Below are 71,005 nucleotides of genomic sequence, written 5' to 3' on the forward strand. Positions count from 1 at the left end.
ATGGTTGGAGTCTTAGAACTTTGGATATTTTTACATGCTAGCTTACAAGAAGGTATCAATGTAATGTAATGTTAACGGCCCGGTTTTCACCCGGTTTTTACCCGGTATAATTGTGGCCCGAAAGTGTATTGGTTTCATCGGGTCTAGGGCCGGGTTCGGGTCTAATAAATAGACCCGGTGTATATTTCGGGCCGGGTCTGGGTCACATCAAACCCGGCTTCACCCGTCCCATGTGCACCCCTAATGGAGTCTATGAAATGAAAAATTTTCTCTCATTTTGAAACTCTATACGGAAACTCAAGTAGGCCATCAAGGAATCTATTAGCTTCCCTACAAGTATTGGACAATTTAACCTTCCAATCAATGTTAGTTTGTTTCCTAGTAGCATTAATTGTATAGCATTATGAGCCAATGGGTTACTACAACCTCCGTACACAAGACTAGATTCGAACTTTTGACACTTGTTTAAACAGACTAATAAACTAACTACTAAATCAATTCAATTTTATTGCCCAAAAAGTTTCCAAATTTCAAGCATTCGCGTTTCTGGGACGGTTCTGCATAAAACATAAAACCCATATTGTGACGGATTCATAGGCCCAATACCAGAAAGAAAAACATTATTTTGATGTGTGGCATTAGCTAGTTTCATTGTTAGTTTGTTGGTTTGGTTCCTTAGCACATGGCCCACGTGCTAGACAATACTGGCCTTGTTTATTTGTGACTTTATATTATATCATTCAATTATTGAAAGAAAAATAAATGATTTTAGAGATGCAACTCACAATTCACAAACTAGTCACTGCCCAAGTGGTTATGTTATGTCTCTTTATGATATATATCCTTAATTAGTAGACAAGACATTGTGATTTATGAGAATTCAGGTGGAATATTATTATTCATGCATGCTTGGCCCATCCATCGGAATAATATTTTGTCCATTTTTAATACTTTACAAGTGTGAAATATATATTCTCAAGTTCCTCATTGGATTCACTTCCATTTTCCATGTGCCAATGCCTTCTTTCAAATCATTGCAATTACAGAAAAAAGAGATGGAACTGAATTATTTTATTATCATTATTGTGGTACTACTACTAATTTAATACCAAGTCTTGAATAAATATATAATATATAAATGAGAAAAGAAATAAGATGTGGATGTAATTTTGTTAATAGTGGAACATGAAACCTCGTGAGAGGTATCTTACAGTTGCAGCCAGTTACAAACACTGTCTCCTCATTCATTTTATGATTCATTATAGCTTCTGCCACTTTCTTAATCATTGCCACCCTTTTATCCATTTTCTTTATTTTTTATTTTTTTGGCTATAACTACTTGTAACTTCTAAGTCTTGTTCATTCTCTAACTTCATAGTTCGTTCATTCATTACCTGTAATAACTGTAAGTGCATGCTACTCAGTACTCACCTCTCAATGTAGTGGCTGCTCTTCTTTTCTTCTGATGTTGTTTCTGTTTTCTTTGGCTTTTTTCCAAGTTCTTGTCACAGTAGAATAATATGAATTATTTGGTGCTTGATTTTGATTTTGATTTTGATTTTGCAATGTATGTTCCTTATGTTCCTTAACGTGATCAATCATGTATCCCTTTTGGTGAATCATTAATAAAATAATGTTCATCTAAGTATCTAACTACAAACTTGAACTTTTTGATAGTCTAGTGATGTTGATTGGGACTGTTTTGTTTAGTTTAACCTTTTTCTAATTTAAAAGAGATTGAGTTTTTTATTAGTACATGATTCTTGCAGATTGATCTTTTGAATGATGGGAAGACAAAGTGCTAGAAAGTGGATTAGAAACTTAATTCTGGGCAAGAAATCATCATCGAAGTCTAATTCATCAAAACCTCAAGATGTTTTTGTGAGTTTTTTTTTTCTTTTTTTGGGATGATTATTTAAACATATTCTGTATTTGTGATTGTGATTTCAACTGTTGTGCTAAAGAAACCTTCAAGTAACAAGGATATGGTGATGGTGGTGGTGTCTTCTGAGGCATCAATGTCTCCTCATCCAGCCCCTCCAAGTTCTTCAGCTAAAGCCATAACAAAAGGAATGGTACCAGAAAATGAGGTAGTTAATGGATCATCAAATGAAAAGCTTTTTGTTATTGCAAGTGAAGATGAACAGGCCAATGCACAAGCACAAGATGCTGTTGCTAATATTGGATCTGAGGATCATGCTGAGAAAATCAACCTTACAGAGGCAGCTATAATAGCTCAAGCAGCTCTTAGAGGCTATCAGGTATTCAACCTTTCTTTCATGCAATTTTTCCATTTTTACCATTTTTTTTTGGTAATTAATGTGTATTTGTTTCTCTTAGTTGGACTATATTAGATTCTCTCATGTAAAAATTTCATGTGATTTTGTATATAACTGTCAAGTGTTAATTGTTGTTATGATTCATCACAAAATCTTCTCAGTACATATGGATAGAAACTTAGTGTATTACAAAATTCTTCTAGAATTTATTTATCTTGTTAAATGGATAATTGATGTAGCAGAACTTATCCATGACATGAAAACATAGTATCCATAAATCTTGCAATATAGCATACATATTGGTTTGCATTTGCATAAAGCCTTAGACAGATTCATATGTCTCTATATATCAGGCACGCAGAAAGTTTGAGATACTGAAAGGGATGATACCCCTTCAAGCTCTTATTCGTGGCAAGTTGGCTCGAAGAGAAGCTGTTTCTGCTCTATACTGTGTTAAGGGAATAGTTAAAGTTCAAGCACTCGCTCGTGGTTATAAAGTTAGGCACTCTGCTATTGGTCTTCAAGTGCAGAAAACTCTTAAGGTATTATAGCAAGTTCTTGAACTAATTTACTCTATACAATGATCATCTATGTGGTTTATTAACATATTTTCGATTAGGATACTAAATGTTCAAATTCTATTGGGAGAGTTACATCAACAAAGGCAGAGAAGATTTCAGATAGTGTCTTTGTTCACAAGGTAAGAACTAAGAAGTACTTCTTGATTAAGAGTGTGATTAAAATGCACTCTTTGCATTGATTCAAAGTTGATAAGACTGGAATTTGTAGGTCTAATACTAAGTTGATGTAATCTTTTTGTTGATATGATTTGTGAATATGAAATGTGTAACAAGAGTTAATTAATGTGCCTTTTCAGCTTCTGGCATCGTCGCCGGCGGCTGTGCTTTCCAGACAACTCAGATATGAATGGCTTGAACGTTGGACGAGATCACGATTTTGGGCACCTCTTCAAGAATTGAAGAAAATTTATGAGAAAAATGTTTTAGGCCAAACAGTAGAAGCTGGTGAGGGAAAAGCCAAAAGAAATGCAAGGAAAGGAGAAGCTGTGAGGGTTGACAAGAAAAAGGAATCAAGCATGGCATTGCATTCATCAGTTAAGGAAAATGAGAAAAGAAAACAACACATGACAAGAATTGAGGATACTAATAATAGTAGTTTCCAGAGAAGAGCTTCACTTCCTGCTAATTATTATTTGAAGAATGATAAGAATAAGAATGAGTCATCACAAAACACTACTACTACTACTACTACTCCAAGAGTTCCAAGTTATATGGCTCCTACTGAGTCTGCAAAAGCTAAGCTAAACTCTCCAAGATTTGGTAGTGATTTGGTATTAGACAGAAATGGTATAAGCAGGAGGCTGTCACTTTCATTTTCACTTAATGGCAAGTTAGGAATGGCAAAGATAGATAACAGATCCCTCTCATCTTCAAGGGATTGGACAGGTAACAACTTTTTCTGTAATTATAGTGATGTTTTGTGGAGTTATATATCAACTCTACTTGAAGCTTACATTTTTTTTTATTGGTATTATCAGTTTCAGATAAGTTGATCCAACCTCAGTGGAGAAGGTGATTTAATGTTGTATCATCTCAAATAGAGTGGAGTGTTGACCTACATTGCAGTCTCTGTCTTTGTCTTTGTTAATTCATCATATTTGTCAATAGATACCTGGTAAATATGTGTAATAATCATTATCATATTTAGTATGCCATATTCAATTTTCTTTTACTACTTAGATATTATAAAAAGAATGACTTTAACACAATGAAATGGAGTATAATACTAGTAAAAAAAAAAAAAAAAAGAAGATAAACTACTCAAACAAAATAACTATGAATTACTGAGCATTACTATGAATGTATGTTGAGAATATAATAGGGGTGTTAAGAGACGAGAAAGGATCAAAAGAATCTTATCATGTTAAATAGCAACGCAAGCATCCTTTTTAAGTGCTTAAAATCCTAAAAGCTGATGGTGATAATTAATGATTTTCCTCTAATTTCAAAAGAGTATACCACACAAACCAGACACTAAGGGTAGGTATTTGATTAAACAAATTATATGACACCCTTTGTTAAGTCTGCAGCGGAATTTTGACTTCTAATAACTACAAAGTAATATAAAATTGAACACTACTCACAATAATGCACTCGCTATATAATTACTAAAGAGAAAAGGAAATAAAATAAAATAATAATAATAATAATAATATGAAAAGAAGATGTGAATGTAGTTGTTATTGTTGATGATGATTGAATTGAAATTCTACAAACGTTTATATAGTGGTTATATGCTATAATTTCAACGGATAGAAATAAAACTTTCTTATAATAACTCTTAGCCTTCCTTTTCTTAGCCTTCCTTTTTTTTCTCTCTCCCTCATAATTCTCCACCTCGTTCACAATTTGAAATCTACTCAAATTTTGGACGATCAAAGTGTGGTATTCATATCTGGTTGCATCATTTTTACAATGACTGCTTACGTACCCTTGTTTAGGATCAAACCAATTGTAGTTCCTCTATTTCTCCATGTATTGCCTAACATGAAGCAATATTGAGCAATTCCAAAGTATTGGAACTTGTTTCCTGACACTACTTTAGTCAACATATCAGCAGGGTTTTCATCTGTGTCTATTTTTATAGAGAAATGTTACCTTTCTCTATAACATCGCACACGAAGTGATATTTTACATCAATATGCTTGGTACGAGCATGATGAACCTGATTTTTAGCCAAATGAATTGCACTTTGACTATCACAACTCAGATTCACGCAATCTTGCTTTAACCCCAAATTATCTAGAAGACCCCTTAGCCACAATACTTCTTTCACCCCTTCTGCTACTGCCATGTACTCAGCTTCTGTAGTAGATAGTGCCACTGTAGCTTATAACATCGATCGCCAACTAACTGGAGCACCTTGTATTTTATATACATAACCAGTTGTAGAACGTCTTCTATCTAGATCACCAGCATAATCAGAATCAACAAAGCCGCTAATTTGACATGATTTTCCACTAAAGCATAAACCTGTGTCAATGGTACCCTTCAAGTATCTTAATATCCATTTGACTGCTTCCCAATGTGCCTTACCTGGGTTTGCCATGAACTTGCTAACAACACTGACTGCCTGTGAAATATCTGGGCGTGTACACACCATAGCATACATTAGGCTACCGACTGCACTAGCATAAGGTACATTTTTCATGTAAGTCTTATCCTCTGCTGTTGTGGGAGATTGTTTACCAGAGAGCCTAAAATGTGGAGCCAACGGCGTTACCACCGATTTAGCATTTTTCATTTCAAATCTTTCAATAACACGCTCAATGTACCCGCTCTGGCTCAAGAACAATTTTCGGCTTGATCTCTCTCTTTTAATTTCCATGCCTAATATTTTTCGTGCAGCACCCAAATCTTTTGTTTCAAATTCTTTACTGAGTTGAACCTTTAACATATCTATCTCCACCTTGCTCTTAGAGGCAATAAGCATGTCATCCACATACAATAGAAGATAAATATAATCACCTCCAGAAAGCGTATGAATGTATACACAACAATCATAATTACTTCTGGAAAAACCTTATTTCAACATAAAGGAGTCAAATCGCTTATACCATTGCCGAGGAGATTGTTTCAATCCATATAGCGATTTTCTCAAGCGACATACATGACTTTCTTTACCCTCAACCTTGAAACCCTCAGGTTGATACATGTAGATTTCTTCCTCTAAGTCACCGTGCAAGAACGCAGTCTTCACGTCTAGTTGTTCCAACTCAAGATCACCATGAGCAACAAGACTTAAAAGCACTCATATGGAAGTGTGTTTCACCACAGGAGAAAATATCTCGTTGTAATCAACACCTTCTTTCTGTGCAAATCCCTTCGCTACTAACCTAGCTTTGAATCTTGTACCATCTGACTTAGTAGGATCTTCTTTTCTTTTATACACCCACTTACAACCAATTGCAGTCTTTCTCACGGACAATGGGACCACATCCCATGTCTTGTTCTTATGAAGAGATTGCATCTCTTCCTCCATAGCGACCAACCAATTCTCTCTATCTTTGTCTTTGATAGCATGTTTGAAGGTGACCGGCTCATCATCCTCCACTGAGAGTGCATAATCTACCAAGTTTAGCTGCCCATAATGTCTCAAAGGCTTGTCTGACCCGAACTTCTGAACAAATTTATAATTCCTCTTTGACCTAGTAGATGCCAAAGAATCCTGCTGCTGCTGTTGTAATGCATGTGCATTTTCTCGCTGAATTTTCTCATGATCAAGTTCATCCTCTGCATCATCTCGAGTAGCATTAGGATGCTCCACCTGAACATTACTAGAGTCTATTTGTTGGTATTTAGACTCTATCTCCACCACTTGAGTATTTGAAGTTTTTCCAACATCACCATCATCTGGCACCATATCTTTAGACAAAGCTACCATAGATCGTTCATCAAAGATAACATCCCTACTAATTACAAACTTAGAATCATTTACACTCCAAAGGCGATAGTCTTAAACCCCTCTTGAATACCCCAAAAAGATTACCTTCTTTGCTCTATCATCAAGCTTATTATCTTTGACATGATAATAGGCTGTGCATCCAAAGACTCTGAGTTTCTCGTAATCTGCATGTTCTCCTGACCACACCTTATAAGGTGTGTTTCCATCTAGAGAAGAATGTGGGGATCGATTCACTATGTAGCAAGCTGTAGCAACTGATTATGCCCACCATTCTCTTCCTAACCCAAAATTAGAGCGCATACACATTGCCTTCTCAAGTAGCGTACGATTCAGTCGTTCTGCGACTCCATTCTGTTGTGGTGTCTCTCTAACTGTCTAGTGTCTTGTAATGCCTTCTCGGTCACAGAACTCCTTGAAAGCCCCATCCGTGTACTCTGTGCCATTATCAGATCGTAGAGTTTTTAACTTCCTACCCATTCGATTTTCAACCATTGCTCTCCACCGCTTAAAAGTGTCGAATACCTCATTCTTATGTTTGAGGAAGTAAATCCAAACATACCTAGAATAATCATCAACAAAAGTAACAAAATACCTGGAACCACCCTTGGAAGTAACTTTAGCCGGGCCCCAAACATCAGTATGCACGTAGTCTAACAACCCTCTGCTTTTGTGCTTGCTTGTAGAAAACTTCACCCTATGTGCCTTTCCATACACGCAATGCTCACAAAATTCCATTTGTGGTTTCTTCATATTCTTCAGCAAACCTTGTCCACAAAGCAATGATAGACCTTTCTCTGACATATGTCCAAGCCGCATGTGCCATATTCTCGTGCAATCTGTTTGATCTCTACTTCCACCGATTCCAACTGCTAACTCACCTATAACCGTTGTCCCCAAAAGAGAATAAAGATTACCGTGACGAACTCCTTTTATCACTACCAAAGAACCACGAACAACTTTCAGTACCCCATTTTCTGCAACTATTTTGCAACCATTTTTCTCCAACAAACCTATGGAGATCAGATTTTTCCGCAAGTTTGAAATATGTCTCACATCCTTTAAGGTTCTTACGACACCATCATGCATCTTGATTCTTACAGTACCCAACCCCACAGTTTTACAAGCATGATCATTGCCCATTAAAACTGTGCCACCATTTATGCTTTCATAGGTAGTAAACCACTTCCTATTTGAACACATATGGTGAGAGGCTCCTGAATCAAGAATCCACTTACCGGAGATTTCATAAGATTGTTCTGTTACAGAGTAACAATCCTCCTCATCATTTGAGATGTAGCTTGCTTCTTGCTTTTCTTTCGAGTTGTCGTCGTTGTCGTTGTTCTGTTTCTTGAAAGTTATCTTCTTATTTGGACAATTTGCTTTGAAATGTCCAGCCTCACCACATTTAAAGCATGTTCTCTCCGTGTGAGGTCTAGATTTTGGCCTAGACTTTCCACACTTATTACCTTTTCCTCTTTCATTAGTCCTTCCTCTACCCGCGAACAATCCTTGTGCTTGATCATTATACTCTCTTCCATTTGAAGATGACATTACACTTGTAGCAACCTTACGTAGATCATCTGCTAAAAGTGATGCCCTCGTCTCATCCATGGTCAGAGTGTCACCCACCAGCATCAATGTCTGCACCAGATTTTCATAGGACTTCGGTAATGAAAGTAACAATATGAGTGCCTGGTGTTCATCATCAACCTTCACATCTATATCCTTTAAGTTTAATATGATCCTATCAAACTTATTGATATATTCTCGAATTGAGGTGCCTTCCTCCATCTTGCATGTATACAATTTGGATTTTAAGTAGATCCTGATAGTTAGAGTCTTTGTCATGAAGTTACTCTCTAACTTTAACCAGATGCCTGCTGCAGTTGCTTCTTCGTTCACCAAGAAAGCAACATCCCTCTCAAGGCATAAGATTATTGCAGCTCATGCCTCAAGATCTAATTCTTCCCAATCCTCATTTTTCATTCCTTCCGGTTTTTTCTCTTTTTCCGCTAGTGCCTTGTGTAACTTCTGTGATATAAGCAGATTTTTCATCTGCATCCTCCAATAGGAAAAATCATTTTTTCCATTGAACTTCTCGATTTCATATTTGCCTACTTTGACATTACCACTAGTAGAAGTCATTATATTTAAAATTGAATTTTACCACTCAAATAATGAATAATATAACGTTGGCTCTTGATACCAATTGTTAAGTCTGCAGCGGAATTTTGACTTCTAATAGCTACAAAGTAATATAAAATTGAACACTACTCACAATAATGCACTCGCTATATAATTACTAAAGAGAAAAGGAAATAAAATAAAATAATAATAATAATATGAAAAGAAGATATAAATGTAGTTGTTATTATTGATGATGATTGAATTGAAATTCTACAAACGTTTATATAGTGATTATATGCTATAATTTCAACGGATAGAAATAAAACTTTTCTATAATAACTCTTAACTTTCTTTTTCTTAGCCTTCATTTTCTTTCTCTCTCTCACGCCCTTCATTTCAAAATACCATCATATAATTAAGGAAATAATAATAACGATATTCTGTTGTTAACAAGCTATAGTTCAAATGGCATAGTCTCTTCATCTTTAATTATCTAAAAGTCCGGAGTTTGAGTTTCAATCCTAACTTTGAAAAAAAAAAAACGAGACTCTATTATTCAACAAATTATTTATAGAGTTAGAATGACAATCACTTGAATTATTTTATTTGTGTGGCCAATGCATTAGGATTGGGAATTCATGGTGCTGACTTTGTCTTCTTCCAAGCTGTCTTTAACTATATTTTATCCAAGAAATAAAAACAAAAAATAAGAAGCTTGACTTTAGAGAGTTACCTTGTCCTTATCTATGGTCAATAGTGGCCACCTTTGCGTCCAGGTACAGTATCATCACAACTATATATACTACTTCCTTTATTATAAAAAATAAATGTTATCAGCGTGTGAGGCTTTCGTCATATAATAATAAAAATAAAGGATATAATAAAACCAAAAAACAACAATAATAATTAATACATGCATGATGCATCTGGTGTTCCCTAGAGTTCCCCTGATCACTTCATTAAGAGATCTCTTTTTTTCATTTTCTTCAAAGATTCAATTTTTCATCATTCTTTCTTCCTATTGAAGTGTTTGGAGGAACTCCTGGAATCACCGGTGAAGAACGCACGTAACCAAGACAAAGCTTTGCACATAACACATACACATATGTATATAGTATGTATGCTTCTAAATTATTTTGTTTCTTCAGTTTCTTATTCTCATGATCTGATACTACTTCTTATCCTGTGAAGCTATAGATTAAGGTTAGTTATGTTGGAAAATTATTAATTTTTTAGTTTAATAGTAAGCAATATATATATTAATTATAATCACAAATTAAGTTATTTCACATATTGTTATAAATATTGAATTAAATAAATTATAATTATTTTTTATTTAAAATTAAATAAGAATAAAACCAAAAATACTATTTTATTTAAATTTTAGGATTTAATGTAAATAGTAATTTTAGAGTTTCGGTCTCCAATATATTAAAGTCGCCTCCATAGCTATTTCCTCAACAAAAGAGTTGCTATTCAGTCCTATCAGGAATATAGAAGATTTTGATTGAGGAAAATTAAAAAACCATAAAAACTAAATTTTTTCAATCATACTTATAAATTAAGGTACGTTTTCGCATTCAAGTATTTTTTTTTAATGATTTAATATGGATGGTCTTGAATTAAAAAATTTTAAGAATTTTCAACAAGTTATAGAATATAACGATTAATTAATTTTCGTCAACTCGTTTAATTTCTTATTTTCTGTATGTATAATAAGCCTTGACCTAAAAAGAATTTGAGTAAAATGAAGGTGGAAAAATATAATAGGCTTCATAGATTTTAGAATTAGCTATGCTTTGTTAGGGATATAATTTGTTATGATGATTTTTTTTTCCCAGAATAGTTGGGTGCAATTGTTTTGATGATACTGCTACGTATATATACGGTAGATTCTAGTATGATTATATGGTAATTATGTAAACCAGAATGAGACCCGCAATGCGCAGAGAGGTAGATTACTTATATTATAAATAGATTTTAATAAATATTATATTAAAAATATTTTAGAGAATATATTATAAATAAATTTTAAATTTATTTTTTTTAAAAAAGATAGATTATTTATATTAGAGTTATATAAAACTGCATTTTCTTTCTTTTTTTTTTTTTCAGTTTTCGATTTGCATTAATTGTTGCACTTTGTTTTTTTTGTGTTTTTTGTTTGTTTGTAAATAATTTAAACAAATGAATGGATGAGAATGAAAAACATATAAAAATGTTAAATTAAATTTAAGAAATTTTTTACAATTAGTATGAGAAATTAAGAAATGAAGAGTAGTAAGAGTTTTAATATATATAAGTTGTAGAATTTGAATATTTGTAACTGAAATTTTTTATAATAATTATTATTATGACACTTTTAATGTATGTTTATTGCATTTATTTAGTACTTGATGTTTCAATTGAATAATAATAGATAAGAGTTTTTTTGTTTTAATTTTTTTAAAACATTTTACTAAATAGTGATTGGCTAATTTTCATCTTTTGCCAAGTCATTAGAATTGCTGATGTGCCATCATTAGCAAAGAAAAGATGGCTTAAACTCATTGTGGAGAAAGTTAGTATCAGCTTTTATATATTATAAAAATGTTAAATTAAATTTAAGAATTTTTTGACAATTAGTACGAGAGATTAAGAAATGAATAGTAGTAAAAGTCTTAATATGTATAAGTTGTAGAATTTGAATATTTGTAACTGAAATTTTTTATAATAATTATTATTATGACACTTTTAATGTATGTTTATTGCATTTAATTAGTACTTGAATAATAATATATAAGAGTTTTTTGTTTTAATTTTTTTAAAATATTTTACTAAATAGTGATTGGTTGATTTTCATCTTTTGTCAAGTTATTAGAATTGTTGATGTGGCATCATTAGCAAAGAAAAAATGGCTTAAACTCATTGTAGAAAAAGTTAGTATCAGTTTTTATATATTATAAATAGATAGATTATAAATAGATAGATAGATTTGGCAAGATTTGAGTGGTGAATTCTAAAATTTTGACAAGTAAGCGATGGTGCTGACATGGCCGTTAGTAGAAGAAGAGAAATAACTTAGAAGTAATGTGGGTAAACCTAATTTTGGTTGTGACTGTTGGACAGAACCGTTTAAAAAAGAGGAATACATAAACCTGTGCTACTTGCAATGAGTTCACAATTAAAATGTTATTATTTATAACAAATAAATAGGACTATTGAAAATGATATTGAACAACAGAATGAGAAGAGTAAACGGCAAAGTTGAAAATCTTTAGGAAGATACTGGGACGAATTTCCTACGTTGGCGACGCCGAATGGTGACGTTGGTCTGAGACCCAAAATCGAGCTCCGACAGAAAAACCGCAACATGAGGAATGGAGTTTGCCCTGGTCTCTGCAATTTATGCAATGCGGCTCCGCCGGAGATGGACATCGTGATGGACAATTTGTTTTGAGGAAAAAACAATGGCTCATAGGACCGGAAGAGAATGGAGGAAATATGATTTTGGTATGGAGAGGTGCCAAGAGGAAGAGGATTTCGAGAAGTATAAGAAAGGTAATAAGCTCTTTGGTTTTCAGAGCTTTTTTTTTTGTAAATGTTAATTTGTGTTTTGTTGTTTTAGAAATAAGGATTGATTTGGAAAAAATTAAGTTGTTGATTTTTATTGTGTTTTTTAGTTGTTTTTTGTGTTTTTTTATTTGAAAATAAAAGTTGATTTGGCAAGATTTGAATGGTGGATTCTAAAATTTTGCCAAGTAAGCGATGGTGCTGACATTGCCTTAGTAGAAAAAAAAATAACTTAGAAGTAATGTGGGTAAACTTATGTACCTACTTTTATATATTAAGAATAGATACATGTTGTTAAAATTAAAATTATATTTTTTTTATATTTTAGTAATACTTTTTAAAATATCATAGTCACTATAATTACGGTAAGATCATGATATTAGAATATAAAGATAAATACTAAATTAGTATCTAAAAAATTTTTGTACTAACAAAATAATACCTGACTTTTATTATTGACAAAATAATTTTTAAAATATTTTAAAATTTGACAAACATATCTCGAACTCGCGACCCCCTCTCCCTCCCTCCCCATCGATCTTATTTATAAAAAAACTGTACTTGCACCACTTCGGATATATAGAGTACTGTTTTTATTTTGCAAGCGTGGAATTAAATGACTAATTGAGTATAAAGCTTTAACTTTATTGTCGGGTTATGTTACTAACCTTTAAGCACTCTTCAGACTCTTTAATTAATTAGCAGGGATCAGATGTTATTGATAGATCCCATAATATAATAATGTAATATTATTAGGACTCTATGTTATCAAAGAATTGATTAATTTAACTTAGTATCAACCTGTTAACATATCTGTAAATGTTATGATACTTTGGTGTTTATTTATTAAATTTTTTTTTAAATAAATAATTTTTTAAAATTAAAATTTATTACAAAAATAAATTTGACAAAATTTAGGCAACAACCGGCAACTGATCAATGATCATATGTAACGCTGTACTATATATGCCAATGAGTAATAATTTAAATGACATAGTCTTCTCATACTCAATTAAAAAATTGCGGATTCGACTCTCATATCTTTGGTAAAAAAAAAAAATTCGATTCATGAATTATGGTTATACCGTTAACCCCTAAAATTGCAAACAATTATCATCACTTATTCGGAAAAACAAAAAAACAAGGAATAATCTATTAAAAAAAAAAAGGAATAAGCAATTTTGATTGGTTTCGGACCCTCGGAAGGGGAATAAAACAATTTAACCATTTGATTAAGATGGATTTAAGCACTTCTTGTTAAGTGTTAAGCATTGAATTGTTGATTCCCACGACTTATTGAATAATAATGTAAGAAAACTGAAATCGTAGCTTCTAATAGCCTTTGGCGAAACCATAGGGATTTTGTGTGAGCGCGGCGCCATGCATCTTCTAAAGTTTTGAGAAGAAAAGTATAAACATATAATTTTTATTTATTAAATATAAATAAAATGCTTGTATTTTTAAAAAATACAGAAACATATAAATTTGATCAAATTGAGCATTAGATATGCATGTAAAGCTTTATCTACTGGTGTAGGTAGGTTCATAAAAATTAGCTGACATCAAAATCTAATATATGGTTATTATTGAATCCATCGTCCAAGCGAGTGAAGATTTCCGGAAACTTCCTGAAGGATTTATAGAAGATAAGATATAATATAATAACATGAAGATATATATAAATCAACGTGGTCAAATCTTATTAATTAGTTATCATCGGTAACATTTGGAAACTCATCCACCGCCACTTAACCATACTATATATCCCTTCGGTTTTTCTGATGCTACACCAAGGCGCCATGAAACAACATGCCAATATGTCTCATATAATTTTCTAATCATATAAAAGTGCAAAATTAAAAAATATCGAAAATGTTTGGTTATCAAAAAAAAATTAGTCAAAAATAATTATAATTTGTCTTATTTAGTATTTATTGATTACTACGACAATTAATGAATGCTAAATAAGATAAATTTTAGCTGTATTTTTTGTTTCCCTAGATTACTCATTAAGTATAGTCTAATATTTGTATACAAACAACCTTAATAGCTAAAAAGTATTAGATTTGATTTTCCACTACAACCATTTTGAAATTATTCTTGAAGATTTATACGGACGACATGGTTTTTTTTTAATGAGAAATAGGCCAGCTTGAGAATCTTTTGAAGTTGTAATTTTTTTAGAGAAAAGGATAAATATGTTTTTAATCTTTTAACTCATAATAAATTTTTAGTTATTTAAAAATATATTTAAATTTTTTATTTTTTTAAAATTTAGATATATCAATCTCTCTATTTACTTGAATCTGACAGATTCAACGAAAAAATTAAACATAACTTCCGTTGTACTGGTCTGGCCGATATATAAATACACACGTTGAAAATTTTTTAAAATAGAACAAATTAGACCCAAAAATTAATATGTCCAAATTTTAAAAAATTAAAAATTTAAATATATTTTTAAATTTGTAAAAATATAAATATCTGTAAACCAAAAAATCAAAACTTATTTGTCCTTTTTTTTAATTTTTTATTTTGTGAAGATAGAAGCTCCCCGAGCATAAATAATATGTAGTAGATGTGTGCAGCCGTTGAAATAAAAGATACGGATAGAGACGGCAATTTAAATAAAATTTAATTATTTTATTAGTATTTATAATTTTATTAAATTTTTAATTAAATTTTTATATATTTTTTAATTAAATTTTTATATTTATAATAAAAATATCAAAATTAATAAAATATTTAATTAAATATTTTATTTAATTTAATTGAATATTTTATTAATTTTAATAAAAATTTAATTATAAAATTTAATATAATATAAAAATTTAATTAAAATATATATAAATTTAATTAAAAATTTAATAAAATTATAGAATCAAACAAATTAAGGAGTACTTTAATTAATTTTGAATTTTTTATGCTTGGTTTCAATCTATTCCCACATCTTTGAATGATCCGTCCATCTTAAGAAACAAGAATAGATGAATAATGAAAGACAAACCAAATGCTACATATTCTCCGTCCTCCTCACAGATATATATAACCCCTTCCCTTACACCCTTTCTTCCCTTCCCTTTGCTCCATTTTCTTTTCTCGAGAAAAAGAAAAAAAAAAACATGCAAAGGAAGAAACAGAAGGAGGGAGTGGTAGAAGAAGTTGGTGATCAAGATTACCTTACTGCCCTTCCCGCTCCCATTTTGTGCAACATTCTATCCTTTCTTAGCACTAGAGAAGCCGTTAAGACCAGTGTCTTGTCTTCCACGTGGAGAAATGTCTGGAAAACCCCAAACAATCTCGTTCTAGATGCCCATAACTTTCTAAACCCACAACAAGATGCAGTCACAAACATTTCTCATCACTCAAGTGCAACATCAAGTTTCAAACTCAAGTGCGACAGGACTTGGGCCTTTTTGAACAGGGTTAACCTTTACCTGTTACGCTTGAGTCAATTTGACCCTAATTTCCGTTCCAAAATTGAAAATTTGAGCATTTGCTTCACTTTCCGCCGAGGTGGACACGGTTGCTACGATCTCGCTCAATGGATTGGATTTGCCTTGGATAGAAAGGTTGATAAGATTGACCTCTGTTTCTCCGAAAGCCATGAGCTAAGCGCTCCATCTCATGGAGCGCTTTTGCTCTTTCCTTGCGAGGTTCTTCTCAACAAAGAATTTGCTTTTGTAAACTCGTGTTTAAAGCATGTGCGCCTAGCGCATTGCGCGCTGGCGCCTCACCCGGCCTTTAACCCGGGGTTCGCCACCATCACTACTCTCGACCTCCACAAGGTCGATTTGGTGGGTGGCGAACAGGTGCAGGTTTTGCTGGCCAGCTGTCACAGCCTTGAATGGTTAAGGCTCTCTAAATGTCACAACATGGGGTACTTGAAAATAGAGTACCCTTCATGCCAAAAATTGAGGCACCTGAGTGTGAATCGTTGTCACAAGCTAAAGGCACTTGTGCTTAGAAGCTCCAGTTTGGAGAGCATGGAGTATACCGGAACCTGGTATATGATTGAGACCATGTTTGATACTCCAAACCTTAAATCTTACTCGTGTCGTATGGTTTTGGGTAGTGATCAAGGCGGAGAGATGTCTCAATATTCCAGGCTTGCCATTGAGCTTCCTCAGCTTCAAACTTTGTTCCTCGAGTGTAAATGCATGGTATGTCATTTTCAATGTCCATTTAATTTGTTCCTACACAATAAGTTTCAAATTACTTTTACCGTTTAAATCTATTTTTCATATTTTAATTTTGCCATCATCATCTTCCTCTTCTTTATCCTCTTTCTTTTAATTCCTTCCTCATCATCACCTATACCAATAAAACCAAATCACACCTACCTACTTTCTTCCATTACGTGCATACCAGCACCGCATTAACATTTTGGATAATTTTTAAATAAAATCAACGAAAAAAATGAAGATTTAGATATTTTTACTCAACGAAACTCTTTCATAAATACAACAGTAGTTTTATTTTTTTAGGTAACTTTATCACGATAAAAATGATATTTTATTTTTTATTAGTGAGAAAATAGACAAAATTTATTTCAAAATAATATTTGTTATTGTTTCTACAGATAGATTTGATTTTAAAGATAAAAACCATGAAAATACGTTTATAATGAAAGATAAGCATAGAATAGAATATCATATAAGATAATATCCAATTTGTCCTTTAATTTAGTCGCAAACCTTAATTTAGTTTTTAAAGTTTTAATGGTCTTTATTTAGCTCCAAATATTATGAACATAACTCATGTTGGAACAATTTTGACGCACAGATATAACGAAATGTTAACATGAATGAGTTTATCCAAACTTTTTTTCACAAAACAAGTGATATGAGTCACTTTTGTGTTATTTGAGCACCAAATCCAGTTCTAGTTCTAGCGTAGTTTGTGATCGTCTATATCAGTGCTCTATTAATGTTTGTATGCAAAAAATTTGACTAATGGGAATCAAGTTTGTAAAATTTGATTAATGTGAATTAAGTTTGTAAAATTTGGACACTAAATAGAGACAATTCAAATTTTAGGACTAAATTAAGATTGGAGTGCAAATTAAAAGATAAAATTGAGGATTAACTCCTATTATATCTTTATAATAAAAGTTTTGTATATATATTCCGTCTGTTCTTTCTTGAATAAATACAAAATGAATATAACAAAAATAAAAAAAAAAATTGTTTCGTTTTGTCTTTTGTCCATACCATCAAATAATATTTAAATGTTAGTGTGAAATGATATATGTTGATGAAAATTTTGATGCAGCTTTATGTGCCAGTTAATACAATGGCAAACAGCATTGTTGCCACATTTCCAAATCTTAGACACTTGATAATCACAAAAGAAGCCGTACATCAACAGAATTTTTGCTGGATAGAGATTGTGCTCAAAGGTTGCCCAATCCTCACAAGATTAGACCTCAATGTACGCTATAATCCTATATAAAACAAAAAATAAATAACGATCATCTATGAAATTTGCTATTTCTCACTTAATTACAAGTGTATTGATGCAGATATGGACACATATGAAATTTGATGTGGAGTTCATGGCAACAAGTTGGCTGCAAGCTTGTCCACACAGTAATCTGAAGGAGGTTACAATAACAGGAATTCGAGGTCACGAAAGTGAGATTGAGATTGCGGTTTATCTGCTTCAAAATGCAAGAGAGCTCCAGAAGATGATAATAGACCCACGTAGAAGAGTTTACTTGGGAAACGGTAAATGGAGTAGTTCACAAGTTTGTCAAACTTGGAACAATGGTGGCAGACAGAGGCTTCATCATCTTCTATACCAACAAGCCCAACATCTTTCATCGCCTGTCAAATTTTTCTTCTGCTGTCAGCCATAGTCCTTATTATCTCAAAACATATACCAAACAGAACCAAGGTGATTAATGCAAGGATTGATGCTCAGCACGCTGCAAAATCAGGAAAATAATGGAGCCTATGAGGTAGAATAATGTGTAGAAAAAATAAGTAATATAGATAACATTATTTCTTCTATACCCAGATTAGGAAAATAAGAAACATGAAACTACTAGTGTGTGGATCACTAGTATTGTGCAATGATCAATTGCATGCACAGATCTCTCTAGAGGGAGTTTCCCCAAACACTTCAGTGAAATGAACATGGTTCAATTTCTTCAACTTGGTTTTCAATGATGTCTAAAACTATTGTACCGTGTTAGTTGAATCCTGAAGTTCCCCCAAACACTTCACTGATGGAAAGGACTCATTATTGGCATTAATTAAGCCTCATGTGTGAAGTGTTCAGAGGAACTCCAAGAAACAGCCAACATTCAAATACTAAGACAAGCTTGTTGCTTGAGTAGTAGTAATCTAGGATTAGCATGGTTTGGAACAATGCACTGAAACTGTTGTATTTATAGTGGTGAAAAATATGCATATGCTCACAAACTAAAGTCTGTTTGTGTGGAGAAGAAGAAGTCCAAGTAGATCAAGATTTTGTGTAGCATTGAACCTGGTCATGATGTATGCAAAGGAGAAGGGTTGTGGGTTCAGAATTGGTGAAGCTAAGTGATGTTAAGAATCAGATCAAGAAAAGCTAAGAGAGAAGATCAGTTCTGAATCTCTTTAAGTCATTGTCATAGTCATGTGTACTTAATAATACTCTCTGCTTTCTTTAGAATGTTTCCAGTTTATACTTTTTCTCCTTTTGTGAGAATATATGTTAATGAAGCAAGTACTACTCATTTCAGTGGATGAACTCAAACCATTACAGATTATTGTGATTATCTATCTGGTCTAAAAGATAAAACAAATTTGTTTATTGTTTATTAATTAGTGATATGCAGACAAAAGAATCATGTTAACTCGACTACTGTACATATAAAGATCCTGTTCTTCTCGGTAGAAGAGACATTTATATGACATCAAAGTTGAGCTCACAATCTTTGATTCCCTCCAACACTTGTCTGAAAAGGTTACACCTCATACAACAACTTTACATAGAGAGAGTACATGGTTTCAGAATAGCATGTGGCCACTCGACTCGATCTCAATAAATATTATTCTGATTCTTATTTATATATATGCTCCAAATCCCTATATGGACCAATGTTGCGTCCAGGTTCACTCACTCTTCGTTCCCAATGAACAATAGCAATATTTGCAGCTCAATGCAAAGGAAGAGCATTATAAATGGAGCACCATGCAAGGACATGCATTATGTTATGGATCATCGGGTGGTACCTAGTGTTCCCTCGAACACTTCAACGACCAGAACTTTCAGCTACAACATTCTCTGTGTTCTATGAAGTGTTTGGGGGAACCCTTGGTATCATTTGATAAAAACTACTTCATTTCTTTGTCACATTACAAATCCTGGGATGATTTCTAGCTTCTAGATCTTCTCTTGAACTTTTCATACTGTGTCAAGTGATTCAAGGTACCACATATTGCAGCAATTGACGTCATTGGGTAAGTTTCTTTTTATATATGGAAAATCCAAAATAAATCTGATATATTTTATTCTGTTTAGTCTTAACTTCTGTATTTAGAATACTCTAACTAAATATCCTTCTTATAACAAAAAGGTAAGTTCAAGAAACTTGACTCAATTTTACTATGAGTGCTGAGGAGTCTCTTAATAAAATTTCTTTCCATTTGCAGTACTTAAATTATAAATCTTTAATTAAAAGATTAATTACTGACTATCATATCCGATCTTAGTAGATTTTTTTTTCCATGTGAACAATAATTAACTTTCAACCCACTTGTTAGTAAGCTGCATCACACTCAATTGAAATGGGAACTAAAGAGTTAATACTTAATAAAACTGTTCTGTTTCACACGGTCACACCTGACCTGAGCTGTTACAAAATTGAAAATTTAAACCAACGCTAAAATAGAAAATCTTAATCTTTTCGTTGTTCTAGAAACACCTAATAAGAATATCACTTGAGGTGCTCAATGATGCTATACCACTCAATGTGTGCCATATTCAAATGGTAATAGCCCACATTGCTTGTTCAAACTTCAGTTGTGTGGCATCAAACTCATTTTAACTTTGACAATAAAAAACAAAGTGTTGGGCACAAGCTCATTTCCATGGAAGACTTAAGAATAAAACCACACGAAATAGTTCAAATGGAGCCTTCAAGAATCATCGACCACCTGAGAGAATTGATTCAACAACTGAAGTCTGGAGCAACAGCCTATCCGGGGAAGCCGGATTCGGCAAGTCTTGAGTATGGTGTCTGAATGTGGAAGGTAAGCTAAGCAAAGATAAATGTGGCAAAGGAACTTCCCTTTCTAAGTAATGCATAACTTGGTGCATGCTCGGCCTAGCCGTAGGCTCTGACTGGGAGCAAAACAAACCAAGTTTCAGCACCAATTCCACCTCCTCTGTCTCTGAATCTGTGCTCAAATTTTGATCCTTTGCCTCAAGAATCCCACCTTTCTTCCAGCAATCATACACCCAATCAGCAAGATTTGCATTGTCAAGCCATTCCTCTGTTTTCTCCGTGGGCCTTCTTCCGCAAGCAACCTCAAGTAGAAATGCACCAAAACCGAATACATCAGATATTGTAGTGGCCTTACCTGTTCTGATATGCTCAGGGGCCATATACCCGAAAGTTCCGGCAACATGAGTAGTTTGAGGATTGCTTCCATGGTCATGCAACCTTGCAAGACCAAAGTCCCCTAATCTACCATTCATTTCTGCATCCAGTAGCACATTGCTGGCCTTTATGTCTCTATGGACCACAACTTGCTCCCATCCTTCATGCAAATAGAGCAAAGCCGAAGCAACTCCTTTGATGATTCTAAATCTCTGGCTCCAATTAAGGGTCAGTTTTGGTTTGTTAAAGAGATACTTGTCTAAACTCCCATTTGGCATGTAGTCATAGACCAAAAGCAACTCTCCTTTGCGCCTGCAATATCCTCGAAGGGGAACCAGATTCCTATGGCGAAGACGGCCAATGCTCACAACTTCTGCCACAAATTCCCTTACACCTTGTTTGGACTCATGGGATACCCTCTTTACTGCAATCTCAGCTTTGGAAGCTGCTATCACTATCACACCTTTGTAGACCTTACCAAATCCGCCCCTTCCTAATAGCTCCTTCTCCCTGAACCCCTTTGTAGCCAAGTAGAGATCTTTATACCTGAATCTACTAGGACCACATTCTTGCTCCCAGTCTTCAAGTTGCTCAGAAAACTTCTTCCTTTTGATGACATGATTAACTGTTAAAGTCACCAAGAGAACCAACATGAGTGATATCATAGGCAATGCAACTGCCAAGACCACCTTCTTATACCCTTTATGTTTATTATCACCTTTCCTAGGCAACTTTGGGAGTTGAGATAGTTCAAGTGGCTGAGACTGGCCATTGATCTCAAAACTCCAACCCAGAATGTATTGCGAAGCAGTACCCATACCCGTGGAGGAAGAGAAGCCAACATACATATTCTCTTCAAGAATTGGAGAAAGGTCTTTGGTCAACGATAGCAAAGCTTGTTTTGGTTTATCAATGTTGATTGGTGCCAAAGTAACATTAATGTGTTTATTCATCCCATCATATTCCACCCATACCTGCATAGGGTTGCCACTAGCAAGTCTCAAAGCATTGAAAATACCATCATCGTTATGATATCCTGCAACTGCCGATGCTGCTGACTTCAAGTCATTGATATCAATCCCAACATGGTTGTCGTTGATATCCTCAAACTCCGCGCTCATAGAAGTATCAAGCTCCACGCCGAAAACATGGTTGCTGCTGTTACCCACGCTATTCTTATCGAAGACACCAAAGTACTGGGCTGGAAGACCAGTTAGACTTTTTGTTGCTGGATAAACCACAAACATAATACCTTGACCACTGAGTTCAGCAGCCTGAGGTCTTATGGCAAATACAAAAGAGGTGGAGAAAGAAAAGGCGCTACCGTTGTTGGAGCTGTTCTTGAAAACCACAGGGGATGAATACACAGCATGTCCTTCTTGCAGGGACTCACCATTGGTGAGTTTGAGTAGGCCATTGGAAGTGAGCTCAGCTAAAATAGTAAGATTATACTGTGATGATTGGAATCCATTAAAGATGAAACTGGTATCTCCACCGGCTGCCACTTCCACCAGCAAAAGTGTCACTGCAGCAAGCTTCAGAGACATGGCTACAGTATGCAATCTATCTGCTTCTTTTGGTTTTGGTCAAAACTCCACAATTCACAAATTTCTTTTCAAACCTTCATCTCGGGTCCACACGGAAACAATAGGCATATAGCCCGGCATGTTTGACCCTTTGCGTAGCTCACATTTACCTACATCACCGTTAGCCGTCACCAGATATGAAAAGTGAGTACAAAAATAGAAACACACAATATTTATCCAAGTAATTTCTATCTTAGTGTTTATTGTCTCTGCATATTTAGAGAGCAAAAAATATACATTTTTTTCTCGAGAAAGAAAAGTTTAACCGTATGCTTATCTCACTTACCAAACAAGTTTACATACTAGAATTTAATGTTACCTTCAGTTTAACATCCAGGTCTTATTTTCGACCTTTATAATCTAAGTCTTATTTGTTAATACTCAGCTGCCTATTTATTCTAGTCCCTAGCAGCAACCAGCAGTGTCTGAGGTTGGGGTTGATTTAGGGAAACTGCATAATCAGAAATCGTTTGGAAGAACCCCAGCTACTGATTGAACTAAAAGGATGCAGCTCGTTCGTAATAGCTCATGGATCGGGTGATCTGTTCTCAAGTTGATCCAATTGTATTTAAAGCTGGGCTTGTGGTAAGTAAAACAAAGAATAAAAACAAAAGAAAAATGCAGTCATTTTTAATGTGTCTTGGAAACGGACATTTTTGTGTCTTGGAAAGCAATGTGGCCATGCTAGTCGAATCTCATTACTATAATAGTTAACCAACGTTGAAACTGAAACATGCATTGGAAACACCCCTGTGCAGACTTCCATAGCTAATGGAAATATGGTGTTCATATTCCTTTCTATATTATTCTTTGGTACAAAAGTTTTATGTTGGAGAAATGAATACCTCATTATATTCCTGTCAAAAACGCAATCTCATAAATAAAGGAATTTATATACAGATGATCATAAGGTTTAGTGTACATGAGGGGATTCTCGGCAAGGCGGCAATGGGTATGAAGTTCGAGTAACATTCATGGGGGACAGATTCTGTCCAGGAGACTTCCTTGGGCTTGGAGGAACATGTACTCTGTTCTGCCCTGATTGAGAGTTTCGCGCTGCAGTTTTGGGGACTTCTATCTGCTCGAGGGTTTCTAAAACCTCTGTCATTGGCGGCCTTAACTTGGCTTCACGATCAAGGCATTTTAAAGCAAGAGTAGCAGCCATGTAGGCTCCTTTCTGTGGGTATTGACCCTCAAGCTTGGTGTCCATAATCCTAAATAGTCTTCTTTTGTCACCTAGATACGGTTTTGCCCAGTCTACAAGGTCCTGCTCGACACCGGCTTTTGTTCTATCAACAGCACGTCTTCCAGACAAAAGCTCAAGCAATACAACCCCAAAGCTATATACATCACTTTTGGCTGTCAACCGCCCTGTCAAATTTGAGAGCTTTTTAATTTGTAATTCGGGATAAAATAAGACGTTAAATAAGTTGGCTTCTGATATACACAATGAAGCAGTACAACAAAACAATCTGAACCTGAGGCACAGATTTTCCTGTTTTCAGAAGCATAAGGATTAGAACTCTAAAGAAAAATATTAACCCCACCAAACCTAAGAGGCCAGAGTGACAAGCAATGCCAGACATTTGCAGTTTGAAAAAATAATTGGGAATCCTAACTCATTCGTTCAATTATCTTCCTAGTTTCTAAATAAGGAAGTATTGAATTCTTTTCTTTTTTATCTTTCAAAAAATCACATGTATTTAAATTTTTACTCATTTAAGAATTAGAAGTATAATTAGGAGAATGAATTAGAACACTCAATCATCAGTCTTATATTAAAGAGAAGATACCAAATAATTGATCAGATTAATTACTAGACCCTCAAAAAAGGGCATTCGATGATTTAAGACCACTAACCATGAAAAGTAGAAGCAATATAAAATACCAATAACAATTTATGAAAAGTTGAATCAGACCTGTTGCTACATATTCAGGTGCTGCATATCCACGAGTACCCATAACTTCAGTAGAGACATGAGTTCTATCTCCAGTAGGACCAGCCTTGGCTAAGCCAAAATCAGAGAGTTTTGCATTGAACTCCTGTAACGCAATGCATCATGATAAATTATTTTGCATAATAAAATAATGATGAAGAAATTATGACTTGAAGTCTATTCTAATTTGTCTTACAGCATCTAGTAGGATATTCGAAGCTTTAAAATCGCGGTATATGACTTGTGATTTGGCATTGTGAAGAAAAGTTAGACCTCTGGCAGCACCAATGGCCACTTTCATCCTAAGTGACCAAGAAAGTGGCTGTGGTCCTCCTGTCAAATATAACAAAACCATGAAACTACCATCCTAAGTTCAGATAGTGATCGGAATAAAAAATAAAAATAAAACTAAAAACTAAAAAATGTGGCAACCACTGACACGGAACTGAATAAGAATTTTGACATAACATAGTTGACTACAAAGGACATAATTTTTAAGGAGGGAGCAGTAGGTGTTTATTTCTTTCCACTTCTCTGAGTTGTTTTTTCCCCCTTTTGTTAATGACTGTTTGAATAAAGAAATAGCCGAATAAATTGAAATTATTAGGGGAAAGTGTAATGGCTATGGTAACATACTTCTAAACAGATGATTCTCTAAGCTCCCTTTGGGCATGAACTCATACACCAACAGCCGATCTTCCCCCTCCACGCAGTAGCCAATTAGCTTAACCAGGTTATGATGGTGAAGTTGTCCCAGGTAATTAACTTCAGTCTACAAATTAATTAAAGGTTTCACTAATTAGACCAAGTGCATAATTGAAATAAATAAAAGCATGTATAATTGTATATACTATTCTATTTTGAAAGCAAGAACCTACCAACCACTCCTTATGACCTTGAAAACCTTCAGGCTTAAGTTTCTTGACAGCAACAACCATTCCTGATCCTGGTTTAGAAGCTGTAAAAGTGTGTTCATCAAGCCACCCCTTATAAACATAGCCAAATCCTCCCTCACCAAGGAGACTATCCGGACGAAAGTTCCTTGTGGCGCTCTTCAGTTCGTTGAATGCGAAGGACTTGAGATTCGGAGAAGACAAGATTTCGCCCTCCGAGCGCGGCGTGGGAAGAGCAGATGCAGATGAAGATGAAGAATCACTGGTTCCATTGTGTGACAAGATGGATAAGCTTGAAGCTGCAGAGGAGCGACTCGCTTTCGAAATCCCTGGCGTTGTTGAAATTAGTCCTTCAATGAGGCAATTTCACAAACAGATAGCAGGCACTATTATCATAGAGAGAAATTGATGAGATTGGGACAAGGGTGGTTACCAGAAGTGGAAGTCCTTGAACTGTGAGCAGCATCCACTTTTGCTGAGGAATCTAGGCAGTTACCCATTACTGTGCTATTAGCCGCCAATTGTTTAACTTCACAGACTCTGCAAAGCTTGAAGAAAGAGGGAAATGATGAGTTGCTTTGAGGTAACAAGAAACAAATAATCAAGCTGAACAACAAGAAGAGAGACCCTCAAAAACAGGGAACATGTAACGAAAGTTCCTTCTGAGACACACAAAAAGGTGGACCCTCTTTTGTTGAAAACAAAATAACATTGTGTGTGTTCACACTTGTCATTAATTTGCTTGGAAAAGGATGTGAGAAAATAAGGGGGCAACATTACATTCAATATTAAATTTATGGTTTTTATCATATTGTTTTCATTTAAAAATAACTGAATTCTTGTTTTTATTTTAGTAATCGTTTTATTTTAAAACATTTTGATCCAATTTGTTTTGATTGTATAAAGAGAAATAAAAAAATTAAGTGAATAGTAGTTAACTCATGTGTCAATAAATAAGCACTACCATCGCTCATGTTGATCTCAATAAAATCTGGGTACATAAGTTAAGAAATATATCATTTCATTTTAAATTTGGTTAACATAAACTCTAAATATATAAATTAATTTATTAAATTAAAAAAATTTTAAAAATATAAAATTTAATTTCAATAGATTTATTAAAATTAATTTTTTTATTAATAAAAATCTTAATATGTATTTTATAACATTTATTTTAAATAGTATTTACTCATTTTGGTCTCCAAAGAATTTTGAATCAGACATTTTAGTCTCCAACTAAAATTAATTATTTCATTGATTTCTAACAATTAACTCCGTCAGTTACTTAGGTCGTTTATTCCGTCAACTCTAACGGAAGACAAAATGGTCTCTAGCAACTCTAACAGGGGAACAAAATGGTCTCTAATCTCCTCTGTTCGGAAATGACACCGTTCTCCTCCAATTTTCATCATATCTTGCATAACCCTAACATTTATACTCTCTTTCTTCACCTTCACAGTCTTCTTCTCCATCTTTTCTTTCCTCTTCTTCAATTCCAATATCAAGTCATAATGTAACTGTCACGCATGTCACACCTACCTCAACATGTCATGAATCACACACTTCTCAAATCTCTGTGATTGGTACACCTACCTCTTCCCGTCTTCCGCACTTCACCCACTAGAAGCATCTACCTCCACGTTCTTGATAACAGCATCACCTCTAATCCCGACAATGTCCACCACATCCCTAAGACCAAGTCCACAACTACTCCAAGGGCACGCCTTTCTCTACTCTTTGATAAGAAATATAAATTGTTGGATATTAGGACATCATGAGAATATTCTCCTTCGACATCATATGCAAATTCTCATTTGAAATGGATCTCAAGTGCTTCATTTCTTCTCTCCCGGAGTTCAAGCTGGCAGGCAGTTTCGACCTCGCATCCAAGCTATCAATAAAGCGAGCAATGTTGTCGTCGTCGCTCATATAAAAAATGAAGGATTACTGAATATTGGTTCGGAGAAGAAGTTGAAGGAAACGATCAGAGTGGTGGACAATGTGACCACAGAGATGATAAGACAGAGGAGGAGGGAGATGCTGACGACGATGGATCTTAACAAATCGAACTTGCTGTCTAGATTCATGGGATCCATCAAAGATGACAAATACTTGAAAGACATAGTTATTAGTTTGTTGAGTATGAATTGGTTGAGAACAAGTTAGAAATTTTTCTTCGTGTGAACATTGAAATTACAGAGTGTGTATTGTGTAGTTTAAAGTTGCAGTGTTAGAATATTAGGATTATACGAAATATGATAGAAATCAGGGAAGAATAGTGTCGTTTCCAAATAGAAGGGGTTAGAGACTATTTTGTCCCCTATTAGAGTTGTTAGAGACTATTTTATTATCCGTTAGAGTTAACAGAATAAAAAACCTAAGTGACTAATATAGTTAATTATTAAAAATTAATTGAGTAATTAATTTTAGTTGAAGATTAAAGTGTTTAATCCAAAAAAAATTTGTAATCAAAATAGATAAATACTTAAATAGTCTATTTTAAACATGAAATTTTTTTTTTTTATTTTTACTCAATAAGACACGGTCCATTTGAAAGAGACACGGGAAGCGCGTGGGGACTCTATTAATCTTCTCCAATCTCCATGCCCCCACTGCATTTACTTCAGTACCCTTAACCTAGTTCCAAACCGATTAGGTCTCTTTCACAAAATAAATGAATAATTTACTGCAACATAGATAAGGGAATTATGATGAAGAACCCAGTCATGCAATCACTCATCGTCATATCAGTTCTGCAACAATAAAAAGTGTTGAATTGACACTGCCTTCAAATGACTGATTCAAATTCAATTAGTTGAATAATTTTCCTTTTAATAGAAACAATTCATATTGGAATCGGCTTCTCTTTAAGGTTTACCATCAGTTTGAGTTATTTAATTTTGACATCACTCATCACGTATTCACATCACTCACTAATTTAAGAACTGAGAATAATAGTACTGAGTTACAAGGAATAATAAATACTTATACCTTTTTAGTTAGAAAATGATATTTATTATAAAGTTTAATTATTTTTAGTTCATATAATTTTATTAAATTTATAATTAAATATTTAGATTTTTTTAATTAAATTTTTATATTATTTTTTATTTTATAATTAGATAATTTTATGTTAAAAATATTAAAATTAACAGAATATATTTTTTAAATATTATATAATCAAAGATTTAAATAAATTTTTAATTATAAATACATTTAATTTGTAAAAAAATATTTAATTAATTTTAATATTTTTTATATTAAAATAATTTAATTATAAATTAAAAATAATATAAAATTTAACTAAAAAATATATATAATTTTAATTATAAATTTGATAAAATTATAAAAATTATCAGTATAATTAAACTTTATTATAATCGATCCAAAACCATCTAATTCTAGGTTGGACAAACTAAGGACAAAATGGTCAAAACAGATTATTATGATTCATGAATGAGTGGCTTGCGTCCAAAGGGAAGAAAAGTTTCCGTAGTTTCTTGTGATAAAACGGTCAAAGAAAGCATCAAAAGAAGAACAAGATGCCAACCAAGTTGGCTAAGGAAAACGAAAATAAAAATAAAAATATCACACCTAAATACCTAATTGGATTGTATCCAATAATCCAACCTTAATCCTATCCCTATAGCACACTCCTCCTACTAATTAGCATCCAAAATTGCCAGCACTACCTTCATTTTTAGATATTTCAGTCAGATATATTAATTTAGTATTTAAAATTACATTAAGATTATTATTTTAGTTCTTATCCAGTTAAATATGATTATTTTGTAATGTTTTAAATTAAATAATTAATATCTTAATATCTAACATGACACGTTAACAAAGTAGTAATGAATGTCTAAAATATAACTGATTAAAAAACTAAAATAATTTATAAAATATAATTTTAAAAATTAGAATAATATTACACATTTAAATTTTTTATTAATCAAATTTAATTAAATCAGTCTAATAATAAAAATTAGTTATAATTAATATTATTTTAAATTTTATTATTTTATTTAATTATATTTAATTTATAAAAAAATTTAAATATATAATATATTATTCATAAATTAATATATTTTAATACGTCAGAAATAAAATAAAGCATGTGTACAATTTTGAGAACCAAATATAAGATTTGCTTGTCAATATAATAATCTTGAAACATATCCAAAAAAGAGATTCTGTCTACAATCTTACCCTTGATCAATCCACCAACCAGTATGCACCAAATTAGTCAATCCATTATGTTATATTATATTATGTATTTAATTTTGATGTATTTTATATGTAAAATAATTATATATATATTTAATTATATAAATAATTATCTAAAAAAATAAATATTATTATACAATTTCATAAAATATTTTACATATTAATACATTAAAATTAAATTTTTATATTATATATTATTATTAGAATCTAGTAGGATGTCAATGGGGCAGGGCAGGGCGGGGGCGGGGGATGCCTCCCTGCTCCCCATCTCCGCCCTCAAATTTGCTCCCCATCTCCGCCCCATTTCCCGCCGTGGGGGAATATTGCTCCCCATCCCCATTCCCCACGGACCCCAATTTCCCGCGGGGATCCCATTCCCCATCTGCATAATAGTTTTAACTAATTATTAATTTCCATATGAATAGATCTGCAAGTATCTATCTTATACAAAAACTGCAAGATTTTATACAAAAAGTCTAAATGACATCATGGTGACTTCTTTCGAAATAACGCAATGGGGAGATGCAACGACGAGCCAAAGGAAAAAGCAATGGTCGAGGTGGGAGACGCGGCAACAAAGAAGAGAATGGACACGACGACAGAGTTACAAAAAGAAACGCCGCAAATAGAAATTACGACGCGGTAAGGGTGATGGCACGGTAAGGTGTGACGATGCGATGAGAAGGGTGACGAGGGGGTGGCTGTAGAGAGGTTGGATGGAGTATGGACAGCCTTAGGGATCTCTGAATTGAAGAAGGGTTATGCAAATAAAGATTAGGAATTTTGAGTTTCTATATATATGTGTGTGTGAGAAATGATTAAAAAACATATATGAGAAATAAACTATTAAAGATAATTCAAGAAATTTATAAATTTCGGGGAATAGTGGGGACGGGGCGGGGATCCCCGCTCGGGTCCCCGCACTTGCTTCGGGGAAATTTTGTTCCCCATCCCCATCCTGCAGAAAAAATTCCCCACAATCGAATCTCCATTCGGAACAGTCCCCGCAGGGATCCCCGCGTCTCGGGGAATTTTGCCATCCCTAGAATCTAGAGATAGACTTGCCCACAATTACTAATACGTGTTAGTCATTTATTCCAATTTTCTAACGTGAAAGGGACAATTTGACAGAAAAAAGAAAAAAAAAAAAGGAAAAAAAATGCAAAACAGTAGCAGGACATTTTCTTTTTAATCAGAATATATAGGACTTCTTTTCATCATTAAAAAAAATAAACTACTGTGTTGACTTGACTGGCATTTAAATGTTCTATCTTCTGTGTTACTCTTCTTTTCGTTAATTATACGTTTGTTGGCTGACTTCTCAGTGGGTATTTAGATTACAATTTTTGTTTGCATAAAATTAATTTTATAAAATTAATTTTGATAAAAAAATAAATTTAGGTTAATATAATTTATATTTGATAATTTTTATATTAAAATTAATTATAGTAAAATAAATGTTATTTAGATTATATTATTTAAAATTATTTTTAAATAAAAAATTATTAAAAAAGATATTAATTTAAATAATTTTTTTATACATACAAAATCAGAATATTATCAAAAATAATATAAAAAATATTTATTATATAAATAAAATAAATATAATAAAAAAATAAAAATATAAAAGAGAGTACTATAAATTTTATAATATCAGACAAAAAAAATATTTTATAATTTTTTTAGTACTGTCAGGACTCTTTAATTTAGTATTATTTTGAATTATAAATTTTATAATATCAGATAAAAAGAAAATATTCTATAATTTTTCTAATATTATCAGTATTCTTCAATTTAGTATTATTTGGACTATAAATTTGCATTATTTATGGCTCTATTGTTACTTATAATTAATTTTTTATTTATTTTATCCTTTTTTTATAGGATCATAATTTATATTATACAAAATTTTTATAATAAACTTAGTATATAATAATTACAATTACAAATTTTACAAAGTCAGAATAAAAAATAAAAAAATTAATACAAAACAAAATTAGAGTACATCAAAGAATAAAAGAAAATATACAGATAAGAAATAATAAAAATTCCATAAAACCAACCACATAAATCATATAAACAAAAAAATACAATAAAAAATAAATAAAATTTATATAAATAAAATTAAATAAAAAAATTTCATACACAACTTAAATACAATGCACTAAAAGATAAAAAAAAGAATTCATATGAAAAAAATAATAAAAATATCATAAAAATTAATAAAATATCTGAAAAATCATAGCACTATAAAAAATAAAAAAACATCAACAACATTTGTCATATGAATAAAAGAAATACAATAAAGTAAATAAAAAATCATATGAATAAAGCCAAACAAAATAAAAAAAGATTTCATAAAAAATATATATATAAAAAATAATATTTTAAATGATAAAAAAATTTATATAAAAACATAAAATGAGAAATCAGAATATTATAAAAATAATATAAAAATATTTATCATATAAATAAAAAATATAATAAAAAATATAAATAAAAAATATAATAAAAAATATAAAAATTAAAATATGAAAATAATTACTAAAAATAATAAAAAAATTAAAATATTCAATTTACTAATGATTGAAATAAATTTGAACAATTTTGATGAAAAAAAAATTGGAACGAAAAACTGTGAAAAAATAGTAAGAACTACAAAGAACTGCTGTAAAAGCAATAGTTATTGGTATTATTTTTATAGAAAAAAAATAAATGATAGAATTGATAAAAAAGAAATAAATTTTTTACCTAATTTTCTAAAGGTAATAGCAACCATGAACGTGAAACACAAAAGTTACAAATTTTAGCTTCTTCTAAATGTGGGTTCAGTGGCAGAATCAATTCTGCGTTCACAACAATAAAAATTACCAAATATTAATGTGAAACTTTCAAAAAGCTCAAACGGACTTCTCTCCTCTTCAACGTGTTTGCCAAACATATCAGTAACCCTTAGAGCTTTTTGTTTTCTCTTATTTTTTCTCCTTGGCCGAATCATTGTAAATTGTAATAATGAGCTTATTAAAAGTTACCCTGAAAAAAAAAATAATAACTTATTAAAAATTAAAAATAAGGGTACATGACCATTTGAAAAATGAACCTGTAGTTTTTAAAAGATTAAAGTTTTGTGACAAAATTCAAGTATATTTTTTGATATTATATTGCAATATAATATTTATTTTATATTTTGTGATAATTGTATATTAATTTAATTTAATATTAAACTAATTTTTTATTATAATTGATTGCATGTTAATCTATAAATAGACTCTCGTTGGATATATATTAAACATTTAATATACAATTCATTATGAATTTTAAGATAGTTAATCAAATGGTGTTGGATTAACATGTAAGAGTGACAATAGATAAAATAAGATAGGTTTAATCTCTACTCTAATCTTATTTAAATTCTTAAATTTGAATCGATCCGTATATTAAATATCTCAATCTAATTCAATTTTAAAAAATAAATTTATTTTAATTCAAACATATATTATTTAATCATTTTATATTTTATAATATTAGCTGTTATTTACGTATGATTAGCAAATTGAATCACTTGTTTTATGACAATAAGTATTTGTGAAAAAATTGAGTTCAAATGTTTACTCATTTATATATATACATATTTAGATTATATTAAAGTTGCAAATTGGATGTTGGGTATTCAATTCGAATAAAATTTGTTCGACGCTTAATTCAATTCTCCTAATTGTAAATTGGGTTACCAATTTGCTACGACAAAATTATAAAAGATTGGATAAAAATTATGTTGCCAATCCTATTTAGCCACTAATAACCGGTGAAATAGAAAAAGAAAAGAAATAGAGAAAAAAAAACAGAAAAAAAAATTGAGTAAAATTTTATTTTTTTAAATATGTTTAGATGAATAAAAAATAAAGAGTAAAAAAATAATATATAATATTATAAAAATAATTTTATTTTTATATATTTTAAAATATACTACAAAATAATATTAAAATATTAATATCACGTACATTTTTTTTTTATTTTTCATCTAGTATCAAAAGAAAAAATTTAATAAATTCTATTTTTTTTATACTATTCACTCTTTTTTTTTTCAATTAGATAAAAAAAAATAACTATTTTTCTTTCATTTTTTTTCTCGGACTTCCTTCTTATTTTTACGTCAATCAAACATCCACCCCTAAAATGTATAACTTCTAATTCCCAATGCAAAGTCTAATTCCTCATATTTGTGTATTCTTGACTTAATCAGATGCCTAATAGGCTTAAGACTCATAACTCATAAGTGTGCATTCCAATAAAAGTTTTGAGTCATCAGAAATGTGTGAAGTAGACATTTAATATGTCACGTTGGATATATTTTTAAATTTTAACAGTAGTAGCTAAGAAATGACAGTAGTTAATTAACTATAATTTAAATAGTATAATTTTTATACTCACTTAAAAAATTACAGATTTGAATCTCTTTTTAATTTAAAAAATAAAATTAATTTTTCAAAAATTATATGTACGTTTTCATTTGAAAAGTAGTGTTTGAAATTCAATTTTTATTAATGCAAAATAATCAATTATATTCAAATTGAAAATTTCTCATGGATTTAGTTCGTTTTGTTTTTTATTAGCAAATTTTTTAATAAACACAAACTAGGAATCTATTTATGAAACTCGTATTTAAAAAAAGCATACTAAAAAATCAAACTTATATAGAAAAAAAAAAGTTTACAGACAAACCAAACTCTAGATTCCTTTGACCTTAAATTCTAAAGTTAAAATTGTTAAAAAAAAATAATTTAAATAACACCAAAAATTTTGAGAAATTGGGATATGTATAGTTGAATGGTTGCTTTTTATTTAATAAAAAAAAAAGTAAGCAAAACCTTAACCAGCCAATCTCGATCAGGCGATCACAATAAAATAATTTGGGATACCTATGGTTGACCTTAAAGAATTGCTTCTAAAAATAAAATAATGCACGGAGGCAGAAAGGCTATGCTAGCTCTGGTGTACCAAGAAAATTGTAGCAAAGTAACTTGAAAAGAAATACAAATACATAATGAATACCCCAATGATGATATACCCGGCCGAGTGAATGGTTCATAAATCATACCGTTCAGTCAAGCAAGACATGGAGTAGTTTATTGGATCCCACTGACCTCATTCCAAGGGTTGAGGTGTTCTAAATTAATATGCATATTCTTAGTTTAAAGTCGCTTGAGCTATTCCATGTTCGATGAGGAAGAAAACCGTATCAGTTTGTCATGTCCCCACCATAAAATACAATTAAATAAGAGTTAATAGCTAAAATTGTCTTTGAAAGATATTTCGATCTCAATTTTTGCCTCTATAAAATTAATCGAATTCGTTCCCAAAAAACAACTAACATAGTCACGTTCGTCCTTCCATCATCCTCTTCGCTGAAATGGCAAATGTTCGCTGATGTGTCCCATTAACTGCCAGCGTGGCAGACGCCAAGTAGCACCTTCTTATTGCTGACAAGATAAGTTTTTTAAAATAATTCAAATCAGTCCCTACTTAGATGAACTCTAATCCCGAATTCTTGGAATTCTCTACTTAGGAATGCCGAGCAATGCCGTCCCAACAACCGCACCCTAACCACCGTCTGCGACCCTTCCCTTGTCCATGTTCCCTTAACCCTCAACCTTGAGTACCTCCGTGACTCCATTGCTGTCGTCCACTTCATCCTCCAGCACTCCCTCTGCTCTGAGAACAACCTTCTCGTTCAATCCACCTTCTCGTCGTTAATGGGATAATTTCCTACGTTCTGTTCTTGAGATGGGGTACAATTTTGTATTCACAGTAAATATTTCAATGGCTATTCTCTTTCTATTTCACATGATGTAATCTTTGGAATTATCTCTAACTGTTATTATCTTGGAAAAACATTTCACTATTTCAGAGTATGAAATTTTCCTTTAAATCCAACAAATTGTAATCGCAGCTTATTTATAACTTGATCAACTACAGCCAAATTTTTAGCCATGCATTTGATTGTTGATTCTTCCATTATACACACTGAGTTTCTTTTACATGGTGGAGAAAAAATTTAAAAGAAAAAGTAGAATTAAAATATTCTATATAAGAAGCAAGATACATTTTTAAGATGTCTAAATAAGATTGATGTGATTTTATTCCTCTTCCAGAATGCCGATATCATGTGATTTAGGGACCCATTTTCTCGGTTTTACCATGCAGATTTTCAGATAGCTTGCGATCATTTTACTGGTAGCTCATATGATTTAGAGAATAGACCCAATAGAGAGTTTAACTTTGTAAAGTCCAATAATAGATCAATAGAGTTTTACAAATTCTGGTACTCTTCGCAAGAAGTCTATCCGGGATATCATGATCAAAATTTGCTCAATTTTATCAAGGTAGACCCTTTCATTACTGATATAGGACTGAAAATAAGGTTCTTGGATACAATAAATTTTGTTGGCTTTTGTGAACCAAGCAAAGATTTAAATCAAGTTTGTACAATGCATGCAAATTGTTGCTATGGCATGGATAGTAAGCTTCACGATCTTAAAATTATGCTTCAGGATTGGAAATACTATTTGACCTTGCCTCCTTAGTTGAAGAGATTGTTAGTTATCTCCTGGAGAATTCCTCAGGAATGCAGGTTGGCTATATTTAATTTGGTTCTTGCTTACCATTTTGATTTACCTTTTGCACTTTTTTGTTTTAATTAATGGATTCTGATTGGGTTGAAACGTTTTCTCAGCATTGATTCTCTCAGGCACCAAGGTTTACCGGAGATGAGTGTTGAAGAGGATTAGAGTTCTTATTGCACATTTCTCATACATGATTATTGATTAATTACATGATGCATCAAAGTTGAACTTCAAAGTGTACTACTTCGATCCCAATATCGATCGCAACCTGATCTCAACCTGCCAGAAATTACCTCGCTGACCTTCTCGAAACTTGCGTCAACAAAGTCATCTACCTTGATTCCGATTTAGTTGTCATCGACGACATATCCAAGCTTTGGAGCACCCGCCTGGGCTCCAGGACCATCTGAGCACTCGAGTATTGCCACGCCAATTTCAGCAAGTATTTCATGGCGGCGTTCTGGTCGGACCACTGCTTCGTAGGGACATTTGGGGGGCGCAGGCCCTGCTACTTCAACACGGGGTGATAATGATGATGATGGATCTGGTGAGGTGGAGGACAGAAGGGTACACAAAGAGGATAGAGAGGTGGATGGAAGTTCAGATCGGGTCCTTGCCGCCGTTCCTTCTAGCGTGGGCCCATCAAGCACCGGTGGAGCCAGCGTGAATTGGGAGGTGATAACGTTAAGAGAAGTTGTCGGGACCTCCACGCTGGCCCAGTGAACCTCCTACATTTGGGATTAGGGTTCATCTATTTAAGAACTAATTTGAATTGTTTTAAAAAATTTATTTTGTCAGCGATAAGAGAGTGTTACTTGGTGTCTGTCACGCTGGTAGTTAAAGGGACACATCAACAAATGTTTGCCAGTGAAGGAGATGACGAAAGGACGAACCTGACCATGTTGATTATCTTTTGGAGACGAATTCGATTAATTTTATCTTTTAGGAACGAAAATGAAGATCGAAATATCTTTTAGAAACAATTTTAACTATTAACTCAATTAAATAATTGACATCAGATTCAGAATTTTGTACTTGTTTGGGCGCCATTATTTTGATAAAAAAAAATCTTTTTTCAATGAAAAATATCTTTTTTTATTTTTTAACGTGTTTGGCAAATTTCTAGTAGTAAAAGTAAAAGCACTAGAAAAAAAAACATATTTTTTGAGAAGCTGTAATTTACATCTTTATTTAAAAGATCTTTTTTTCTTATAAAAAAGATATTTTTCATGTAATAAATAAACAAAAAAATATTTTTATATTGTTATATCCAAACATAATTGATAGATAAAAAGATCTTTTTGTATGAGATATCCAAACATAAAATTATTTTTATTTTTTTATAAGATCTTTTAAAAAAATATAACTCAAAAAAAGATTTTTTCTTAAAAGCTCATCTAAACAAGCTCTTTAAAAAAGTTGGAAGAAGAGAAAAGATGAAAAGGCTAAGAAAAAGGGGTAGAGGTGGTGGTTTAGGTGTCTGCGTTTGGCGTGAAAAATAATGAAGGTGCTATCATGGGAGATTTCGGTTATGGAGATTTAGGATTTGTTTGGACATTATTATATTGATAAAATTTTTTTTAATATAACATATTTTTTTATTTTTTAGTATATTTGATAAATTTATAATAATAAAAATAAAAGTAGTAGAAAAATAAAAAATTTTTTTTTTGAGAAGTTATAATTTATATTTTTTAAAAGATATTTTTTAAAAACAAAATATTTTTACGTAATAAATAAATAAAAAATACTTTTATATTGTTATATCCAAATACTTTTAGAAATCTGCTCAGTTGTGCGTACGCACGAGTAGCAGCACGTGATTTACTTAAGTAAATACGTGGCTCGCGATTTCAGGCCTACTTTTAGCTAAATTCAACTCATTTCTAAAATATTTGAGACAAAAATGCAAAAAAGATCAACCAAATAGTGTAGGAAGTAAGTAGTAGTAGTTTTAGTATAATGTTTTAGGCTAATTCCTAAATAGAGAAGCTCTCTATGATTTTAAAGTTTTTAGTTTAGCTGCTTCTTAGATTTAGATTTTAATTCTTATTTTAGTATAATTTTATTTATATTTTTACGTTCTAGAATCTTAATTTGCCTAATTTTACTTGTTAGTTTCTTTATTTTTGTTAATTTTAGTTTATGAAAACTTGTGCGAATTATATTTTTTTTTTATATAATTTAATGTTTTCATGTTTATTATTGCTTAATTGTGTTGTTATTATTGTTTTTTTATTATTCATACAATTTACCATGCTTTTTTTTTAATATATTTCAAGTGTTTGTTAAAATATCTTTCTTAGTTTTAAAGTAGATTTTTGCATTCTTGACTTAGAAGTAAGGACTTAAGGGACCTTAAGTCACTGATGTCTAATATTGATTAGTAATTTAGGATTGTTAGTTGGTTTTGTTTCCACTGACGTTAGTCTTTTATTAAGTCTAATTAGTGAGTTGACTAAAACTTATGAATTAAGATCAAAGTATGCATCTTTCACTTTCTCCCAATGTTTGGGGATGACGAAGTAGGATTAACTCTTCTTAATTGCCATGTTTGTGGTCAATGACTTGGATAGGAAACCTTGACTCTCAATCCTTATCAAGATGTCTTTTAGCACTTAAATTTCTTTGTTTGCTATTTACTTTCTTGTAATTAATTTCTTGTCAATTGCTTTAAAACCTTTTTTTTTATAACCAATGATATGCATATCTCAGCGCAATTTCTTTAAGAGACGACCAAAATTTAAAACTTTCAATTTTTATTGATTTGAATTTGTGACAACAAATTAAACTCTGATACGGATCATTTGTTTATTTGGAACTATACTTACGATGAGATTTTTTTTTGAGAAAATTTCAGACCGACGTTTAGCCCAAATGAGATATCCAAATATAAAATTACTTTTACTTTTCTATAGATCTTCTAAAATAAATAACTCAAAAAAATATTTTTTTTTAAAGTTCATCCAAACAAACTCTTAATACATATCATTAAATTAAAAATATATCTTTTAATTAAAAAATATTATTTACACACTAAAATCATATGTAAATTTATAATGTATTTATATATATTATTCTAATAAATAATTTTGATGTACACTTAAGTAATCAATTTTAATACACCTCTTAGTTAGCACAAAAATAAAACTTAACAGTTAAATTTGTTTCTAAAATATTACTTTATCTCTAAATTAATTTCAAAAGATTTAATTAATTAAATTATTTTTCAAAAAATATAATTGTATTAATTATAAGATAAATAATAATATATAAATGAAAATTAATGACACTTATTTTAATAATATTATTTATTTTTTTATAAATTTATACAAATATATAATACAGTAATGATAATATCAAGAATTAATGATATTATTATTTTTCATAAAAAATATTAAAAGATTAATATTTTAGTGTAAAAAATTAAATAGTTAAATTTAAAAAAAAATATTAATAATCTAAAATTTTATAAAGGTCTGGCTCTATGAAAGTGAAGATTTGTAGAAGAAACATGTCACTACTTTAAAGCATCAGCCAATGAGCAGAGCCACGGAGTATATGAAACCACTAAGAAACGTCCACATGAAATTTCGACGTAAATTGGCGCGCACCGATCCCACCCTCCTATATTCCCGTCTTTCTCCCGAAGCACACACATATCGTGGCATTCATTCATCATCATAAAGTACATAAACCTCCAAACGTCGTCATTTCATTCATGGAGGCTCACGGATCCGGCCTCCGCCGCGTCCTGATTCTGGCGTTCTGTGTCGCCGGTATCTGGTCTGCCTACATCTACCAAGGCGTTCTTCAAGAAACTCTGTAAGACACGCTGATTCGATCATTTCTGTTATGAATTTTTAAATATTCGTTTCTGAATTCATTTTTCTTTTTTAATGTTAGAGAATCATTAGCATTAATTAGGATCAATTAGTATCGTCTATATTTATATAGTATATCTGTATATTAATTATAGGATTCTATGCCTTTATTACTCTGATTCATTTAGCACCTATAAATACCTCTTGTATATTGTACTTTTGAACATAACTCAATAATACACTTTTCAGATCACTCTCTCAGTCTCTTGTTTCTAACATGGTATCAGAGCTTAGGTCATTTTTTTTCCATGAATATTAGTTTATAGTCCTTTGTTTTTCCTCTTCCGTCAGTGTTCTTTGGTCTCTCTTTTGCTCCCTTTTCAGACGCTTTGGTTCGTCACCGCCCTTACCACCGCCTTCGTCTCGTCGTTACGAGTTCAACGAGTCCAGCCTCGTCACCAGAAACCACCGCACGCGCCGCCACGCTCCGTCTGAAGTTCGCCGTCCAGTTGTCTCCGAGCAGTACTTTGTGCTCAGTTTTCAACCTCTTCCTGCCGTTTCGGTTCGTCACCGCCGCTACCGTCGCCTTCCACTCGTTGCAAAGTTTTCAACGCCACCGGAATCACCGCCAAACTCCACTGGACGCGCCGCCACGCGCCGCCTGAAGTTGGCTGTCCGGTTGCAGGCGTTCTCTTCCAGAAGCATCCGTTGCCGTTGGATCAGCGCTCCAGATCAACGGCTCATCAAAGCCCACGTGGGAGCCAGAAGAGAGACGAACCACACCCGACCCGCGAGACCGACCCGACCCGACCCTCCCACCCGCGCGCCACCTCGCGCCCTGTCAGCTGTTGACGTGTCCTGCGTCTCCAATCCCCGTGTGCCACGTGTCATTGCTTGTTGACGTGGCTGCTGACGTGGAATCTGACGTGGCGGCTGACGTGGCAGATAGTGGGACCCTCCCTAAGGTTTTTTGGTGAGCTCTTTCCGATTCTGCACTCCGATTTCTCATTTTCTGCTCCAAAATTGCCGTTTTCTCTCCTCTCTTTGATCTTTGTAACTGCTATTATGGAAAAGTCAGATGTTTTTGCTGCCACAGACAGAAAGGGGGTCTTCTGTCGCAACTGTAACCGTTTCGGGCACCCGTTCTCCAGCTGTCCCTCTGTTGAATGTCGCACATGCCACCAGAAAGGGCATATTAGCTACCATTGTTCACAGTTGTTCTGCCGTTATTGCAAGCTCTCGGGACATTTGCTTACTACCTGTCCTACTCGTCCACCACGTCCTGCGCCTGCTTCTGCTGTTGCTGCTACTACTGAACCTACCACTGTCTCTCTATCTGATATTGCATCTCTTCTACAGCGTCTTCTCTCTGTTTCTGGTAATACCCCTGCTGCTTTATCGAGCCCTCCAGGTACTTCTAAATGGTACTTTGACTCGGGTTGCTTTAATCACATGTCTCCGTTGCGTAATATTTTCTCGTCTATGTCTGCAACTACAAATGGACCTTTTGTCAATACTGCAAATGGCTCCCTCTTGCATGCAACACACAAGGGTTCTATATCTCAGTCATCTCTTAATCTTCCTGATACTTACTACATTCCCAAATTAAACTTCAATCTTATTTCTGTTGGTCAACTTGTTGATCTGGGTTTTGACGTCACCTTTTCTGTTTCTGGTTGTCGTGTACAGGATCCTCGGACGGGACAGATCATCGGGACTGGACGTAAGGTCGGAAGGTTGTTTGAACTCGAAAGTCTTCATATTCCTCCTGTACCAAATCTCTGTGCTGCTTCTTCTCCCTCTACCCTTCACTTATGGCATCAACGTCTTGCCCACACCTCCTTAGGAAAACTGCGTCCTCTTGTATCTCAGGGTGTTTTAGGTCAGGTTCCGAATGAACCTTTTGACTGCATTTCTTGCCAAACTGCCAAACAACCTGCTTTATCTTTTCACAATAATTCATCCCTTTCTTGCTCTCCTTTTGATCTCATTCACTCTGATGTTTGGGGCCCCGCTCCCACTGCCTCTATGGGCGGAGCTCGATACTTTGTTGTTTTCATTGATGATTATTCCCATTTTACTTGGGTTTATTTGATGACTAATCGCCATGAGTTACCTCAGATCTATATCAACTTTGCTACTATGATTAAAACTCAGTTTTCCAAAGCCATTAAGGTTTTCCGACGTGATAATGCTATGGAATACCGTGATTCCAAACTCTTAGCCTTTCTTGCAGAACAGGGTACTCTGTCTGAGTTTTCTTGTCCTGGTACGTCTCAACAAAATGGTAGAGCTGAACGCAAACACCGTCACATTCTTGACTCCGTCCGTGCAATGCTCCTTTCCTCTTCGTGTCCTGAGCGTACTTGGGGTGAAGCTGTTCTTACTGCTGTTCATGTTATCAATAGACTCCCTTCTTCTGTTCTTGGTAATGTTACTCCCTTTGAGCGTCTTTATCATACCCCCCCAGACTACAGTTCTCTTCGAGTTTTCGGTTGTGTATGTTTTGTTCTTCTTCAGCCTCATGAACATAGTAAACTTGAACCTCGGGCTCGTATGTGTTGTTTTCTTGGTTATGGCACTGAACATAAGGGTTATCGTTGTTGGGATCCTCTTTCTAAACGTATTCGTATATCTCGTCATGTTGTCTTTTGGGAGCACCACATGTTTTCTCGGTTCTCATCCTTTGAGTCGATTCCTACTACTCAGTCACCTTTGTTTACTAACCCCAATGTTGATCTTTTTCCTAGTGATGATTCTACAGGTTCTATCTCGAGTGACCCTCCACAGCCTCCTGTTCCTCCGCCTTCTCCATCTCCCGATGATTCCAGACCGGACGATGATCCTGCTCCTACCGTCATGCCTCCTCCTCCCGCTCGTTCTTCTAGGGTAAGGAATCCACCTCCTCATCTTCTTGATTATCATTGCTTTTCTACTATTCTTCATCAACATGAACCTAAGACATTCAGAGAAGCCTCCTCCAACCCAAATTGGCAACAAGCAATGCAAGAAGAATTACAGGCACTTGAAAAAGCACACACTTGGGATCTGGTTGATCCTCCTTCTGATCAGGAAGTTGTGGGCAGTAGATGGGTATACAAGATCAAGACTCGCTCTGATGGCTCTATTGACCGTTATAAGGCCCGCTTGGTTGCTCAAGGTTGTACGCAAGAGTATGGTATTGATTATGAAGAGACTTTTGCCCCTGTCGCTCGCCTTACGTCTGTTCGAGCTCTTCTTGCCATTGCCGCGGTTAAAAAATGGTCTCTCAGTCAGATGGATGTGAAGAATGCATTTCTTAATGGGGATTTGAAAAAGACAGTCTATATGAAACCACCTCCGGGATATCCTTGTCCTTCTGATAAGGTTTGTCTCCTTCGCAAGGCACTTTATGGACTTAAGCAAGCTCCTCGTGAATGGTTTGACAAGTTCAACACTACCATATGCAGTCTTGGTTTTACTTCTAGCCCTCATGAGAATGCGCTCTTCATTCGTAAAAGCGAACGTGGAGTTGTTCTTCTACTTTTGTATGTTGATGACATGATAATCACTGGGGATGATGTTGATGGTATCTCTGCTCTCAAGGCCTCACTTCACCGTACCTTTGAGATGAAAGATCTTGGTTCTCTCAGCTATTTTCTTGGTCTCGAGGTCATCTCCACCGATGATGGCATCTATCTCTCTCAGGCTAAGTATGCTTCAGATCTTCTTGCTCGTGCTGGGATTACAGATAGTCGCACTGAGTCTACTCCTCTTGAGCCTAATGTTCGATTTACCCCTATGGATGGCACTGTTTTGGATAATCCGACTCTCTATCAACAGTTAGTTGGCGGTCTGGTCTACTTGACTGTCACCCGTCCAGACATCGCCTATCCGGTTCATGTACTTAGTCAGTTCTTGTCAGCTCCTCGTACTACTCACTATGCGGCAGTTCTGCGCATTCTTCGCTACATCAAAGGCACTCTCTTTCATGGTCTTTATTTTTCTGCCCATTCCTCTTTATCTCTTCAGGCTTACTCCGATGCTGATTGGGCTGGTGATCCCACTGATCGTCGTTCTACTACTGGTTACTGTTTGTTTCTTGGCGACGCTCTCATTTCTTAGCGTGCTAAGAAGCAAACGTTCACTGCTCGCTCAAGCACAGAAGCTGAGTACCGTGCCCTCGCTGACACCACTGCTGAAGTTGTCTCGGTTCGTTGGCTTCTCGAAGATTTGGGTGCTCCTCAGTCGTCCCCTACTGATGTTTTTTGTGATAATCGCAGTGCTATTCAGATCGCCCATAATGATGTCTTTCATGAACGCACCAAACACATTGAGCTTGATTGTCACTTTGTTCGGCAACGTATCCTTATTGATGCTATTCGTCTCATTGCTGTTGGAACACTAGATCAGACTGCTGATATCTTCACGAAAGCTCATCACCCGACTCGTTTCCGGACTTTGTTATCCAAACTCAAGTTGGTATCCTTAGCTCCCACTTGAGTTTGAGGGGGATGTTAGAGAATCATTAGCATTAATTAGGATCAATTAGTATCGTCTATATTTATATAGTATATCTGTATATTAATTATAGGATTCTATGCCTTTATTACTCTGATTCATTTAGCACCTATAAATACCTCTTGTATATTGTACTTTTGAACATAACTCAATAATACACTTTTCAGATCACTCTCTCAGTCTCTTGTATATTAACATGGTATACTATATAAATATAGACGATACTAATTGATCCTAATTAATGCTAATGATTCTCTAACATTTAAAATGAGTCAGATCCACAAAGCGGTTCGGTCCAAATGGCGAGAGGTTTGAGCACCTTGCATTTCTGAACTTGGTGCAGAATGTGGTTTGTTTGATATGGTCTTACATAAGTGAGCCCCTGTTTTACTTCTTTATTTGGTTCTTTCATTTCTGCAAGTTACAGTGTAGAACGAAAGAAATTCTGTTTGTTCTATTTTGTGTTTATGCGCGTTTTAGTGTGGTTGCTTACGTTAATTTGATATTGCAAAATAATAATAATACAGTGATTAAGATATGGCCAAGTGGGAGTAGTGGTGGTGCACCTTGGTGGTCTTATTGGAGTTGTGAAATTACCAACACTATTGGTCCAGCGATGGGAATTGAAGCACTCAAGTATATTAGTTACCCGACTCAGGCATGTTACTTTTCTTCATTGTATGAGCTCTTCAAACTGTTTTTTTTTTTTTTGAAAAGAGGCCTTTTTAGAGATTTTGGACCTATCTCCATTGCAGGGATGTGATATATTTCTGTGTCTTCAGTATACTGGTTTTTAATGGTGGTGTATTTGCTTTGTTGTCTGCTTGCAGGTATTGGCAAAATCCTAAAAAATGATTCTAGATCAGCATATGTATATCACTGTCACTATTTCATGCTCCAGAAAAACTGAATTTATTTAGGATAATTCAAATCAATTCAAAGTGGTATAGCCTTTTTATGTCTAATTGGGTTCAAATAGAATCACATTAGGTGGAACACCATGTTATTACCCATCGCGTAGTAACCTTGCATTTATGAGTAGTAATGCATTGTGTTTAATCATTTCTATTTGTGTTTCACATCCTTTCATATACTTATAGGAGATTAAAGATATCTATTTGGTGAAGTTTGGGAAAAAAAAAAAAAACATTGTTTCCTTACCGCTTACCACCTCTAAGTATGTAAAAATGGAGAAGCCTGAAGCCTATGGTCATTTTTTATATAAAAGCGTTCTGCCATGCATCCTCTAGTTATTTACATTTTAGTAGTTATTTTATATTTCATAACAAGTACTCATTTTACCATGATACAGTTATGTTGATGGGTACTATAGTGTATGGTATAAGATACACTTTTCCAGAATACGTCTGTACATTCCTTGTTGCTGGAGGGGTATCAACATTTGCGCTTTTAAAGGTTAGGAACTTATCAGAATAATACAGAAAATATTTACTATATGGATACACTTTCCCATGTTGCCTATAAAAAATTCACGTGGATTGAGAATGCAGCTTAGCTTTCAAATTTCTCATCTTTGCTTATGCTTATTGGCAGACTAGCTCAAAGACTATGAGCAAGCTAGCACATCCAAATGCTCCCCTTGGATATGGACTATGTTTCCTGAACCTTACATTTGATGGATTTACAAATGCAACTCAGGATTCCTTAAAAGCAAGGTAAAATAAGCAAACCTTGTCCTTCGATCTATCTGATTGCTTGTAAACTGCAAAATTTTTGGATTCTTGTACTTCCTTGACATAATTTTTTCCCCTTCTTGATTCACTGACTCTGACTTTTTCCTATTATTCCAAGATAATGATGTGTATAAGTAAAATTATGATGAGCATAATGACACTAAATGTAAAAATTTTTTAGTTCTATTTTTCGGGTGTTTGAATGTTGACCTTTCAGCAATGTTTAGATTTTAGAATGGGAGATGATTCATATTTAAGACTATAGCAAGTGTTATTAATTTAATGCAATTACTGGTTTTTGTTACTCAGGTACCCTAAAACAAGTGCTTGGAATATTATGTTGGGAATGAATTTATGGGGAACCATATACAATATGATTTACATGTTTGGCTGGCCCAGTGGAAGTGGATTTGAAGCTGTTCGCTTTTGCAAACAGCATCCAGAGGCAGCATGGGATATTCTTCTCTTCTGCTGTTGTGGTGCTGTGGGCCAAAACTTCATATTTTTGACAATAAGCCGATTTGGCTCTTTGGCTAACACCACCATTACTACCACTCGCAAATTCGTTAGCATTGTGGTATCTTCTGTGTTGAGTATAAATCTGCTTTCAACAAAACAATGGAGTTGTGTTTGTATGGTATTCACTGGATTGTCATACCAGATCTACCTCAAGTGGCAGAAGCTACAACGACTGCAGAAGAGAAAAGCCACTTGAGGAGCAACCTTCAGCAAATTTGAATTCACACGTTGGTGTTGGCTCATTTGCCCATCAACCATTGTTATATCTTGATAACCTTAAAAGTTTTGATGAACCCAATTTAGATTTATAAGAATTTCATAGAAATGTTTCTTTAATATAGTTGTAATTGTACTCCGGGCAATATACCATCCATTCATCATTTGATCTCAATGTAAATGTAGTTCATATCTCATTCCGTTGTGGATAAGTGGTATGTCGGAATGGAATAATGGCTATATTCAATTAACATTACACCCGTTGTAATTTGATATTGATAAGTGATAACTCTAATTGAGTAGATGCTATTTTTTGAAATAGAAGTTAAGGTTGAATATTTCATTTCTTCTTGGTTCATATATTTATTTTTACATGCCAAAACTTCATTTTATGTACAATTCCTTGCCTACTTTCTATAAGGTGAGTATAGCAAACTATCTTTATATGAGAAATAAGAGAATATAAATTAGCCATTAGAACTAAATAAATAGTTTGGATTAAATTTTGAAATAAAATCCACTCATTTGCACCTTCCTTATTTGTTTCGTTGAAACTATTAAATGATTAGGATTAAAGTATTGTCTACCATTTTGTGATTAAAATTTATCCAAGTTCCATCTTGTAAATGTGATTTATCTCCAAACTTGATCTTCCCTCCATCATCAGTGATATGAGCCCTGCTGCATTACAGTAGGAGAATATTTTAGCATCATTCTTTGTAGAATTTGTCCATGGGATTCATAATGTGTACTTTACCTCATTTTCTTGATAGAAACAGCAGATTCTGATGTTGCATCTGTGTATAATCATGTTGGAAAATAATTTTCTTGTTATTTGAATTGATGTGTGATGAAATGCTGTTCTCTTTAGCTAAATTAAGCTTCATATTTTTGCCTCTTTCTGCAAAGCGTAGAGAAGCGAAGATTTGTAGAAGAAACATGTCACCACATTAAAGTATCAGCCAATGAGGAGAGCACCGATATTCTACACATAAAGAACCCTAATGACCCTATCTAGTTTAATTTTATTTCTACCCCGAGACTATTGGCTTGCCTAGAGTAATTTCATGTTAGTTTTCATTGCCGATCGAAGTTCCATTTAAGGTCAATGAGTTGCTTCACGCACAAGGCAAATTTAAACCCTAACACTTGTTTAAACGGATTAATAAACTAACCATTAATTTTTTATTTTTTGGACACAACCATCCCAAGTTTGTTACTATGTTTTTTTCATTATATGGGCTCTTCATTCTGGAAAGAAGCTTTTTTAGAGATTTTGGGTCTATCTCCCATTGCATGGCTGTGATTTATTTGTTTATTTCTGTGTCTTACTAGTTTTTAAGTGCGGTTATTTTTGTTTTCTTGTCTGCTTGGAGGTACTGGCAAAATCTTCAAAAACTGATTCCAGGTCAGTACATGTATATCACCAGCACTATTTTATGCTCCAAGAAAGCTGAATTTTATTTAAGATAAATCAAATCGTTTCAATACCACAAAAAATATATATATATATATCGAATCAATTCAAAGTGGTATAGAATTATTTTTTTTATGTCTATTTGGGTTCAAATAGAATCAGATTAGGCGGAACATCATATTATTACCAATGGCATATTAAGTTGCATTTATGAGATGCACTGTGTTTAAGCTTTCTATTTTTGTTTCACATCATTTCACATTTTCACTTACAGGACATGAAAGATATATATTCGGTAAAATTTGGGGGAAAAATATTTCCTTATTGTTTACCATCTCTATGTATGTAAAAATGGAGAAGCCTATGATTGTTACAGTTGGGATGCGTTATGCTGTTATATACATATTCACTTTTAAATAGGGGTGTTCAAAACCGATCCAATTCGAACAAAACCGACCAATCGAACCAAAAAAACCGATAATCAAATAAACCGAAAATCGAAAAAACCGAAAAAAATGAGATTTTGCAGTTTTTCTGCGGTTCGATTCGGTTTTCGGTTTTGATAAGAAAAACCCTAACCGAACCGAACCGAACCGGTTTTATAAAAAATCCTAAATTAAACCTACCGGGCTACCCCCAAGCCCAAATGACCTAACAGCCGCAGCAACAACATAACCCTAACTCTCTTCTTACCCCTTTGCCTCCAATCCTCTGAACCCTCAGCAGCGCCTTTTGATCTCCTTTTCCCTTCCTCTTCGTTCTTCTGCTCCGCGCCTCCACCATTTCTGCCGGCCTGCCGTTGGACAACACCAACCCTGACTCCCGTCCCGCGGCGCTGTTCTCTCCTTCTCCCTTCCTCGTAGCACCGCTCTCTCTCCGTCGTCCTCCCTGGCACGGCTCCACGCAACACGTCGTCGTCCTCTCCCAGCAGCACGCCATCGTTCTCCACGGATCCACGAAGGCCGCAGCAACACGCCGTCGTCCTCGTAGCGCCTCTCTCTCCGTCGTCCTCCCTGCCCTCATCCAGTCTGTCTGTATCAGCAAATCATCAAGAATGGAGCCTGAGTCAGGTTGGTTCTTCTACTTCTGATCCGGCCTCTTGCTATTTTTTGCTTTTTGATTTTCTGTGTTCTATTGATTTTTTTACTTCTTGATTTACTGTTCTCTCTTTTAATTTTTGCTGGCTGCTGCTAAGATTATCTTTTTTTTTAATTTGTTAATTATTAATTTTAATTTGTTAATTAATCCTTATTATTTCTACTGCTACTGTTAACTGTTATGGTTTATTGTAGGTTCATATTTGTTCACTAGTTTGAAATTGATATGAAGCAAATCATGAATAGGGGGTTCTTGCTACAGGAGTGGTAAGTGGCGAGTTAGACTAATGAATCTGTTTAATGCTTCTTTTTAAATTGTGAAGTAAGGGGAAATGATTGCGATTTAAAGAAAAAATGAATACTTAGCTGAAAATAGTTATGTTAATGAGAAGGAATTTTGAATTTACCAATTATGGAGATTTTCAGTGATTACAATTTGTGCTAGTTTTAGAATATTATGGCTGAGGAAGATTGATGCTATTGAAACTTGGTTGATTAACAGAGTAATTGGAGAAATCTACTTTACTAATGCTTTAATTGTGAGATGCAGGTCAGAAGTTTTGTTTTTACAAAGGGTCTGCCAGCATTGCATAGTAGCAGATATAAAATTCATCAACAAAGCCACTCCATTTCTGAGGTTAGTTAATTTATGCACACTGCTATACTGCTCTGAATCCCATTTCTTATAGTTTTAAAGCTATATCATATTTCACTTTCTTTACATAGAAGCTTCTACATTGCAGAACAGAATTAAAAAAAATCTGTTTGAGTTGCTACATTATTTATAAATTTCACTGTTAGGATATCCATAACTGTAGATGTTCTCCAGAGAAGCTTAAACTAGTTCGATGATTTATTGTTATTCTATTTTTGGTTTTGATTCACGGTTGTGTTGATATTTAATGTTGTATCTTAATATCTTTGCAGTTTGGTCATAATATGAGGGATAATATTGGTGAAAGTGAAGGTGGAACTAGTGGAATGGTGGACATGTAATGCTCCTCCAAACAAATCTGCAAATATAAGATCACCAACAAATTGATTGATTGAATCATTTTTTTCACTAATCTAGTTTTTTTTTTATAAATATTATTTGTTATGATTGTTCCTTGTTTTATAGAAGTTGTATCCACTCCTATCCTTTTTTATATGTTTTATATGATTCTTCCTTCTTTTTTTTAATTTTGTATCATTATGAATTTATGATGAGCTATGTGCTCATATTGTTCATTGTTTTTGTCTGAATTAATTAAAAAAACCGAACAAACCGAACCAAACCAAACCGATTTTAATTGGTTTGGTTTGGTTCGGATGGTCTTGGCAAAAAAACCGAACCAAACCGAACCGCAGTTTTAATAAACGATCGTATCGGATGGCTTTTCCTTAAATAACCGAACCAAATCGCACTGCGAACACCCTTACCTTTAAATACACTAAAATCTTTAATGGAAATACAAACTCAAAAAAAAAATATTTATTTGTGTTATTACTTATTTGTGGTATTAAAATAAATATATAAAAGATCATTTCTTTAATTCTTTTACAACAGTTAAACTAAAACACAGTCCCCTAAGATAAGGGTCTCATAAAGTTCTATGATAACATATGATTGTGTAACTGTAACTTAAATCTAGACTTTGAATCTGTGACACTAAAAAAAATCTATTGAAAATTGTAAATAATAGTACTTGCAACTTGCAAGTCAATGAAAATACTTAGTGAAGAGAACAATTAGATAGAATTAGCTGGTAGCATCACTTTAGAATTCTCAAATGACAAATATGTTGCTAAAAAGACACTTTTGTTGGATAGAGAGTGCTGCAGGATTGATTGAAAAAGCACTTATTTAGTACTAAAAGTTAAACATTTTATCTAAATTTCTCACCCTTGAAATTGCATACTTGCATGGAATTATATGAAGAGCACTACAGATTTTCAAAAAACTCACTAAAAGTGTTGACTGTGTAGTCAAAAGAGTCATAGGTGCAGTTTGCCTTTAATGAAGAAAGTTAAGAGTAAAGGAAGGCGCTTTATTTTGTAGATAGCTCCCTCCTTCTTTATGAGCTAATGCCTTTTTCATATTCATCATTATATTATGTTATGTAATGCCTTCTGGATTCCACTTCACAACCACCATCAACAGCCATGGAACTAACTCATTAAGATGAACTCTTGTTCCACACAGCACAACAAGCACTCCATGAAGGAAAGCTCTGCAATCTGCATGCAGCATGAATCTGCCACAACACAACACAGGGTCCCTCTATCTTATGTAAGTACATAATTTTGTCTAGAACCCTTTTTTCTTCTTCTGTATGAAAGGACAATGTAACCTGTCTGTTTTCTTGTTCAGAGAGTGAGAGAATTTGTTTATGCCTAATTGGGATTACTTGTTTGAAGAATTCTCTAGATTTGGTTGTGTAAGAAATAGATACAACATTGAGCACACCAAAACCAAAATACCACTCAATTATACTTAAGTTTCAGTACATCAGAAACAAAAAAAAGGGGAAGATAATTTATTCTATAATCTATGCACACCAAAAACAAACAAATAAGAATCTAGGTTCCAACTAATTAATGAAAATCCTCTATTACACACTTCTTTCCCCCCCTTTTTTTGCAACTTTTCTCTTTATGTTTTTGTTCATTATATGTAGTAGGAAAGGCGATATGCCAATGTATACATATGCGCAAGATGACTAATGATAACACACCAGGCTCTGTACATAAAAAAAAGGCAAAATGCTGGATTGGAGAAAAACAAACCCAGAATAATGTGAAAAGAAGACAAACCAAAGAATCACACTCTAAAAGCACACTGATTTTTGGTGCCATTATCTAGGAGGTAACCCTTGAGTGAAGGGAAGGATATTGTTAGATATGTTGAAGATGGCAAGAACATACCATTACATTCTTGCCAAGGGTATGCCTTTCAAAGTTTTAGGGCAGAATAAAATTGAAATGTTTCTCAAACTAGGCAAAGAAGGATGTCAAGGATTCAGAAAGGGGAAAATAACCTATGGATATTGAGATCTAGGATTGTAAACTGTCTAGTAGGGCTCTTTTGCAGGGTGGCGGTTGTGATGGTTGAGCACTTGGGTTGAGAGATGGAGACTCCACTCCTAGTGTTTTCCTTAAGAAGTTCCTTTCCTGAAAGAAGTTCAAGAACAAATGGTTAGTCTAGCTTCAAACTTTGATAAATTGGAATGCATGACAAGAAAAAGGGTCACGACTAATTGTCTAATTGCTCATAGCAAGTATACAGATGAAACTAATTAGGAGGAGATAACAAAATATGCTTCATGGCTATGTATTTAGTACTGTTATAGTACTCTAGTCCTTCTGTTCTAGAGCTTAGCTTAATTATGATTTAAGCAATGCAGATGCTCATATCATCTATCAACTTCCACTCTCTTACATTAAAACCTGTTTCCGATTGTATAACTATCTCCAACTTACCAACCCTCTTCTGTTCTAAAATAATTACCAGTGAACCTTTTTTTCACTTTCCTTTTATTACCCCTCAATCAATGATATTGGTATTCTGTTAGTAGTTGACCTATGTTTTGGATGCTGTCTTCATCTGCACCGGAACGGACCTAGAAACTAGAAAGTAGCAATTTATTCTTTATTGATAACTTTGGATCTATAATCTGCTTACTGCAGTTAAAACATGATTTGATTCCACTGATCCAACACCACACCTAAATTGCACTGCATTATCATGTTACTGCTGGAATGGATAATTTAATAGCTTTCTCGAAGTCCTGCTTCTGATTCATATTGATTATTGATTTTATAGGAACATTGGTTCAGTGGGGTTTCCAAATATATAATGTTATTAACAGTATATTCATACTTGTTAGTTGTTACTATTACTGTGATAGTATTTCTGTTGGTCTTAAAATTGTTTAATCCCAAGGTGTTTGGGTAACTTACACTTTCCGAAAATTCTGGGCTGGGAATCCCTGCAGCCAAAGATCTGAATATCGGAGTTACTTGAACAGGGGAACCAAACTCCACTCTTGATGAGGCAGAAACAGCGCTATCATTGTTTATTTGTTCTTCCGAATTCAGCAGCATATCTACTATGGAAATATGTATATCTTATTAGCATTTTGGTTCATTAAAATGAGAAGGGTATTAATACATGAAGGAGAAAAATGATAGAATTTTCATTCTTAATAATGAATTATGTTACCTTGATCCAGGGTTGCAGTAACTAGAACACCTCTCTCACATCCATCTGCTTCTTTCTTATCTTCAATTTGTGTGGTTTTCATTTCAGTTTCTATATCCCGGTGTGAAGAGTGTTCCATAATGTCACCAGCTGAGAGAGGGAGGATAGTTGATCCTGTACTGTATTCAGAACTGGCTGGAGAGTCTTCATACAGATCCATTTGCCTGAATCATATTAAAAAAATATTAGTCTTCTTGTTAAGCATACAGGAAATTATATTTTTAAAGTCTTTAAAGTACCTCCAACATGGCTGGCCTCCCTCGTTACTACTCAAGTCTTCAACCATATTTTTAAGATCAGCAAGCTTTAAACCTTGAATCTTGCATTTCGGGTTGTTTGCTTCTTTGGTTCGGTTCAAAAACTCTTGAAGAACCTAGCACCAATCCAAAGTAGTGTCAGTTGAACTCTACAAAGTAATGGCATTTCTCATATCTGCTCAAGAATGACAGTTACTTCAGACTTCTTAAAGGCAAGGTCAACTTCCTTTAATGATTCATGTCTCTTGCCATCTTCATGACTAGAGAAATTGCAGATGTTCTGGAAAGTATATGAATATGAAATGCCTAGTACTTTACAGTTACATTTTGATGCTACAAATGTGACCTCTATGATTCTGCTTTGGTTCTGTTGATGCTGAACTTTTATTAGAGACTAGAAATATGTTGTCTCTACTAGAGGCTGTTCTCATGAAACCAACTACATATTTCAATTATGACAAAAACATAACGTGCTCAATGCTCAAAATCAAAACAATACAGGCCAAGAGATTATGGAGGTTCACCTTCCACGTGTTTTCAAGACTTTGGTCCATGTCCTCTGTATCAATATTTTGAGCTAGTGAGCTAAGCAACTCTGCTTGTTGCATTAATGCATCTATTTTTGGGTCATCCCTTTTTAGGAATGTTCCTTGAGTTTTATTATTTTGAGCTGCAAAGGCATAATAAACCAGTTTAATATTAGAATAGGAGGATGGCCAAAGTTACATTTGCTGAACATCTTAACTGCAACTTGTTTTATGCTTTAAGTTTCAAAATTTGAGAATCATGTTATGTATGTAACTAATAAAATTCAATTTGGAGATAGTTACCAGAACTACTAAACTTGGCATTGCAAATTTGAAGCTCGTCTAGCAAATTGTTTATGTTTTGTGAGTTTTGAGCTAATACTGCGAATGGTGTCCTTGGATGCTGATTTATCGAAGTTCCATTTCGCAAATGTGATCTATCTCCAAACTTGATCTTCCCTCCATCATCTGTGATATGAGCCCTCCTGCATTACAATAGGAGAATATTTTAGCATCATTCTTTGTAAATTTGTGTATTGGGATTCATAAACCGTACTTTACCTCATTTTCTTGATAGATATAGCAGATTCTGATGTTGCATCTGTATTATAAGCATGTTGGAAAACAATTTTCTTGTTATTTGAATTGATGTGTGATGAAATGCTGTTCTCTTTAGCTAAAGCTTCATATTTTTGCCTCTTTCTGCAGAGCGTAGAGAAGCGATTTTTCACAGCATTATCCGTTCTGCATACAAAGCATGATCAATAAGATTTGAATGTTCACACAATTTCCATTCTGAATGTGCATGAAGAGGAGAATGACTTTTGTTACCTTCCTGAAACCACTTTCGCTATTTCTGTCCATCTGTTGCCATATAATTTTTGAGCCTGCAAAGAAAATTGCAGGAAATTAAAGCCACAAAACAGATTTACTGAAATATGGATAGGCTAGAGTAGCAAATCAAGCTTGTTCTGTAGACTTTTTCATTGAAATCCAAGTTCTTAAAGTTGTGTAGATTCCTAATCTTATACAATAAAGTAAGCTTGTTAAACTCGAATGGAATATCTAACTTTTGGAGAGAGGAAGCAAGGATATACCTCACATAAGAGCAAGTCTTCCTCTGGTGACCATCCACCTTTCTTGAAATCAGAATTCAAGTAAGTGTACCATCTGATATTTTATTAGTTACTTAAGAATCAGATTGGTAACAACAATAATAATAACAACAACAACAAAGCAGAAGATCAAGGAAATTCAAAATACACAATAAGCATTTCAAAATCTCCACCTTCTTCTGCACTGTCTTGTCGTTTTGTCCTTGAATTTAGAAGCAATAATTGCCCAACTGCATATAGTTTTTTGGCAATAACAAGAACCCATTTTAATGTTACTTCAAGGAAGGAAAGAAGCAAAAACAATGGTAACCCAGGAGAGGAAGAATTAGTACTTTTCAGTTCCATGGATACCAATCTGCTCTCTCAGTATATCATCTTCCTGAAACTTGCATAACCAAGCATAAGACAATATTCAAATGCAAATGGATTCATAAGTAGACAAAGAACTATTATTAAACAATAAAAAAAAAATGCAATAGAGGGAATAAGTTTTTACCTCTTGAGTCCAAGTTACAATGTGACCCTTCTTCTTAGATTCTCTGTTACACTGTTCTTCCTGTTTCTTCATTTTTTGATTTGTCTCTCAAAGGTGTTTTTCTATTGAGGTGGCTCTCTTACTTGCATGCTAAAACCAAACGCTCCACCTCTGTAAAATAATATAAAAGCTATTATGGTTTGTGGATGAAAAAAAATGAAAAAAAGGGGGCAAAAAAAAGAAGGTGGAACCACTTCTTCTTTCTCTTTCATTGGCCTTTACCTATAACAAGCATAAATTCCATTTCCAAAAGACATTACCAAAAGGTACTCAACTGAAAAATATAATAATAAAAAAAAGGAGTATTACCCTCTAAAAAAATTGCCTCGGATACTAACTTTTCAGACACCCTCCTTTTGATCTCAGTCTCTATATTCTGCAGTCAAAGAAGAACAGAAGAGAACTGAACACAATCCAATGCTCAAACCAGAGATGCCAGAATAACATGAAATGAAGAAAAATAGAAAATGGGCAGTGAATAATATAAAAGTGGATTGTCAAATGGTAAATGGGATTGGATCAAAATCTTGAATTTCTCCAAACCCAAATAAGTACCAACTACCAACCAATTTATTTGATGTTGTGCTAATGTGTAACTAATAATCCAGAAAAAAGTGCTGGATCTAAACAAATTTCAGAAACTTTGGGGGATACACAAATGAGGTGAAAGTAAGAGTAGGTTCAAACTCAAAAAATTGTTAGGTAGACACAAAATAAAATTGTACCTCAACTATATGAAATTTTGTGCCGTTTGTTGTGATACCATCTGAGTTAAACTAAAAGAAAAAAAAAATCTGGTAAGAACCAATCAAAGTGAGCAGCAACGCTGTGGAGTGTTGGAAGTTGGAAGTGAACCAAAGACTTTAAGACCAAAGTAGTAAGATTGATCTGTCTCATATCATATTTCAACAATGTTTTCGTTCTCTCTCCAACTTTTCAAAACGGTTGAGTTGGGTGGTTCTCTTTTCTTGCAAGAAAGAATCAGAGGGAGAGAAAACATAAAGTCATAAACTAATAGGAGCAAGCGAGCAGGATTAATTAATTAATATAGTTTAACTTAGGTTAGTGTGCGGGTATAAGGGGAAGTTTGAATGTAACGCTGAATTCCATGAGATGAGAGGGTCCTGCAATGTGACTTGTGCAGTGTCAAGTGTCTAGTGTGCACAGTGCAGTTTATATAATAATAATGCCCCACTTTCACAGCTTGCACCTATGTAACACTACCATGTGTGATCAAATCATATGTATCTATAATCTAAGTTATCTTAGTTAATTATGCATATGCATTGGAGTATATCATAAGGTTATTATAAAAATGATATCTAAGTGAGGGTTGATACTAATGTAATTTTTTATAATAAAAATGTTTAAGGGTATATATAATAGAGGAGTGAACATCATGTACAACAGCTGCATGCATACATAATTACTTGGCTATATGAATTTTGAAATTTTGTGAATTTTAAGGTGACATGAGACTGTGCGTGACACTTAACAATATCTAGGCTACACCGCCCACTCTTTTGCATTGAAATTTTAATGGTTCATGACTTCATGTGTCTTATTCATCTTTTCATTATGTTCATGCCAAATGTACAACCACAACTTCATGCATGATTTTCATTTCTTCTATAGAATTTAATTACATTAGTCATAGAAAATATGGAGAATGCTTGTTTTTTATTGTTTTATAATTGATTTTGTTAAAATAAATTTTAGTCAAGATTGATTATGAAACTAAAACATAAAGTGATTTATATTTGGTAATTTAAATTTTACTAAAATTAATATTATTTGGATCTTGTAATCGTAGTTGTAAAACATATTTTTAAATTTTTGGACTTTAGTAGGTATTAGGATTTTTTTAAAATAAATAAATTAAATTATTTTAAAATTATTTATATTTTAACAAAATAGGTATACATATATTTTGTATATGTTCAGTTGCTTGGATCCTGAACGGATCGGATGCAGTAGAGATTAAGAGATGGTGGGGTGACTGGCTCTGGCTCACCTTCGCGCGTTGGGCCTCCTGGGTTGTTGAGAAGAAGAAGAGGTCGGGGTGTGAGGTCCTGCCAAATAGCAATTTGGTGTAGAGGAGGGACCACCTGCAAAAGAACTCTAATGCTCAAATCAGTATCCGTATAAAAGCGACAGTTAGGATAAAGGGTAGGGGGGAGGGGTAGGGCCCTCCCCTTATATAATCTGTACTAAGGCGGATCCCACAGGGATAGACTCACCTTTTAAGAAGTTTCCTTCCCAGTTGTCACGTGCCTCGTACGGGGAGGTGATATTCGGGTCACCACCCAACTCGGGGTCGTGCAAGGCCATCGGGTCGTGCAAGGACATCGGGTCGGCCGACCCTTCAGGTCCAGGTGATAGACTAGATGGGTTGGGTCAGACCAGTATACAATATAAATGAAATAAGTAAAAATAATATTACTTATCTCGTTTACAATATAAGTGAAATATATGAATATTTATTTCATTTATAATGATAAAAAAATAGGGTCATTTGAACAATTAAAAAAATTATTTACAGTATAATTTTAATTGATTTAAAAAGTAAATTCAATAAATTTATTATTTGTATTATATTAATTTGATTTTTATTTCAATCTAATAATTTATTTTTTCTAATAGTTGTGATTTTCATTTATCAATTTAAGTTTATTTATTAATCCAATCAGATTCAATTTAATTACCAAAATAATAAACCTGATTTGCATCGGCCCTAAAATATTTACAAATTAATTTTGTATTTGAAATCACGTTTTGTATGTTATTTAATTTTGGATAAACTATTATTTTTATCCACTAATATTCGAAACAATAACAAACTTAATTAAAAAAATAAAAATAATTTTATACTCATAAAAGATGAATTTCGATTAACAAAAATATATAAATCCTAAAAAATTATCTAAAATTTTTAAATTATTCCTTTTAACTTAATTTATTTTATGTTTTTGTTTCAATTGTTAGTTAGAATACTCAACCACAAATGGAAAGTAAAGTTGAAAGTTCAACGAAACAAACTAGTTGAGCCGACCAAACCACAAGAAACCTAATAAGAGGCACTCCAAACTTACAGACCAACACCCATAAACACCAAAACAAACAACCCCCTCCTAACCAAACACAACAAAATCCAAGATTCCAAAACACAAGTATAAAAAATAAATAGTAGATGAAAACACCCATAACAGAAACACTCAAGCTCTTAGAATAAGTTAAACTTCGTGCACTACACCTCGTAATTTTTTTTTTTTTTTTTTTTTGCTCTTTGCCTTCTTCGGGTCTTTTTTTAGATTACACTATCATCTATTTTGATATTTTCTTTTTTAGTCCTTCTTTATATAAAAATCTACCACACTTTTTTTATCATTATATTATAAATCGAGTTCAGCGCTAAATTTTTAGGTTTTTCTTACTTTCTCCTCTGATTTATTTATGTCACTTTTATCATTTGTTTTGGAGTCATCTATATCATCTTTTTTTTTTTCAATTCTCTGAGACGAGAATTCTATGAGAAATAATTTGAGTGATAGTAGTGAGAAGTATTAAAAACTAAGGATAGAATAGATTAAGTTAGGAAAAATAAATTAAAAATTTTGAATAATTATTTAGAAATAAAATATTTTTGTCAACTGATATCCTTTTTTTTTAAGTACAAAGTTATTTTTATTTTTTCGTAAATAAATGTACCTACATTCTGAATATATTTTTGTCAATAAAAATAATAATTTTACTTTTAATTTTAATAGTAGTCAATTAAATTTTAATCAACCGTCATTTTTCTAAAAAGTAATATTGGCGGTGGATTGCAAAAGAGTAACGGACTGAATAAATGCACTTTAAAAGCAGCCAAAGCCATTAAGCAATGGTGATAATAATGTTTTACCATAACTTTGTGGTACTAAACTGCTTGACATTATGAGATATGTTTCCTAACCAAAACGGTTTTACCTACCAGATGGACCATTCCATTCCATGCATCCAACGTGCACGAGTCGAAACACCCTTATCCAGCATCTAATTTGAATCTGAAATATAATGGTGGACCCCCAAACATGGCATAACATAAGATGATAAATAAAACTATACAAAATGACCACCGAATATATAAATGGTTTCTTCTTCTTGTCCTTGACACCTAAATCTCCCGCCTAAAATACATTTGTTGATTTAACTATTCAATTATCTAAATAGGCTTCAATCTTTATATATATTTATTATTTATTTATAAAAAAAATAAATAAATTCGGATCTTAAAAAACAAATAATTAAATGAGTAAACTAAATATGTTTTTTGTTTCCATTTAGTTCTAGCTATAATAATAATACTTAATTAGTATATTATTCTAGGTGAAAAATAATGATACCCACTTCAAAAGTTTAAGGTACATACACGTCCATTTAATTAATTAATTAATTATAATACATAAGAATGTGAATGACATAAAGAAACAAGTGCTTTTAGTTAGGAGATGAGAGGACGAATCCGGATGAACAAATATATAATCCAAGAAATTAATAAAATAAACTAATTAGTTAGGTATAATAAAATTGGCGAAGTGATGGGAAATAGCAGTATATGGAATGAAGTCGGTGACATTGAAGCCCCACAAAGAAGCTCTAGCCTAGAAAGATGACCCAATGTGGAACCCTTTATTTTTGGAAAAGCTTAATTTGCTTATTTTATTCACTGCATGGCCCTTTAGTTTTTGAAATTTGATATGAAATATCAAATATATAGAAAGACATTTCACATGACTATATGTACCAATCTCAATGGATAGGCAGCTATTAAAATATGCAAGTATATAATACGGAGAAACTTCGCATGTATCTGCTTAACTTGATAAATGTATTATCAATAGTAGTTGGTATCACAACTTGTGATGAGATGAAAATTAAAATATTATATATATATATATATATATATATTAAAAATTAATCATCAAATTAATTATCATATATTTACGTATAAATATATATGATATTTAATTTATTTTTAATATATATTTTTATATTTTAATATATATTTTATATAAATAATTAATTTAATAATGATTTTTTTATATACACCTAATATAGTTAATATTATGTATACAATAAAAATATAGAAGAATTTAGTATAGAAATTTATATATATAAGGCTTTTTAAACTTTTTTATTATAATATAAAGAATTTATATTAATTATTCGTAGACATACAGCTGAATTTTTTTGGTTTTAATTTAGCAATAAAAAGTAACATATAACTTTTAATATATAAATTTCAAATCCTAGATAAAATCTTTCAATTATGTTCAATGTCCATTGAATAAACCCAGATAGCTTGTTATATTTATTATTGCTGAATAAAGTGTTATTTTGGTTTCTAGAATTTGAGTTAAATTTTAATTTAGTTTTTAATATTTTAAATTATTATTTTTATTTTAAAAAATTTTAAATATTACATTTTAGTTTTAAAATTTTTTAAATAGATTTAATATTATTCTACCGTTAAATTTGATACAAACAATTAATATATTGAAAAATTAATAACGTTTAATTTTAATATGTAAATAAAATTGATTTACCAATATCATCAATGTAAAAGTTTTTTTTTTATTCTGAAATATTAATGATAGAGTTTTAGAATTTGTTTTTTTACGTAAAAGAGATCAAAAAGAGAAAGTGTTATAAAAAAATTTAGTTATATCTTTTAACTAAAAAAAATATATAATTTAATAATAATATTATTAATATCTGTATCACTCACTTTATTAATTATTTATATTAAATTTAATAATAAAATAATATTAAATTCATTTAAAATTTTAAAATATTAAAATTAAATTAAAATTTTATCCAAATTTAAAAATTAAAATAATACTTTATTCAACGTAAATTTATTTGTCATTTTGCAGCTATTCATTTTTAATATGTAAGTTACTCTTTGTTTCTCTCTCCTTGTCCCGGCTTGATCCTATATATAATTATATATAGAATCCTCTAGATATAGCTTCCTGCTTAATTTATCTATTCTTCATGGTAATAGGGCCGTTAAAATGGGTTAAATTTATTGGACCAACTTATTTATCTATTTAAATAAACAAATTTTGCTTTTAAAATTAAGTTTGTTTAGATTTTGGGTTAAACGGACTGAACCCGATTAACCCGAAAAAAAAAATGATGAGTTAAACGGGTTAGCACGCGGGTTAAATGGGTGGTCTGTTTATTTTTTTTTACATTTAAAAAAAACAGCATTTTAAGTTGATATTTCTTTCAATTCGACCTATCAACTAAAAAAATATTATTTTTAAAAGTTTTTGACCTAAAAATGATATTTTTTGTCAAAATATTTTTTAAAAAATAAAATAAAATGATAACAAACTGACCCGTTTAATCATCGAATTGACCATAAACGGTCCAAACTAAAAAATTTTGGCCCATAAATAAAATAAACTTAAAGAAACCAATCCATTTAATCCACAAATTTAACAAATCAGGTCTAAATGGATCAGACCGACCCATTTGACAGCCCTACATGCTAATATTAATTCACGAGTTAGTGGATAATAGCTAGAGAGGTGACAAAGTTGATTTTGTTTGAAACGCGTTGATGATATTGATTTAAATATTGGACCCCTTGATTGGTATATATATATATATCCACAGTATCTTTTAATCCAAAAAAATTAATAATTAATTTGTTATAAATCTAAACTTTACTTAGATTAATAAGTTGCTGCATTTATGCAATATCCCTTAATTAGTATATTTGATGACTTCTAATATCATATCATCATAGTTATTTAATAGGAAAAGCTTGATAAATGGATAATAAATCGTCTGATTTTTAAAAATAGTTATATCATATCATCATAGAGGGATAATTTGTATATTTATTTTTCTTAATTAAGAGTTAATTTATTTAATAAAAACTGACATAGACATGGGACACGATACGAGATATGTCGAGACATAAATTTTAAAATTTTATAAGACACAAATCGAAGACATACATATATATAAAATATAAATTAATTTTTAATATTTTATTTTAATAAATAATAATATATACTATTTCAAAATTTATTTTAAAAATACATATTAAGAATAAGGTTGGACATGTTGATACATGCTAGTATTTAGATGTATCTAAGTATATCCAGAAAAAAAAATTTTTTTATTAAAACATAATTGGACACCACAGGCATACGTGTCGGACAAGTGTCGATAATAAGTGTCATATCCGATACGTGAACACGATAACTCAACAAAATGTCTAGGCTTCATAAATAAAAATTGAAAATGAACACTTTACATACCTTTTCTTTTTTTTTCTTAGAGTTATGCTACACATACAAGTCTTTTTAGCTTACAAGTCTTACAAGTTGGGCCAAGTCTAACAAAAACTACATTCACTCACTGGAGCGTGATAACACGCACGTCACTCAACCGTTTCCAAAGCGCGCTCTCACTCACCGTTATGGAAGACACTTCTTCTTCTTCTTCACGTTCCTCCTTCTCCTCCTCCTCATCCTCTTCCTTCTTCTTATTCTCTTTCTTCTTTGTGTTTTTTCTCATTTTTCTTCGCGTGTTTCATCTCCATCGTTATTTTTTTATTACCGTTGTTGTTGTTGCATTTTTTCCTCCTCCTCTTTCTATTTATTTTGTAACATTATGTATTTTTTTTCTTCTTTATTTGCTTTTTTCTCCCAAGAAGAATTATAAGAAAACAAAATAAGAAGATGAGGAAGAAGAAGCAGTAGAAGATGAAGAGGAGGAAGAGGAAGAGTTTTAAATTATGCAGAACTTATCAGAATAAAAATACACCCAAAAATTCTTAAAATACACCCAAATATCTTCGTGTTACACCCAAATTTGCTGCAAATATAGAAAAATATTTTATCTAATGCTGTGTTTTTTTCTTCTTCTTCTTTTCTTTTTTTATTTCTTTCTTTTAGTTAAATGAATGTAAGTTCATCCTTTTTCAAATAATTTTGCAGCATTATGTGTTTCTTCTTCTTCTTTATTTGATTTTTTTGTTTTTATTCTTGTTAAGAAAGTAAAACAAGAAGAAACTTGAGAAGGTAAAATAAAAAGGAAAAGATGAATAAGAAAAAAAGAAGATGGCAATGATGATAAAAAAAAAAAAGAAACAGTAGAAGATGAGAAGGAGGAAGAGGAAGAGGTTTGAATTATGCAGAATTTATCAGAATAAAAATACACCCAAAAATTCTTAAAATACACCCAAATATCTTCGTGTTACACCCAAATATCTTTGTGCTGCACCCAAATTTGCTGCAGAAAAATATTTTTTCTAATGCTATATTTTTTCTTCTAAATTGAACCACATCTTAACCACTTGATTGGATTCAAAATAATAATTAATTTTGTTCTGGTTCAATTGACAATCTGAACTTGAATTATTTATTATCTTTAACAACGAGATAACTGATGATGAAGGAGAAAGAGAAAAAAAAAGAGGAGAAGAAATTTCAATAAAAAAAGGAGGAAGATGTGGTGTTGATGACGACGATAACGAGAAATAAAAATTACAAAGAAAAAGAAAAAGAGACACGGAAAAAGAAGAAGAAGAAGAAAAAAAGGAGGATAAGAGGCACGGAGAAAGAAGAAGAAAAAGAGGCACGAAGAAAAATGTGAAAACGCGTAAATATAAATAACTTGTATGACTTATATTAAAAAAACGCTTGTATATGCACAATAACTCATTTTGTTAACCTAATTACTTCTCATCGAGCTTTAATTTCGTGCTTGTTCATTAATTGCCAATGATGATTTACACTTATATACTTATATTCTCACAAAAACAATATTCATACTATCAACTTTTGGGTGAATTTCTAAAAAAATATCTTTTTTTAAAAGATCTTATGAAAAAGTAAAAGTAATTTTATGTTTAGATATCTCATATAAAAATATTTTTTTATTTATCAATTATATTTAGATATGATAATATAAAAATACTTTTTGTTTATTTATTACATAAAAAATATTTAACAAAAAATCTTTAAAAAAATATATAAATTACAACTTTTAAAAAAAATGTTTTTTTTTTTTAATATTTTTATTTTTACTATTAAAAATTTACTAAATACGATAAAAAATAAAAAAATATATTTTTTATTAATTTTTTTTTGTATCAAGATAATCACTGTTCAAACAAAAACAAAGATTATGACTATGAGCCAAAAGTAGCACATTTTCCTTTTCCCTCATGCTTCAACTAAACAGTAAACACTATTATTCTATGTGAAACCATATTAGACCAAGGGGTACATGAGTTGAGTCGGGCAGGTTTAATTATATCTGAATTCGATTTTAATAATAAAATTTATTAATAAATATTATAACTAAAATAAATTATTTTAAAATAAAAAAATATTATATAACATAAAAATATTAATTAAAATATAAAATATAATATTTTATTATAAATTTTATTATAAAATATGTATATTTTAATTATAAAATAGACTTTGTGTCTACTTTAATATTCTACTCGAAATATAATCCAAATTTATTTTAAAAATTACATTGGATAAAAATAATAAATTCAAACCTAATAAAATATATATTGATTCTGAATCGGATAGGATATTAATCTAATATTCTGATTAGACGTTCTAAATGATAAATGCTTCTCTTTATGTATGACTGAATAATATAGGTTTAATTATTTTGTTGGTATTTATAATTTTACTAAATTTTTAATTAGGTTTTTATAATTTTTTATTAAATCTTTATACCATATTAAATTTTGTAATTAAGTTATTATCATGACAACAATGTTAAAATTAATGAAATATTTCCTTAAATAATATGAATATGTCTAACACTTAATTGAATATTTTGTATAATTTATTAACAAAATATTTCATTAATTCCAAAATTTTTGTTACAGTAAAAATTTAGTTACAAAATTTAACATAATATATGAAGCTAATTAAAAAAAAATATATACGAATCTAATTAAAAATTTAATAAAATTATAGACACTAACAAAATCATTAAACCAATAATATATCATAGACTATTAAGTAGGGTTCCATTGTAAAATCAACGGTTACAAACTCAATCCTGCAATGCATTATTGCCTGTTTGGTGGGGACTTAAAGTGGATATCTTTTTGCCAGCTTTGGCATCTCCGATCTACTCCTCTCACCAACAAAATATATAAAATCATCAGAGAATGATAACCTAAGTGGGCCAAATCGGTATAATTTCATGGATTTTTCTCGCTAATTGAAGGATAATTACTAAAGCCCCAGTAATTAATTGTTTAAGTTCAAGGTCCTTTAATTTCACTACTTAATTAATGTTTTCCTCTAAAATTTCAAGCTATCCTTCAATGTTCAAGATATAGTAGCAGTTGTTCTTCTAAGCAAGAGGCTCAGCGCATCGGTTACAACTTAGTGGATTCTTTAAGCATCTAACTAATTTGAATTCTGAAAGTGTGGTCAATATTCACACATTTTTTATAAATCCTTGGAACGAAAGAATTCAGTTATTGCTATTGGCAATTGATCATATGCCTTGAGTAACATTAAAAAAAAATTAAAAATATTATTTACATACTAAAATTAATTTCTGTATATTTATATATAAATATATATAATTTATTTTATTTTTAATATATATTTTTATATTTTATTATACATTTTACACTGACAAAAATTTATATATTGTTAGAGCATATTCATTATATAGAAAATTTAAAGATCAGCACAGAAACTCAAACAATAAAATAGTTTTTATTTGGTAAATATAACAACAGAAAATCAAGCGCAAATTATGATGGCAATGAACAAAGGAGCATGGAGATGGAGTATGGAGTAGAGGCCCAAGTTCCCAAAAGAGAATGATATATATTAATTGTATATTAAAATTAGTTTTTTACTAAAATTAAGTATTGTTGTAAAATAATTAAATAAATAAATAAATAAGAAAGAGATAACAAATATAAAATATGAAAGTATAATTAGATAATTCTAGTAGTAATATTTATTATAATTACTATTTTAATATAATAGAAATAATTTACATGTATATATATTAATATATTTAGTAAAGTGTACAGAGAGAGGATATTTTGAAAGTATAAAGAGGGAGGAAATTATTTTGTTATTGCTTGCTTGTGTATACATGTTTTTATAGGCAAACAAAATTTGTTTTTTCAAACTTCATTAATTTCCTTCGACATAAAGACTTGTTTCTCTCAACGTAGGAAAATTAAATTGCTCATTAATGGACATTCATTCTTATCCATAGTATCCTCGTCACAATACTCCTCCTTGAATGTCTATTTAGGATTATGTCTCGTTAAAATCTTACTAAAGAAAAATCTAGTGGGAAAAAAATTTTAGTGAAGGAAAAAGAGTACAAAATCCATTGTGATGGGGACTGCCTCATTAAAAACCTTGTCAAGAAAAATCTAATAAGAAAAAAAAACCCGACCAAGAAAAAAAGAGTACAGTATCCCCCTCTTGTTGACATCATTTAATGTCTCGAAATCGGCGCATCCCAATCTCGTGTACTAATCTTTCAAAGGAGGATTTTGAGAGTGACTTTGTAAATAAATCTACCAGATTGTCACTTGAGCGGATCTGTTGGACATCAATTGTCCCTTGATTTTGAAGATCATGAGTGAAGAAGAATTTGGGAGAAATATGCTTTGTTCTATCACCTTTGATGTATCCACCTTTAAGTTGAGCAATGCATGCTGTATTATCTTCAAACAGGACGGTTGGAGCTATCTTATGATCAATCAGTCCACATGATGACAGAATATATTGGATCAAACTCTTGAGCCAAAAACACTCGCGACTTGCTTCATGAATCGCTAGTATTTCAGCATGATTAGAGGATGTTGCAGCAATCGTCTATTTCGTGGACCTCCATGATATAGATGTTCCACCATATGTGAACAGATATCCTATTTGAAATCTCCCTTTGCGTGGATCAAACAAGTATCCAGCATCTGCATAGCCAACTAATTGTGACTTAGATCTATAAGGATAAAACAATCCCATATCAACTGTCCCATGAAGATATCGAAAGATTTGTTTGATTTCATTCCAATGTCTTCAGGTTGGAGAGGAACTATATCTTGCTAGTAAATTCACAGCAAATGATATATCGGGTCTTGTATTATTAGCAAGATACATTAGTGCTCCAATGGCACTAAGATATGGTACTTCAGGACCAAGGATATCTTAATTTTCTTCTTTATGACAGAATTGATCCTTTTCCACATCCAAAGATCTTACGATCATTGGGGTACTCAAAGGATGTGACTTATCCATATAAAATCTTTTATATGTTCGATCTGCAGGTCGAGACAAAATTTAGTCCTTCTAAGATCTTTCGTTTCAAACTCTTCTTTTAGAGTTTTTATAATTATTGGAATCTCATCAGGAGTTCCAATGATATTTAAATCATCAACGTACATAGCAATTATAATGAATCCAGATGCAGTTTTCTTTATGAAAACACAGGGACAGATATCATCATTCTTGAATCCGTTTTTGGCCAGATACTCAGTAAGACGATTATACCACATTCGTCCAGATTGCTTTAGACCATATAAAGATCTTTGCAATTTTACTGAGTATAACCCTTGTGAATATTCATTGGATGGTTTAGATATCTTTAGTCCTTCAGTAACTTTCATATAAATATCACGATCTAATGAGCCGTATAAGTAAGCTGTTACCACATCCATTAAATGCATATGCAGATAAACTAATCAAATAACGCAATGTTATCGCATCCACTACAGGGAAATACGTTTCTTCATAATCTATATCGGGCCTTTGTGAAAACCCATGTACCACGAGTCGGGCTTTGTAGTGCACAACTTCATTTTTCTCATGTTTTCTCACAAATACCCATCGGTATCCAACATGTTTTATATCTTCTGGTGTACGGACTACAGGTCCAAAGACTTCACGTTTTACAAGTGAGTCTAATTCAGCCTTCATGGCTTCTTTCCATTTTGGCCAATCATTCCTTTGTCGACATTCTTCGACTGATCTTGGCTCAAGATCCTTACTTTCATGCATGATATTTAATGCCACATTATATGCAAATATTTCATTGACAATTGTCTTATTTCGGTCCCATTTTTCTCCTGTAAAGACATAATTTATCGAGATCTCGTCATTTTTACAATTTTCAGGTACCTGAACATCTTCTGGCGTTAAAACTATATCAGAATTTTGGACAACTGCAGGTGTCTCTACTATGTCTTTTTCAACAGGAATAGTATTTACCTCTTTTCTCTTTCGAGGATTTTTGTCTTTGGAACCAATAGGCTTGCCACGCTTCTGGCGTGTATTTGTTTCGGTGGCAATTTGTCCAACTGGGACATCAATTTGAATTGGGGCATTTTTCGCTGGTATATAAGATTTGGTTATCCCCTTTGTATCGAAAAATACATTAGGCAATTCATTTGCTATTCTTTGCAAATGTATAATCTTTTGAACTTCTAGTTCACATTGCCCTGATCGAGGATCTAAATGCATCAACGATGATGCATTCCAATTAAGTTCCTTTTCAGGAAGCTTATTCTCTCCCCCCTAATGTTGGAAATTTTGATTCATCAAAATGACAATCCACAAACCGGGCTTTAAATATATCTCCAATTTGTATCTCAAGATACCTCACTATAGAGGAAGAATCATATCCAACATATATCCCCAATTTTCTTTGAGGTCCCATTTTGGTGCGATTAGGTGGTGCAATGGGAACGTATATCGCACACCTAAATATTCTTAAATGGGAAACATTTGACTGTTGGCCAAAAGCTAATTGCATAGGAGAGAACTGATGGTAACTCGTTGGCTTCAAACGAATAAGTGCTGCGGCATGTAAAATAGTATGCCCCCAAACCGAGGTTGGGAGATTTGTTCTTATAAGTAAGGGTCTAGCAATCAATTGGAGACATTTAATAAGTGATTCTGCTAATTCATTTTGTGTGTTAACATAAGCTACTGGATGTTCAACACTTATTCCATTAGCCATACAATAAGCATCAAAAGCTTGGGAAGTAAATTCACCAGCATTATCAAGACGAATTGCTTTGATTGGATTTTCTGGAAATTGTGCTTTTAATCGAATAATTTGAGCCAGTAATCTCGCAAACGCCAGGTTGCGAGAAGACAGTAAGCACACATGTGACCATCTCGAAGATACGTCTATCAGGACCATAAAATATCTAAATGATCCACATGGTGGATGGATAGGTCTACATATATCACCTTAAATCCTTTCTAGGAATTCAAGAGACTCAAATCCAATCTTTACTGGTGATGGCCTTAAAATTAACTTCCATTGAGAACATGCAGCACAACAAAACTTACTAAATTTAAGAATCTTCTGGTTCTTTAGTGAATGTCCATGGGAGTTTTTAATAATTCTCCACATCATGGTTGTTCCCGAATGACCCAATCGGTCGTGCCAAGTTATGAATTCATTTGGACTAGTAAACTTCTGGTTTATAGTGGCATGTGATTCAATTGCACTAATCTTGGTATAATATAACCCAGATGAAAGTAAGGGTAATTTTTCTAATATAACTTTCTTATTTGAATCATGAGTTGTGATATATAAATACTCATGATTTTCCTCATTCATTGTCTCAACATGATATCTATTTCGGCAAATATCTTTAAAACTCAACAAGTTTCTTAGAGACTTAGTAGATAATAATGCATTATTTATTATGAATTTTGTTCCTC

The 71,005-nt window shown here is 32.5% G+C and overlaps 6 protein-coding genes, 3 long non-coding RNA genes and 1 pseudogene across 16 annotated transcripts; 7 read left to right on the top strand and 3 right to left on the bottom strand.

Annotated features, from left to right (window-relative positions):
* The first annotated feature begins 901 nt into the window (after nt 1-901).
* On the top strand, nt 902-4,031 carry LOC112734047 (protein IQ-DOMAIN 30). 3 transcript variants are annotated; one of them, XM_072227902.1, is made up of 7 exons: nt 902-1,088; nt 1,770-1,881; nt 1,965-2,261; nt 2,633-2,821; nt 2,899-2,979; nt 3,157-3,745; nt 3,838-4,031. In XM_072227902.1, the coding sequence occupies exons 2-7, from the start codon at nt 1,783-1,785 to the stop codon at nt 3,873-3,875; spliced, it is 1,293 nt and encodes a 430-aa protein (XP_072084003.1). In that variant the 5' UTR covers nt 902-1,088; nt 1,770-1,782; the 3' UTR covers nt 3,876-4,031. The 3 variants fall into 3 exon arrangements, with proteins under 3 accessions (XP_072084003.1, XP_072084002.1, XP_025639014.1); XM_072227901.1 differs by lacking the exon at nt 902-1,088 and adding an exon at nt 1,158-1,202; XM_025783229.3 differs by lacking the exon at nt 902-1,088 and adding an exon at nt 1,164-1,405.
* Nucleotides 4,032-9,833: 5,802 nt separating this feature from the next.
* Nucleotides 9,834-12,749, top strand: LOC140181989 (uncharacterized). The gene is made up of 2 exons (XR_011877748.1): nt 9,834-10,005; nt 12,115-12,749. It is a non-coding gene; the product is annotated as an uncharacterized lncRNA (long non-coding RNA).
* Nucleotides 12,750-15,478: 2,729 nt separating this feature from the next.
* On the top strand, nt 15,479-19,193 carry LOC112734050 (F-box/LRR-repeat protein At4g14103-like). Its single transcript, XM_025783231.3, has 3 exons — nt 15,479-16,606; nt 17,718-17,876; nt 17,968-19,193. Exons 1-3 carry the CDS (start codon nt 15,566-15,568, stop codon nt 18,301-18,303), a joined length of 1,536 nt encoding a protein of 511 aa, XP_025639016.1. The 5' UTR covers nt 15,479-15,565; the 3' UTR covers nt 18,304-19,193.
* A 1,023-nt stretch (nt 19,194-20,216) lies between these two features.
* On the bottom strand, nt 20,217-22,583 carry LOC112734049 (L-type lectin-domain containing receptor kinase IV.1-like). The gene has a single exon (XM_025783230.3). The coding sequence runs from the start codon at nt 22,581-22,583 to the stop codon at nt 20,580-20,582; it is 2,004 nt and encodes a 667-aa protein (XP_025639015.1). The 3' UTR covers nt 20,217-20,579.
* Nucleotides 22,584-23,275: 692 nt separating this feature from the next.
* LOC112734051 (probable serine/threonine-protein kinase PBL3) lies at nt 23,276-26,324 on the bottom strand. 3 transcript variants are annotated; one of them, XM_025783234.3, is made up of 6 exons: nt 25,886-26,324; nt 25,438-25,781; nt 25,196-25,331; nt 24,756-24,892; nt 24,542-24,665; nt 23,276-23,993 (listed from the first exon to the last, which is right to left on the bottom strand). In XM_025783234.3, the coding sequence occupies exons 1-6, from the start codon at nt 25,950-25,952 to the stop codon at nt 23,536-23,538; spliced, it is 1,266 nt and encodes a 421-aa protein (XP_025639019.1). In that variant the 5' UTR covers nt 25,953-26,324; the 3' UTR covers nt 23,276-23,535. The 3 variants fall into 3 exon arrangements, with proteins under 3 accessions (XP_025639019.1, XP_025639020.1, XP_025639017.1); XM_025783235.3 differs by having other exon boundaries at nt 25,438-25,769; nt 25,886-26,196; XM_025783232.3 differs by having other exon boundaries at nt 25,438-25,802; nt 25,886-26,169.
* A 9,525-nt stretch (nt 26,325-35,849) lies between these two features.
* LOC112735548 (uncharacterized protein At4g15970-like) lies at nt 35,850-37,020 on the top strand (annotated as a pseudogene).
* Nucleotides 37,021-45,813: 8,793 nt separating this feature from the next.
* Nucleotides 45,814-47,357, top strand: LOC112734052 (UDP-galactose/UDP-glucose transporter 3-like). Its single transcript, XM_025783236.3, has 4 exons — nt 45,814-45,835; nt 45,939-46,042; nt 46,181-46,302; nt 46,630-47,357. The coding sequence occupies exons 1-4, from the start codon at nt 45,814-45,816 to the stop codon at nt 47,033-47,035; spliced, it is 654 nt and encodes a 217-aa protein (XP_025639021.2). The 3' UTR covers nt 47,036-47,357.
* Nucleotides 47,358-49,099: 1,742 nt separating this feature from the next.
* LOC112734055 (uncharacterized) lies at nt 49,100-50,799 on the top strand. The gene is made up of 4 exons (XR_003168322.3): nt 49,100-49,542; nt 49,765-49,836; nt 50,120-50,206; nt 50,497-50,799. It is a non-coding gene; the product is annotated as an uncharacterized lncRNA (long non-coding RNA).
* Nucleotides 50,800-51,567: 768 nt separating this feature from the next.
* Nucleotides 51,568-54,680, top strand: LOC140181999 (uncharacterized). The gene is made up of 2 exons (XR_011877761.1): nt 51,568-51,841; nt 53,861-54,680. It is a non-coding gene; the product is annotated as an uncharacterized lncRNA (long non-coding RNA).
* LOC112734054 (transcription factor MYB88) lies at nt 52,009-57,394 on the bottom strand. 4 transcript variants are annotated; one of them, XM_072227927.1, is made up of 14 exons: nt 56,972-57,394; nt 56,556-56,622; nt 56,208-56,357; nt 56,044-56,090; nt 55,885-55,941; nt 55,694-55,766; nt 55,428-55,483; nt 55,158-55,340; nt 54,900-55,081; nt 54,594-54,739; nt 54,052-54,185; nt 53,774-53,976; nt 53,512-53,657; nt 52,009-52,722 (listed from the first exon to the last, which is right to left on the bottom strand). In XM_072227927.1, the coding sequence occupies exons 3-14, from the start codon at nt 56,277-56,279 to the stop codon at nt 52,606-52,608; spliced, it is 1,416 nt and encodes a 471-aa protein (XP_072084028.1). In that variant the 5' UTR covers nt 56,280-56,357; nt 56,556-56,622; nt 56,972-57,394; the 3' UTR covers nt 52,009-52,605. The 4 variants fall into 4 exon arrangements, with proteins under 4 accessions (XP_072084028.1, XP_025639022.1, XP_029147612.1 ...); XM_025783237.3 differs by having other exon boundaries at nt 53,512-53,660; XM_029291779.2 differs by having other exon boundaries at nt 56,044-56,096; nt 56,972-57,392.
* Between the last annotated feature and the right edge of the window lie 13,611 nt (nt 57,395-71,005).

Source organism: Arachis hypogaea, chromosome 3 (genome assembly GCF_003086295.3).
Source record: "Arachis hypogaea cultivar Tifrunner chromosome 3, arahy.Tifrunner.gnm2.J5K5, whole genome shotgun sequence".
Taxonomy (NCBI): domain Eukaryota; kingdom Viridiplantae; phylum Streptophyta; class Magnoliopsida; order Fabales; family Fabaceae; genus Arachis; species Arachis hypogaea.

Excerpts from the sequence above, each read along its gene's own strand:
- LOC112734052 (XM_025783236.3), top strand. The coding sequence starts at position 45,814 with ATGGAGAAGCCTGAAGCCTATG. Across the intron at positions 45,836-45,938 it reads GGAGAAGCCTGAAGCCTATG|TTATGTTGATGGGTACTATA; the intron begins GTCATTTTTTAT and ends ACCATGATACAG. Across the intron at positions 46,043-46,180 it reads CAACATTTGCGCTTTTAAAG|ACTAGCTCAAAGACTATGAG; the intron begins GTTAGGAACTTA and ends GCTTATTGGCAG.
- LOC112734051 (XM_025783232.3), bottom strand. The coding sequence starts at position 25,952 with ATGGGTAACTGCCTAGATTCCTCAGCAAAAGTGGATGCTGCTCACAGT. Across the intron at positions 24,893-25,195 it reads AGAGAATCATCTGTTTAGAA|GAGGACCACAGCCACTTTCT; the intron begins GTATGTTACCAT and ends TATATTTGACAG. Across the intron at positions 23,994-24,541 it reads ACCTGAATATGTAGCAACAG|GGCGGTTGACAGCCAAAAGT; the intron begins GTCTGATTCAAC and ends CAAATTTGACAG.
- LOC112734049 (XM_025783230.3), bottom strand. The coding sequence starts at position 22,583 with ATGTCTCTGAAGCTTGCTGCAGTGACACTTTTGCTGGTGGAAGTGGCA.
- LOC112734054 (XM_029291778.2), bottom strand. The coding sequence starts at position 56,279 with ATGAAGAAACAGGAAGAACAGTGTAACAGAGAATCTAAGAAGAAGGGT. Across the intron at positions 55,942-56,043 it reads GGTATCCATGGAACTGAAAA|TTGGGCAATTATTGCTTCTA; the intron begins GTACTAATTCTT and ends AACTATATGCAG. Across the intron at positions 55,341-55,427 it reads GCGAAAGTGGTTTCAGGAAG|AACGGATAATGCTGTGAAAA; the intron begins GTAACAAAAGTC and ends CTTTGTATGCAG.
- LOC112734050 (XM_025783231.3), top strand. The coding sequence starts at position 15,566 with ATGCAAAGGAAGAAACAGAAGGAGGGAGTGGTAGAAGAAGTTGGTGAT. Across the intron at positions 16,607-17,717 it reads TCCTCGAGTGTAAATGCATG|CTTTATGTGCCAGTTAATAC; the intron begins GTATGTCATTTT and ends ATTTTGATGCAG. Across the intron at positions 17,877-17,967 it reads TCACAAGATTAGACCTCAAT|ATATGGACACATATGAAATT; the intron begins GTACGCTATAAT and ends GTATTGATGCAG.
- LOC112734047 (XM_072227902.1), top strand. The coding sequence starts at position 1,783 with ATGATGGGAAGACAAAGTGCTAGAAAGTGGATTAGAAACTTAATTCTG. Across the intron at positions 1,882-1,964 it reads CAAAACCTCAAGATGTTTTT|AAACCTTCAAGTAACAAGGA; the intron begins GTGAGTTTTTTT and ends GTTGTGCTAAAG. Across the intron at positions 2,980-3,156 it reads ATAGTGTCTTTGTTCACAAG|CTTCTGGCATCGTCGCCGGC; the intron begins GTAAGAACTAAG and ends GTGCCTTTTCAG.